The 72,089-nt window shown below is 37.2% G+C and overlaps 3 protein-coding genes across 4 annotated transcripts; all 3 read left to right on the plus strand.

The window, feature by feature from the left end:
• The first annotated feature begins 5,022 nt into the window (after positions 1–5,022).
• On the plus strand, positions 5,023–6,540 carry LOC132270305 (uncharacterized mitochondrial protein AtMg00810-like). The gene is made up of 2 exons (XM_059771489.1): positions 5,023–5,231; positions 5,724–6,540. Exons 1-2 carry the CDS (start codon positions 5,023–5,025, stop codon positions 6,538–6,540), a joined length of 1,026 nt encoding a protein of 341 aa, XP_059627472.1.
• Positions 6,541–19,113: 12,573 nt separating this feature from the next.
• On the plus strand, positions 19,114–22,467 carry LOC132271773 (uncharacterized). Its single transcript, XM_059773246.1, has 3 exons — positions 19,114–19,265; positions 21,185–21,341; positions 22,194–22,467. Exons 1-3 carry the CDS (start codon positions 19,263–19,265, stop codon positions 22,238–22,240), a joined length of 207 nt encoding a protein of 68 aa, XP_059629229.1. The 5' UTR covers positions 19,114–19,262; the 3' UTR covers positions 22,241–22,467.
• Positions 22,468–24,531: 2,064 nt separating this feature from the next.
• LOC132271774 (protein transport protein Sec61 subunit gamma-1-like) lies at positions 24,532–28,912 on the plus strand. 2 transcript variants are annotated; one of them, XM_059773249.1, is made up of 3 exons: positions 24,532–24,729; positions 25,017–25,132; positions 25,233–27,301. In XM_059773249.1, exons 1-2 carry the CDS (start codon positions 24,636–24,638, stop codon positions 25,130–25,132), a joined length of 210 nt encoding a protein of 69 aa, XP_059629232.1. In that variant the 5' UTR covers positions 24,532–24,635; the 3' UTR covers positions 25,233–27,301. The 2 variants fall into 2 exon arrangements, with proteins under 2 accessions (XP_059629232.1, XP_059629231.1); XM_059773248.1 differs by lacking the exon at positions 25,233–27,301 and adding an exon at positions 28,705–28,912 and having other exon boundaries at positions 24,538–24,729.
• The last annotated feature ends 43,177 nt before the right edge of the window (positions 28,913–72,089 follow it).

The following is a 72,089-nucleotide window of genomic DNA, read 5'->3' on the forward strand; positions in this document are numbered from 1 at the left end:
CCTAAGATCCTCTAAGTCCTACTTGCCTGTTTAATGTCAAAACTTCGGTTTTATGAGCTTTAGTGCATATTCTACCTATATTGTGGGTTAACATATATCACTTGGGAAGCATTGACATTTATATTGTAGTGACAGTCTTTTTACATTGGCATGATTTAATTCATCACAGCTGGTACACTTGTTTCAGCCAAATTGAATGGTTTCAGTCAGGATCAGCATATAAGGAACTTGTCATAGGAGCTTTCAGGGGTATTTTTATATTTTCCCTGATGTATTATATAGACACTCGTATGGCTAGATAGCTGCATTGCACTGAACTGTTGTGGTGAGCCTACATTGTGTCTAATACAGCTTCAGCAATAGGATTTTGCTGAATGTAATTTATAGTTGGTATAAGGCTTGTTTGTATAACTTTTCAAATATTTTCAGGAGTGTGACACGTAGCTGTGGTCCAGCTATATAGCGTCCTCCAATGGTGTTGCAGATCTTAGGGGTTAAGCAAAGGCAAATGTCAATGTGTCCTCACTTGTATAGACTATTCTTACTGATACATGAGGTGTCACTATTTAGTGAGATATCAAGGGCAACATTGTCTTTTCATTAAGGGAATGTCAGAATTATTCTTATGTAATCAGTGGTTAAAAGGTGACAGCATTGAATTAAGAGAGGTGTAGTCTAGCATTTTCACTGAAATATATATATGCTGCTATAGGTGTCTTTTAGGGTTAATGGCCTTTTATAAAGATTAAAAGCAAGCTGCAGAATAGACTCTCAAGCTCATTTTCATTGAACAAATTTCTCCTGTGATTTGTGATGATGATTTATGCTAAAAAAAACCCACTGACTCAAGCCTTGTGTGTGATCAATGTGCTGAGATGCTGCTGCTGTTCAAATTGTTGAAGAAAGGGCTGGATTGAGTAGTGAATCTGAGTTCCAAGTTGCTGTGGTCATTTCTGAGGGTTGTCACAGGTATAACTATGCTATTTACACTTGCTCAATAGTTTGCTTTGAACTGAAACATGCTGAAATGAATTTTGAGCTCTTAGATCAGTTGATAAGCTTGTTTTTCTGCATAAATTGTGATTCAAGTGCAAAATGTTTAAGGCTAGCTATTCTATGAACTATCTATGTGCTAGCAAGTCTATTTGGATGAATTAAAGCTATTGAAATTGGCTGTGGGGCAAAACTTTGACAAACTGTGGTTGTAACCTTGCAAAACCTCTAAAACTGAGTTAAGCCGTGCTTATTTCTGAACTGAGATTGAACATTGATATAGACTCATGATGTACTGACTTGCTTAAGGATGTTAACATAAGTATTGCAGTAAATTAAGACTGTGGAAGCTATAGGTGAACTAATCTAGAAAGAAATTCCAATTTTACCCTTCAATCACTTGCTGCAGCAGTTTAGTGATCTTAAGGCAGTAACTTGGTATTTTGTATTGCTTAAACTGTTCCACTTGAAGAAGAATTTTTATTATCTTGTTTATCATTTGTAATTATGTATGTGGTGAGCTATATGAGCTTTGTTGGTCCAAGCAAGGGTGCTTAGGACAGGAGGAGTGTGTGTGTGCACTAAAATCAGCTAGTGTGTGTATTGGTTGTAAAAGCTAGTGTTCATTCTTATGCTTGTGTATGTGCAGAGGGTGAGACAGCTGAGTGTGTAACAAGGTACATACAGCTAGGAGTGATCTTCATTGGCCATAGCCAAAAACCAAGGTTTTCCCTAGTTAAAAGGGTTTCCTTGTAAATCCTGTTTTAAGTACTTATTGCTTGTTTGCTGAATTACTTCATTGGTTTTGTTAAGAAAGAGATTAACTAATTCACCCCCCTTTTGGTCCATCAATTGGTATCAGAACCTAGGTCTACATTGAAAGGTTCTAACAAGCTCGCAGTTGGTCCTAGCTATAGATGAAGGTCAAGTTATCAACAAAGCTCCTAGTTTTGAGGGCTCAAACTATGATTCTTGGAAAACAAGAATGGAAGCCTTTTTGATGTCTCTATCCTATGATGTTTGGCATGCTACCATACATGGTGTTGTGATTCTCAATCCTGAAAATCTATCTGCTGAAGACAAGATTGTTGTAGCTAATGATGGGAAAGCCAAACATGTTCTTTTTTGTGCCTTGAAGCAGCAAGAATTTACCAGAGTGAAGAATTGTAAGACAGCCAAAGAAATGTGGGATTCACTTCAGGCAGCTCATGAGGGAAACAAGGTCATAAAGAAAAACAAAATTCAGCTATTCAAGGTTTAATATGAAGTTTGTAAAATGGAAGAAAGAGAAACTATTGCAGAATACATGTTCAAAATCAATGATCTTGTAAACAATATGAGAGCTCTTGGTGAAGATATTAAAGATTCTGATGTGTGTAAGAAAATTATTAGATCTCTCACTTCCAGATTCAATGCCAAGGTCACTATCCTAGAAGACAAAGATTTGTCCAACATGAAGATTGATGAACTTCAAGCATCTCTCACAACTTATGAGATGAGAGTTGGTCCTCCTACTTTGCATAGAAGAGAAACAACACTCAAAGCCAAAGAGAATGTTGAAGAAGATGAGTCTAAGTCAAAAGATGATCTTAAAGAGGATGAAATGGCTTACCTTGCTAAGAAATTCAGAAAATTCAGGTTTAAAAGGAAATCTCAGTTGCAGAATCTAACATGTTATGGGTGTGGCAAGCCTGGTCATATTGTATCCAAGTGTCCTAACTCTAAAGGGCAAACTCAGAGAAAGTTTGAAGGACTTAACAATAAAGGAAAGTTTAGAAGAAAAGCCTTACTCTTAGACTAGGAAACAGCCATTGAAGAAGAAGAGAAACTTAAAGAAGATAAAGAAGATGAATGTTTATTCATGGCCATTCTAGAACCATCAAAAGAGTCTGTTGAAACTGAAGAAGAAACTGACACAGAGATTGAGGAAATTCTGGAAGAATGTGAAAGACTTACTATGAAGTGCAATCAACAAAAATCTCAGATCAGAAAGCTAAATTCAGAACTATTAAGGTTTAGACAAATTCTCACTAAACACTTAAAACTCAAATTGTCAACTATGTGTTCAATTTCCCTTATTCTCCTAAGCATACTCAAGATTCAAAGTAACTCTCAGTAGTCTACTAAAAGATGCAAGGAACTGAAAATGGTTGAAATTTGGAAACAATCTACTAAGCAAATTGGGAAGACTAGAATTGGATATGTATATGATTCAGCTGCTAAGATTAGTCAGAAACACTCAACATTTGTGAAGGCCACCGCTGGAGAAGTATATGCAAGATATCCCATTGTGAAACCTCTGAGATCAAGGTTTGATATTTTTAATAACATTCAATATCCTTTGAGTTTCAATCAGAGAGACTTTGTTACATCAGCTGCAAGGAACTTCAAGATCACTAAGATGTATATGAAGAAGTCAGACCTAACTCAAGGAGTGAAAGTTAAAGACAAAGGGTCAGTGGTGAAATCTAAGATGATGTGGATCCCCAAGAATTGAACTCTATAAGTCTTCTTGTGTATATAGCTTTTAAAGCCTGTAATACTCAGGATAAATGGTATATTGACAGTGGCTGTTCGAGACACATGACAGGTGATGGTTCAAATTTTAACTCCTTACAGCAGTTTGATGGTGGAAATGTTATATTTGGGGACAATCAAAGAGCTAAGATTATTGGAATTAGCACTGTGAGTAAGTCTAAAGAGTTACCAGAGATTCAAGAAGTTCTATTTGTTGAAGGGCTCAAACATAATCTCCTAAGTATAAGTCAATTGTGTGATAGTGGGAAGGAAGTCTGCTTTAACAAAGAAAGATGCAATGTGATTGATCTGGAATCAAAACAAGTTCTGTTCTCAGCAAGTAGATCCTCAGGAAATGTCTACACAGTCACTGAAGAAAGTCAGGTCACCCAATGCAACTTAATAACCTGTGATGAAGCTAAGTTGTGGCACAAGAAGTTAGGCCATCTTCATTCAAGGAACGTGTCCAAGATATTGAAGCTGAAAGCTGTTAAAGGTCTGCCTGACATTTGTTTTAAGGATGATCATCTTTGTAAAGCATGTCAACAAGGAAAACAAACTAAAGTTTCATTCCATTCCAAGGAAATCAACTCCTCTAAGGCACTTGACCTGATACACATGGATCTTTGTGGACCTACCAGAACCACAAGTATTGGTGGCAGTAAGTATTTTATGCTACTCATTGATGACTTCAGCAGAATGGTGTGGGTTTACTTTCTGAAAGAAAAGTTTGAGGCTATTACACACTTTATTAAGTTTGTCAACCTTGTTGAAAATGAAAGGAGCTGCACTGTAAAGAAACTTAGGTCTGATTTTGATCCTGAGTTCACTATGAAAGAATTTGAGCACTGGTGTGATGGAAAGGGAATCAAAAAGGAATTCTCAGCTATTGCTACACCTCAACAAAATGGAGTTGTGGAGAGAAAGAACAGAAGAGTTCAAGAAATGGGAAGAATAATGTTGCTTGAAAAAGGTTTGGCTAAAGGATTTTGGGCTGAAGCTGTTAGTACTGCTGTGTACATCATCAATAGAGTTCTTCTTAGTCCAAATTCAACCAAGACACCCTTTGAATTATGGTATAGAAGACTTGCAATAGTACACTATTTCAGAATATTTGGCAGCAAGTGTTATATACTTAATCACATTGACAGTTTGGGGAAGTTTGATTCAAAATCTGATGAAGGTATATTTCTGGGGTATTCTACAAAGAACAAGGCTTATAGATGCTACAATCTTAGATCCTCGAAAGTGGTTGAGTCAATCCATGTAAAATTTGATGAAAATCCTCAAATGATTCTGCCTGAAGAAAGCAATAATACAATTGGTTCAAATGAAGTCAGCTCTTCAGTGACTAAACCTGAGAATTCAAAAGAAACTACTTACCCAGTGCTGCAGAAGCAGGTTCAAGCTGAAAACATTATTGGTTCATCTCAAGCTGGAGTTCAAACAAGGAATAGGAAAAAGCTAACTGAGTTGGAAGTTGAAGATAACAAAAAATACAGCTAATTTGCAATGTTGTCATCTATTGAACCTAAATCCTACTATGAGCCTAAGAAGATTGAGGATTGGGTTGTAGCCATACAAGAAGAGCTGAATCAAATTAATAAGAATGATACTTGGACACTGGTACCTAGACCTACAAACAAAAATGTTATTGGCTCTAAATGGATTTACAGAAATAAGATGAATGAAAAAGGAGCTGTGATTAGGAATAAAGCAAGGTTGGTGTGTAAAGGCTATTCATAACAAGCTGGAATTGACTATGATGAAACTTTTGCTCCTGTGGCTAGAATGGAGTCCATAAGAATGCTGATGTCCTTTGCATGTCACAAACTAGTCAAGGTGTACCAAATGGATGTCAAATCTGCTTTTCTAAATGGAGACCTAAGTGAGGAAGTTTATCTAAAGTAGCCTGAAGGTTTTGAAGATTCTGAATATCCCTCTCATGTATTCAAACTAAGCAAAGCCTTGTATGGTCTTAAGCAAGCTCCCAGGGCCTGGTATGAAAACTTACATCAGTTCTTAATTGAACAAGGTTTTCATAGAGTCAAAGTTGACAGCACTTTGTATGTCAAGATTCATCAAGACCAGTTTCTAATTCTTCAAATCTATGTAGATGACATCATGTTTTGTGGTTCCAACACTTCATTAGCATCAGAGTTTGCCAATCTCATGAAAATAAGGTTTGAAATGTCACTCTTGGGCACTCTCAGGTATTTCTTAGGACTTCAAATTGCTCAAACATCCAAAGGAATTTTTATTTCACAACAGAAATATGCCTCAGAATTACTCAAGAAGTTCAACATGAATGATAGCAAGGCTGTTTCAACACCATTGTGTCCAAATACTAAACTGTCACTTGATTGTACCTCAGAAGCAGTTCCATCCACACTTTATAGATTTATCATTGGCAGTCTACTCTATCTTACAGCTTCCAAACCTGATATCATGTACTTTGTAGGATTGGTAGCCAGATTTCAAAGTAATCCTAAAATGTCTCATCTCCAGGCTGCCAAACGCATTCTCAGATATGTTAAGGGCACAATCTTTTATGGTCTACATTACATTTTTTTTTCTCCAACAATGACTATAGCTGCATTTTCAGATGCTGATTGGGGTAGATCATTACCTGACAGAAAAAGTACTTCTGGCTGTTGTTATATTCTTGGCTCTAATGTAGTTTCTTGGCTTAGCAAAAAACAAAACACAGTCTCTCTCTCCACCTCAGAAGCTGAGTATATTGTTGCCTCTCAAGCTGGTTCACAATTACTTTGGATGCAGTCTACTCTGACAGATCTTGGCCTTCACTTCTCCATGCTTCCCAAGCTCTTTTGTGACAATCAAAGTGCTATTGCCATTAGTAAAAATCCTACATTGCATTGGAAAAGCAAGTATATAGATATCAGGTATCATTTTCTCAGAGACAAGGTTCAAAAAGGGCTTCTTGATATTACTTATCTACCAACAGTAGATCAAATTGCAGACATCATGACTAAGCCTCTTCTTCCTCACAGATTTTCAACCCTTTGAGATCTTCTAAGGGTTGTTCCCTCATCTCTTTGACCTTACTATTGTTGGTCCTGCTCCCTTTTGACCTTTAATGTCAAAAAGGGGGAGAAAGGACTGAAATAAGGATAGTATCACATGATATTCTTATCATTTGCTAAGTGTTGGGTTATTCTCCTTCTGTTAGCTGGATCACTATACTTAAGGCCTTATTTCATATCAAAGCTTTTGTCATTAAAGGCAAAAGGGGGAGATTGTTGGTCCTAAGATCCTCTAAGTCCTATTTGCTTGTTTAATGTCAAAACTTTGGTTTTGTGTGCTTTAGTGCATATTCTACCTGTATTGTGGGTTAACATATATCACTTGGGCAGCATTGACATTTACATTGCAGTGACAGTCTTTTTACATTGGCATGATTTAATTCATCACAGCTGGTACACTTGTTTCAGCCAAATTGAATGGTTTTAGTCAGGATCAGTATATAAGGAACTTGTCACAAGAGCTTTTAGGGGTATTTTTGTATTTTCCCTGATGTATTCTATGGATACTTGTATAGCTAGATAGTTGCATTGCACTGAACTACTGTGGTGAGCCTACATTATGTCTAATACAGCTTCAACAACAGGATTTTGCTGAATGTAATTTACAGCATGTATAAGGCTTGTTTGTATAACTTTTCAAGTATTTTCAGGAGTGTGGCACGTGGCTGTGGTCCAGGTATATAGTGTCCTCCAATGGTGTTGCAGATCTTAGTGGCTAAGCAAAGGCAAATGTCAATGTGTCCTCACTTGTATAGACTATTCTCACCGATACATGAGGTGTCACTATTTGGTGAGATATTAAGGGCAACATTGTCTTTTCATTAAGGGAATGTTAGAATTATTCTTATGTAATCATTGGTTGAAAGGTGACAACATTGAATTAAGAGAGGTGTAGTCTAGCATTTTCACTGAAATATATATATATGCTACTATATGTGTCTTTTAGGGTTAATTGCCTTTTATAAAGATTAAAAGCAAGCTGCAGAATAGACTCTCGAGCTCCTTTTCATTGAACAAAGTTCTCCTACGATTTGTGATGATGATTTATGCTAAAAAAAACCCACTGACTCAAGCCTTGTGTGTGATCAATGTGCTGAGATGCTGCTGCTATTCAAATTGCTGAAGAAAGGGCTGGATTGAGTAGTGAATCTGAGTTCCAAGTTGCTATGGTCATTTCTGAGGGTTGTCACAGGTACAACTATGCAATTTACACTTGCTCAATAGTTTACTTTGAACTGAAATATGCTTAAATGAATTTTGAGCTCTTAGATCAGTTGATAAGCCTGTTTTTCTGCATAAATTGTGATTCAAGTGCAAAATGTTTAAGGCTAGCTATTCTATGAACTATCTATGTGCTAGCAAGTATATTTGGATGAATTAAAGCTATTGAAATTGGCTGTGAGGCAAAACTTTGACAAACTGTGGTTGTGACCTTGCAAAACCTCTAAAACTGAGTTAAGCTGTGCTTATTTCTAAAACCCTAGGCAAAACCTTAATACATATATTTATAGGCCTCATTGAAAACCCTAATCCTAATCCCAAGCTAATTAAAAGTTGGCTAAAACCCCCAATGTGATCACTTAAAAGACAAATACAAATCCCTAAATAAAACCTAATTAAATAAATAAAACAATTAAATAGTTAACTCAAACCCAATTAAATAATTAAAATAATTAAACAGTTAAACCAAACCAAAAAAATAATTAAAACAATTAAACAGTTAAATCAAACACATTAAATAATTAAAACAATTAAATAGTTAAATCAAACCAATTAAATAATTAATTAATTAAACAAACACTCAATTAATGACACAGAACAATAATTAAAATGCCGAGACTATCCTTTTAAAATTAGGGGTATTACACTAGTCCCCTCTAGTCTTCACTAACACCACGGTCCTTTGGTAACCCATAGGCGACCGGGTTTTTCATAAAACTTTTCGAAACTTTTCCCAAAAAGCTCCATTTCATTTCATTCAAAACATCATTACCATTTCTTCCCAATGAAATGCATGGATGTTTCATGCCATAATGTATCATTTTACAATTACTTCAACTACATCCTTTAGTAAACTTTACAAGAATTTCTATAAAACACAACATGCCTTCATTTAATAAAAATTTAGCATGGCAAACATAGAAATCATGAATTCTAACCCATATAAGCATGCTTGAATAACAAAACATCAATCCACATCCACATACAATAAAACATCCCATACACTACATTTAAATAATTTTGCAAGAATTTGAACAAATTAGGCATGCTAAACTACAATTTATACAAGGATAATTCACAAAAATCCAAGAGGCTATGAATTAAAAACCCCTACCTCCAAAATGATTAAAACCCCCGATTTGAACCCTAGATTTAAAAAATCCTAGGATGCACCAAAGCTGAATTGCTTATATCAACTTAAAGATCTCGCTGAGCTCTTCGATTTACCGCAAACAACACCCAAAAATTCAAAATGATTGGAGATTAATCAAAGATAGAAGTTTTGATACAAAAAGAAAAGAAAAATGAAGAGAAGAGAAGGAGAGAGAAGTTCAGCCGGGGAGAGAGAAATGGGAGGCCAAATGTGGTCTCTTGGCCACTAATGAATAAGTGAAAAGTGGGTCCCACCACAAAACCCACTTTTGACTTTTCTTTTTCCTTTGAATTTTCTACCACACACACAATTATATACACATACCCACCATAATAAAACCATATGAAACACATTAAAATAAAGAGAATAAAATGTAAATGAACCCCACCAAAACTCCCGTACACGACTATGCTGGTGGCGGGTTCCACACGGGACTTTCCGGCCCAAAAAATGAAAAAATGCTGAAATGACAGCAATTACATTTTCAAGAGTCCTTAACTCAATGGAATGCCCCAACCAACTCTCTGACACACTCGGTACACCCCACGGTGTCCGGTATGCAAAACTTGAAAAGACGAAAACACCCTTGCCAAAAACAGGAAATTCCAGAAATTGAAAAATGATGAAAAATGAAAACATTACAGGGTTGCCATAAAATCTTGCATCAACAATTATATTATGAAGTCAATGATGGAAAATACATAGCATGTTGGAGACAGAATTTGAGTTTGATTAACTGTTGTTTTTATTCTGACATTGGTTTGTTTAATGGATTTTTATACATGACTCTCAAAAAGTTTAGAGCAAAGGGTATTTGTTATTGGGATTGCTTAATATACTGGTTTTGGTATTTTAGTGGTTAGACTGAAAAAAATTCTATAAAGAATCAAGCAAGGTAATATTCCATAGGTAGGTAATCAAGCTGCATGATGATTTGATCAAACATAAGATGTACGTGGCTCGACACTCCTGTCTATGTCCACCCCTCAATATGCCTACTTGAGACTTTTCAAATCCACTATTTGTTCTTGGGATTGTTTGATATGCTGGTTTTGGTATTTCAGTGGGGAGATTTTGAACTTTAACAAATATGGGGAATAAAGCAAGCTAATATTAGTAAACATAATTTCATACAATATAACATGAGCTATGATGATTTGATTAAATTGTAATGTTTCTCATTTTTCTTATTTTTCATTTTTTGGGGAATTTTTTATTTTTCAGGATTATTTTGTTTTTGCCTCGTTTTGCATGTCGGGACACCGTGGGATGTGCCGGGTGAGTTCCAAAGGTTGGTTGGGGCATTTCTTCGAGTTCAGGGATCATAGAAATGCATTGTTATCCATTTCAACATTTTTCAATTTTTCGGGCCGAGAGGTCCCAGGCGGAACTCGCAATCGGATTTGTCATCCACGGGATTATTTTTCGGGGTTGTTACATTTCATTGTATTTGTTTAGTACATATTTGTGTGGCTAAATGTTTAAATTTAATTGTGTGGTGTATATATATAAGTATATAATATGACAAAAGGGATATTTTGGCATATGGGACCCACATAACCATCCATTAACCAAAAAGAGAGGGGAGAGGGGGCAAAGCCTTTACTTCTTCTTCATTCTTGATCACACAAGCACAGCTCTTTCCCTCTCTCTCCTACATTTTTCTTTTCTTTTAAGGTTCAAAATTTCTCCTTCATTTTTCGGCTGATCGGGATGGTTTCCAGGCTCGGTTCCTTGATGGAAAATGTTCCCCTCATCATTATCTACCACATAGTCCAAGGAATTAATTTTTAGAGAAGCAATTAATATTTTACTAATTTTTGAAATTTTAGATATAAGACTTCGAAGGGGGTTTTGAGTCATTTCGAGCCAGATTTTGGAGTTGCGCCTTTGGGACAGTTTGTTCACCTCGTCGTTGGCTACATTGCCACCGAACAGTTTTCCATTCGCCTGGTGTCGAGTAGAGTTGACCGGCGTTGACTTTCCTGCCGGGGATCCCTTTTAGATACATTTTGAGGTAGGGGTGTTTAACGCATTACGTTTTGCCTCTATTTAAGTTTTCCCTACTTGATTTCATCCCGTATTTGTTTTAAATGATGTTGATTAGAAGTTAAAGTGATGTACATGTTCTTGATGAAAATGCTATGTGTTATGCATGTTGAAGGTATATTTGAAATGTTAATATTGTTAAAAACATGATATACATGTGAGATTGCTATTCTGAGATTATTTGCTACAATGTGATGATGTGATTCCATTGATGCAAATCATGCTTATTTGAGTTTAGAAAGTATGAATCATGTTCGGTTATTCTTGAATAATGTACGAATTCACTTCATGGCATAAGCATGGTTTGGCCAAAAACAAGGTTGAAATTATTTTAAGGAATGTGTTTGGAAAGGGTTGTAAGAAAGGGTTATATAAAGGAAACTAGGTTTACAAGCCCAGGGCTAATTCGACCTAGAGGGAGCGCGCACCGGATTTGGATATGAAAAGTTGATTCTAGGCCCCAAATGGTTGTTGGATTTGGAATCAGGGATAGTATCAACCTTGACTCGGTAAAGTCGGTTAGCAGTTTTTGGATTGTGTGTTGTGTTGGGCCGAGACTGTGGTTGGGAAGGCGTTTTATTTCATGGCATATTGGCATTCATGATTATTATTGATGATGTGATGATAATTTTAGAATTGAATATCGTGGATTGTATTTTAATAATTCTCCATGTATGATCCCGACTACTTTTTCAGATTCTTTGGTTATTAGCTTAAGGGAGTCCAAAGCCAGTGTTTTAGGTATTTCCTACTGAGCTGTTGAACTCACACCTCATTTAATATTTTCAAGGAACTGAAGGAGAATGGGCCTATGACTTGTATTCACGGATTTAGATGACGTTAGTAGTCTTCATAGTATTATGACATTATATTCACGGCTAAGGCGACCTTATTTATGTACTTAAATTCTTTAAGATCATGTAAAGTCAATTTGTATAATTTAATTATTAAAGATGTACAAAATGATTATTTAATGGATGTGTGAGTGTATATATATATATATATATATATCATGCATGTTTTCGGGACAGGTTTAGACTATATTTAAGGTCTCAAATGGACTAAAGGAGTGTCAGGACTTCAAACCAGCAAGCATAGGCTAAACAGGCCTTAGTAGGGCAAACCTGTCGACGTCTAGGGATTTCATGTCAAACGGTATTTTCTAGTGAGGTTTTTGTGTGGGAATGCTAAACCAGTCGACGTGTACCTCTTCACGACGACCGGTTTCTGGTCCTCATCTGTTTGGCTTCCTTCTTTTATTGTGACCAATCTCAACTTACTTGATGATGCTATGGGACACTATGATACTTGAAATGATGTACAAATCGTGTTTTGTTACTGAAATGACTGTTTGTCCTTAAACGATTTCAAGTTCGGGTAAGGACCTGGTTAGCAATTTGGACCCCCGGGTTCGAGTCGTTACACAAACAGAAGATGTAACATGGCTCAGACACTTGTGTCTACGTCCATGCCTTAAAATGTCCTCTTTTGAGAATTTTCAAATCCACAATTTGTTCCTCTAATTGTTTGATCAATGGGGACACTTGGAACTTTAGTAAACATGGGAACGAAGCATGCTAATATTTCATGGGGAATCAAGCAAGCTAATATTAGTAAACATGATTCCATAAAAGGAATTATCAGCTTTGGTGATTTAATCAAAAACAATAGGTAACGTGGTTCAATACTCCTTCCTGCGTCCACGCCTCAAGGTGCCCTCTTAAAGATTTTCAAATCCATTATTTATTCATGGGATTGCATAATATATATGCTAGCTTTGGTATTTCAGTAAGGAGACTTTGAACTTTAGTAAACATGGGGAATTAAGCAAGCTAATATTAGTAAACATGATTCCATGAAAGAAAGCATCAACTTTGATGATTTGATTAAACACAATATGTAACATAGTTCGACAGTCCCGCTTCTGTCCGTGCCTTAAGATGATCACTTGAAAGTTTTCAAATTGACTAATTTTCCTTCAATGGTAGAGAGTAAACCTTTTACAAGTGGCTTCACAACCCACTCTTTTCCAAAGTGAAAAACCATTCACTTTACAACCTAAGGTTACACCAACCCTCTTACAACTTAAATGAATGAAGATGATAGTTTAGAGTACAATAATAACTCTATCAGAAGTGACTATGAGTTTTTTTTATTAATATTGTTATTTAGTATTATTCTTATTTTTTTAATTTACAATCAAGATCAAAGCTCAAATCTAAGTCTTCAATGATTGAGCATAATGAATGGTGTTCAAGTCCAAGTTCAATGGTGGTTAATCTCAATAAATGATGTTTAAATATATGCACAATAGTAGTTCATGGAATTAATTCAAAATACTTAATAAAAATAGGACTTAGTTCTCCTAACAAAACTTTATAGGACATATTGGTTATTACTATTAAAAAGTAGGACTAATAGGTAACTTTTCCAAATTCCAATCATTAAATTTCAAATGGAAGTTTGAGAATTAGACTTTTCTTTGATCCAAAGTTTAACTAATCTATGCCGTTGTGCAACAATTTATTTATTTATTTTCCCCTAAAAAATTACTAAATTACTAAGACATTGATAACATTTTTTTTTTCCTAAATGGAGGAAAATTTTCATAAATATGAACAATAATGTACATAAAACTCATAGGGGTATACCCCTATCCGAAACAACCTAAAGCAACAGCAAAACAATTCTGAATTAACTTATACTAGGAAAACATCAAAATTGTATCATGTAAACTTAAGCCTAAAATATCTAAAATCTCCCAAATAATACTTTTAGCAATCTCTCTTACATTGGAAGACTTACCATAATGAAATCTTTCATTCATCTCCTTCCAAATAAAGTAGAGGGAAGATATAAACAACAACTTGTAGAACTTATTCCTGACATTCTTCACACTAAATTTCTGAGTGAAATCTTCAGCCATCCTTTGAATCGTATGGTACTTCTGAAACTGCCCTTGACAGACAGCAACAATCTCCATCCACACCTATAAAGTGAAGTCACAACAGCAAAAAAGATGATCCATATATTCAATATGTTTGTAACACAACTTGCATCTCGAAGCCATGCTAAAACCCATTCTCTGTAAGTAATCACCTGTTATAATACCACTCTGCATAACCAGAACTGCATGAGTTGACCGCCTTGGCCGTCCTCCATTCCAACAAAGGTCAGCCCAAAACACTTCATTTCTTCTAGTTCTACATGCATTCTATGCAGCCTTGAAAGAAAACTCCTTAGCTTGCCACTCAATTCTGTCTGATCCACCCTTAACTTAAAACTGCACCAAAAACTGATACAGCTTATTAGTAATGTTATCAAACTGAGTCGCATCCCAATCACTTGCTGTAAGAAAGTCTCCAATCCAGCTTTCTATTTCTACTAAAATAAGAGAAGATTCTATGGTTAATATCAGCTCTCCATTACACTATGGATCCATAAAAAACTTTGTATTCCTGCCATCCCCAATAATGTATGTCCAATTGCTTTTAATGATATCCCTCACATCCACAATACTCTTCCAAATAGAAGATGAAACAGCCCTAGGCACCACCTGCCAATAAGATGCATCTCTCAAATAAACATTCAAGTACCAAGCAACCCAGATTTTATCCTTGGTCAACAAATCCCAAGCTAATACACATTTTGAAGCTCTGTTCAAGTCACCAACTCTCCTGATACCTATACCACCTTCTTCCTTTGGAGAAGATAACTTAGACTAGTTCAACCTATGCATCTTAATTCTGTTACCAACATGACCCTAAACAAAATTTCTCATCCTTTTCTCAATAATATTGATAACAGCTGCAGGTGAATAATATACTAAGGTCCAGTATTGAATCATAGGAGTAACAACTGCCCTGCACAGCTCCACTCTACCTGCTAAAGAAATGTTCAAGCCATTCTATTTAGTAGTAGAGGCATTAATCTTGTCTAACAATTTGGAGCAATATTTCATTCTCAATAATTTATCAGATATAGGTAGCCCAAGATAAGTAAAAGGAATAGAACTTGATTTATAACCCAGCAATCTAGAAATAGAAATCTTTCTTCTCACAGTTCTGGTCGTGTAAATTTCAGATTTATCTTTATTAATCACAAGTCCAGACAATTTTGAGAATTTCTCCATAATATTCTTGAGAGTAATCACAGTTCCCATGTTGGCTTTAACCACAAATAGCAAATCATCAGCAAAAAATTGGTGAGTAACATCAACACCTGCCTTCCTTGCACTTTCAGACTTCACAATCTTCCCTTCCCTCACACTGGCTTCCACCATACTAGAAAAATAATCAGTGATAAGAGTAAACAGAAGAGGAGACAGTGGGCATCCTTGTTTCAAACCTTTTCCAGACTTGAAATGACCATAAGGACTACCATTAATCAAGATGGAAAACCAAACATAGGTAATACATTCTTTTATCCAAGTAATCCATTTGGCCTCAAAACCATACAACTGTAACAAGTTGAAGATAAAATTCCACTGAACTGAATCATATGCTTTCTGTAAATCCACTTTCCATGCCAAAGTAGGTTTTGTATATTTAGTACAAAACCCTCTCATCAATTCATGAGTTATGATGATATTATCTTGGATCTTTCTTCTTTTCAAGAATGCATTTTGTTCTTTTCCAACAATTTTCCCCAACACTCCAACTAATCTATTTGCAATAATCTTAGTACATTACATAAAGAAATAGGTTTAAAGTCTTTAACCCTTACTGCCTCCTTCTTTTTCTGAATTAAGGTGATGAATGTAATATTCACACCCTTTCCCAATGATGGATTATCAAAGAAAAATAGCACTGCATCAGTAAACTCATTACCTACTACAGACCAATACTGTTGAAAACATCTCACTGTAAATCCATCAGGCCTCGGGGCCTTGTCTGGACTCATAGAGAAAACCGTGTACTTAACCTCTTCTTTAGTGATCAGCCTTTCAAGATCAAAAACATTCTCCTCTGAGATTCGCTTTTTGATGAACTCCATACTTGGTGTTAACTGAACTGGTCTGTCATTGGAAAACCTTCTCTGAAAATGCTGAATAAACTGATCTTGAACAAGGATATGATCATGAATGAAATCTCCTGCAGCATTTTGAATAACTGTGATATTATTTCCCACTCTATGTTCCTTACTTTTTTGATGAAATTTTTTTGAGCTTCTATCCTGATCCTTTAACCATCGGATTCTAGATTTCTGGTGTAAAAGGATAGATTCATTGGTAATAGCAACCTCTAGATTTTGCCTGCAACTCTTCTCTTGATTAATAGACTCTTCATTCATTAGATTATCAGCCAAGTTCATCTAAGTATCCTTCAGTCTCCTTCTACAAGTAATGACCTCCTCATACACGAAACCTAACTGATCTTTATTCCAATGTCTGACTGCCACTTTGACAAGCTTAAGTTTAAACATCATACCCTGAATAGGGTTGCCTCTGATATGAGCCTTCCATGTATCAATAATGATCTTTGTGACAACAGTTTGTTTATTCCATAAATGCAGAAACCTAAAAGGTTTAGGACCATCGGCTAACTGAACTGGAAATTTGACAAACAAACCTCAATGATCTGAGATCATATGAGGTGTAAGGAACACTTGAGAATTAGGAAAAGTATTAGTCCAATCTTCATTGATAAGCCCTCTATCCAACCTTGCATAAATCCTTCTATGCTGAAACCTGTTATTACACCATGTATAAATCCCATTAACTGCAGGCCTATCCACTAATCCAAGCTGATCAATGATATAATTGAAATCATGTAGAACCCTAGGACTTATACATCTTCCTTCTTTCTTCTCTGAATTATACCTGACAACATTCTAGTCCCTAATCAATAACCAAGGACCATTGAATAACTAAGCACATTCCATGAGATCAATCCACAATTATTTTCTTTCATTATTAGTATTCTCTGCATAAACAAAAGTAACAAAAAACTTCATTGTTGTCCCTCTAACTTCAACCTGAAAGAGCATCATTTGATGTCTGGATTCAAGAATATGTACATCCAACCTCAAAGAGTCACAGCCACACCAAATCCTCCCACCATCCACAGCATTATATTTACTTGCCCATGTCCAATTACGTCTAATTCGATTATCAATCATATTAAAATTATGACTACCTGTTCTAGTTTCAACCAAACCACAAAGACTAATAGAGCACTTACTCAACCAGGCCCTAACTTCCATTTGCATACTTGGCCTGTTGAGTCCTCTCACATTCCACATCCCAATCATTAAATAACAGGTGGTGGGATACTCCCACTTGCCACCATACCTCTGGTAACTCTTGTCAAATTAGGATCAACTTCAACTTTTTTCTTCTTTGCTTTTTTCCGCTGCTTCTTGGAGGACCCCATAGGAGAAATATCATTTAAGGAAATGACAGCTGATGATTGAATCATCTCCCCTGTGTCATTGCTCACCTCTTCTGGCACCCTTACAGTATCTTTAACACTGTCTATAATTTCTGTAATTTTCTATTCTAGTTCCCTTGATTCCTTTCTCTCAGGGACTTCTTCAAGCAGTTGGAATGCATTGTTCGACACCACCTGAGTTTGTTCAACCAACACCTCTTTATCTTTAGCCTTTAATCTGGAAGTAGAAGTAACTTGTATAAAACCTTCCTAATCCTTTGAAGAACTTCCTTTCTCTTTATGTGTTGTCACCTCCACCAAATCGTGAACATTTTCTGCCCCCTTGCCATCCCTGTGATCGGCATTCTCTACACCAGTGCTCTTTTTGATCACCCATTGTTCGACCAGCTTCTTCGATTTATTATTCTTTGGGCAATGCTTATCACTGTGAACAATGGTCTTACACATGTTACAGAATAAAGGCTTCCAATCATACTTAACCTAAACCTTGCATTTGTAGTCATGTAATTTAGTGTTTATAACATCTGGAAATCCTTCAGTGACCTCCATCTCTGCCAGCACTCTAACATATAAACCCCTTTCTCGACATTGATATCATTTTTGATTGTTAAAGAAACAAAATTAGCCTTAGGTTGTGTTCGGCTGCATAGAATTGGAGCTTTAGAATTGAATTGGTTGAATTTGAGTAAATTTTGATTCAATTTTCTTATTTATTTTTCTTAAATTCTACCAACTCCAATTCCAAAATTCTAATTTCATGCAACTGAACTTTCCCTTCGAATAAACCCAAGTCTGGAATTCCTATCAATCCTAAAGCATAAAATCATTATTTGGATAGCCATTTTAAACAATCCTCCCACTTTAGACAAGGAAAGCTGTCTCCTACCTCAAATCCCAAACCCTATGCTTATCCTCTTTTGAATCAACCGATCATCTTTTCTTCGAATGCCCTTTTATCTCTGCATCTGTATGCCACATCTAACAACCAATTATAGAAGATCCCATTTGTCACAAAACTCAATCCTCGACAAAATCATCTAAAGTGTTCAAGATAAACTCCTGTCATCTTCTATGGCAAGAAAAGCCAGGCGTTGAGCAGCCATTGAACATTTGTGATGACTGGTTGCAGCAGCAGAGTGCTCACTCTCTTTTCAGTTAAGCGCGGTTCTATTACGGCATTTTGTTCAGAATTGTTGGGCTGGGCTTGCCTTTGCCTTGTAGACAATTACTTTTGTTTGGTCTCTTTGGGTTGGCCCTCTCCTCCCTATTTATTATTAACTTGGGCCTTGTCCCTCCTAACCTTTTCTCTTTTGCACTGTTGTAAATAATTACTTCATATATATATAATTGTTTGATTTTTTTTTTTTTTTTTTTTAAAAAGGTCTATCTCGTTCATATATATGAACTCAATTTGGATTTGTGACAAATATAAAAAGTTAGAGTTTGAGCTGAATTTGAGTTAGTGAAGTCATCAAACATATTGTTGATAATACTGTATGAATCTTGTATTTATGAGTCTCTCTCTCTCTCTCTATATAATCTTAGGAAAAAGAAAAATAATTGTTTAAACTAACAACACATGAGACTTATTGCACCACCAGTCTGATTTGTTTGTGAAATGCATGTTTATCTTTAAAAAGGAAGATTAAAAAATTTTATTTATTGCTTCCTAAACAGAATGGGTAAAAATGTAATTTACAAAGAAAGTCAATGCCACGCGTATCGCGGACAATTTCAGCTCTCCGAACGCGTTTCGTTCTTCTACACCTAATCGATGAAGGAAAAGAAAATAAATAAAAAATAAATCAGAAGCAGTTGAGAGAGCGCCTGAGAAACCCTTCGGAGTCCCAAAATTTCTCTCGGCTTCCGCTGCAGATCTCGTCCAAAACCATGGTAATCTCATCTCTCTGTCTTTACCTTCCTTTGATTACCTTCTCAGAGATCGTCATGATTCGTTTCCTTTTTAAATTAAATCAATTATTATTATTATTATTATTATTATTATTATTACAATTATAAATTTCAACTGTCAACTAGATTATCCTCATTTTAGAATTTGATTGAATTTTACCTAATTTTGTTAATAAAACTGGATCAGATCTGGACCTTGGTTATATATATATGTATATGCTGTACCGGTTTACATTTTACTCTCTCTCGCTTGAATTATTTATAGGTGGTAAAATATTATCGTATATACGTGAATTGATGTAGACTTTCCTCTATCACCTTAGTGCCTTTGATGTGTATCTTTGTTTCGTAGCATGAAATTTGAATTGGAGCGAAATTTTCTAGATTAAAGTATGAAATAGATTTTCTCCAATTGCAATTCCATGCTTCCATTCAATGTGAAAAATGATAACCTAATGAGTATGATATATATACAAAGTTTGTATTTTTGTGGTGAAAGAGGATGTGCAGAATGATCATGGGATTAATATGGGATTTTAGTAATCTTAGGTAGATCCCTTAAAATCCAGTTGAACACCCCCCCCCCCCCCCCCCCCAAAAAAAAAAATTTAATTAAAGTTTCGACAATGCATTTAACTTTTATCCAGAATCAGGATTTTAGTTTTCTAGGCAACATTAGTGAATGAAAAAAAAGGCTATATGTTCAATGTTTGAATTGTTAGATTCAGCTGCACAATTCTTCTTCGTACTGAAAATCAGAAATTTGAAAGCTATATTTCATGGCTTCTTATGGAACTTTTTAATGGTAAATTGAATGTGGTTTCTTATTTTTTATTTTATTTTTGTATCATAGAATGTTATGTAAATCTGTTAGATTTGAAGGGACTGCACCTTAGACCATTTAATATCCTACAGTATTAGATTAACAAGGGCCCAGCAGAGATCGGTATGCTTTCATACAAGACCAGTTACTGTTAAATCATGAGACTTGAATGTTAATCTTGCCATGGCCTCTAGGAGAAGAAGAATTAAACAGTACTCATTTATTCTTTAAAATGCGGTACAAAGTAAATGCATTTTATTGCTAGTTGAACGAATTTTTAATTTAACAGTAATTGAGGATATTACGGTTACTTTTAGTATGATTAGGTTTCCCATTGTGCTAATAGTCATATTTGCTTCTCTTCTTCAATAAGTATCTTGTTAACATATTGTACATGTGGGTTTGGTTTTTTCTTACAATTGAAAATTATTCATAATCAGCTGGCTATTACCATGTATAGTTGTATTATATGTATTGAAGGATTTAAATATTTAAGTTACACCCTCTCTAACATTTTAAGCTTTTAGAGTAGATGGTTGCGTCTTCAAATCTCACCGTCATCCTGATTTAAAATTGAAACACATGTTGGACCAAAAGAAGGTCACACGTGAGGGGGTGTGTTGAAGGATTTAAATACTTAAGTTACCCCCTCTCTAAGAACTTAAGCTTTTAAATTAGATGGTTGTAAACGGTATTCTTGTTTTTATTGAATGGTCATAATATCTTTTCTGAAATTACAAAAATACCTTTCTATGTCTTGATCTTGTTGCACCTTCAATGATGGCACATGGCCGAACCATATCAGCTGAGCATGCTTACGCATTACAAATCATATGGTCTAGAGAATCATCACTATTCACGCGCACACACATGCACATGCACATGCACATGCACATGCAGATGCACAAAGGGATTAAAAGGTGTCACCGACATTGTTGAGTTTAGAGCTGTATATAGAGTTCTTTGGTAAATTATGTTGAGATGCCTTCTGGGTAGTTTAGTAATTTTTATTTAAATTTGCTAGTCCTTTTTCTTCAACAGATAGTATGGAATTTTTTATTTTTTGTTGCATCTACAGACAACCTCAAGGCGTCTTGCAGATCGGAAGGTGGAGAGGTTTGAGAAGAACATCAAGAAGAGGGGTGCAGTGCCTGAGACGACAACAAAGAAAGGAAATTCTTACCCAGTTGGGCCTCTTGTGCTTGGGTTCTTCATGTTTGTTGTCATTGGATCATGTGAGTTCATTTCTTGGGTTAATGGTGCTAATATTATTCAATTGGAACTTTTACGGAGCAAATTGCATTACCTTTATTTTCTTATCATCTGTATTTTGATTTCCTAAAGTTAATAATACACATAAAACAAACTTGTGCTTCTTTAAAGCATAAATGGAGGTACATCTGTTATCTGTTGGATAAGGAGGAAGAGATTATTTTGTGCTGCTTTCCCTCTGACCAAGAATTGGAACACATTCATGCACACAACCATATTCCTCGCTAAGCCGTTGTTTAATTCGATTTCAACAAAAGATCCGTTAATGAATAGCTAGAAGTCTCTCTTTATGCCTTTTTTTCTTTTTTCCACCCCTCCCCCCTGCCCCTTCCCGGTTGGGTTGGGAAGGAGGTTGGATTCTTTGAATTGTTCTTTGATGTGCGAGTAGTTTATGTCAACTTCTAAAGGAGTTATGTTGATTCTTGGCAGATATTTTACATTTGAGTTTGTTCTGCTGATGTAAAATATGATATTATATTAAAAAAAAACGGTGTTCACAGCCCTTGTTCTATTCTCTACCGAGAATGATTAGAATGTTAATCTAGCATTGGATTGGCTGTTTGGTTGGGTAGTTGTAAAAACGGGTGCAAAGGACTACTACATTGACTATAGGACAAAGGGGAGTGTATGGTCCCCTCACATGGGTGCTTTTTAGTAGCCGAAGATGCTCAATGTTTTTGCTAAAATAAAAACCAAAACGAAACCATCTATTTTGTTTGATGTAGTTTTGCTCTTATCTTGTCTATGCCTCTGGCCCTCTGTTGTTGTTTTTTTTTTCCTTCCTGATTTCAATTTCTTCTTTTCTGCTGTGCCAGCTTTGTTTCAGATAATCCGAACTGCCACAAGTGGAGGAATGGCTTAAATTATTATGTGCCCTTCAGTAGTAGTGAGCTTGGGCAGCAGCAGGCTTGCGATGGTCTCCTCTGTTGTATTTGTTATTTTTAATTGTTACTTTTGTGCACTGTTAGTCTGAACTGAAAATCCCCTTGTGTAACAAAGCATTGGACTAGGGTATTTTTTGTGACTAGAAGAGCCTAAATAATTTTAAAGATGAACCGAGTCTTCTCTGCAATTTTGCAGTTCTTATGATTTTTGGCTACATTTACAGCATCCATCCTTTCTTTGCTGAATTCATTGTTGCTCAGTTTCTGCTGTGTAAGTTTGCAATTGCATATGAACGGGTGGTAGGCTACCATTCAGAACGAATAACAGACCATCTTGAAACCCTTGGAAGAGTGGTCGGGGGAGGTCATAAGTGTCTATACCGTAAAATCGATTCCCTTTATTTTGTTATTATTTAGGACGATTCAGTTTGGAACCAAAATTAGACCTGTTTAGTGATTGAGTGGTTTAGTGGATAAAAATGTTATTAAAATTTATTTGTTTTTGGAAATCTAAGTTTTAGAGCTTCTATATATTTTTCGTGTGTGTAATTTTTCACCCCATATACATTAGTTTAGATTTATCGTCTTTTCTACTTGGCCTTTTTTATTATAATATGTTGTATGGGTGACATTCTGTGAGTAAAAGCCCATAGGATAGACCAAGCACTTCCTTCAATGTCATAGCTACGAGTACACAAGAAATAGGTGACCAATACTTCCCCTAGCCCCATAGGATAGCTGTTACAAGAGAGACTTGTCCCACGTTGGATCCGGATAGAAAGTGACATGGGTAAAAATGAGTGGGTATGTAGTATTACCTAACAGTTTGACCTTTTGGGTAAATGGGCAAGCGTCCATCCATTACAGTTGGTATCAGAGTCAGACCCAATCCTTGATTCTGTGGCACACCAAGCGCCTGGCTCGGAAGGCGTCCAGGTGAGCCACCCCTGATAGGCAGGGTGGCTCGACAACAACGAGTGCATTGCGATGCGAGGTCGGGTGGGGGAGAATTTTACAAGGGGAGACTTGTTCCACATCGGATCCGGATGGAAAGTGACATGGGTATAAATGAGTGGGTATGTAGCATTACCCAACAGTTCGAATTTTTGGGTAAATGGACAAACGTCCACCCGTTATAATAGGTCATACTGCCCTGAACTTACCACACCCCTATTTCTGATAGCTAAAATAGAGAGTGTTGGTCATGTAAGGGGGATTTGGGCAAGAATCAAACTAAAGACGTCTGAATTTACAATTCACTCCGGGAGATGTCCAAATTCACTACTAGGTGTAATAGGTTACCTGGAATATTTGCATATTTGATGTAAGTGTGTCCCGTCATTTTTAATAATTTTCTTTCTGTTTGTTTTCTCTCGAATCCAACTAAATGAATAATATTCATCATTTTACTACTTATCAAACAAATATATATATATATATCATCATAAGAGTCACTACTTATCAAACAAATATATATATATATATCATCATAAGAGTCATATACTGTTCTTGCGCTAATTTTGGTCGCATTGTTCATAAATAAAAACTGAAATTGCATCACTATTTCTAACTTGTACCCTAGTTGAAAAAAACTTCGCAGGCATTAAGGCTCCGACGTAAAATATTTTGATCGGACAATATATTCTTTTTTCAGTAAAATATTTTATTTTATTTTTAATTTTCAGTGTTTGGCAAAAGTTTAAATTGAGATTGAAGCTTGACTCTATTGGATGAATTATTTTTTTTTGTTAGGTTTTAATAAATTTTTTTGTTTATAAATATTTTATAACAACCAAGCAAAACACAAAATATTTTTCAAAATACTACGTATATTTTATGCCCATCTCTTTGGTTTTGAAAAATAAACTGAATGAGTTGGCAACGTATTTGTAGAAGTTGGAGGTTGCCGGGAGGCCCTACCTCTATGAATACGGTGGGGCCTAGTTAAAATCACTAGGCCCAAGAAGAATGAAGTGAAATAAAGGCACCTAGCTGAGACCATTAGGGCCCAGAAAAAGTGAAGGGCCAAGTTAAAACCCTGGGCCCACCTAGTTAAAACCACTCGGCCCAAAATTAATTAAGAAGAATAAAGGTACCCTACTTACCCAAATCCATTAATGAAGAAGAGTGAACCCGCTTCCTTCTGAATCAAAACCAACCCAAGGGGGAGTCTCTTCTCTTCATCAAGGGTACTTTTGTCATATGAAAATCCGTCATCCAGTTTTGACTAGTATTTATTTTTTGGTACGGCAATGCTGAATTTTTTACCTCAACGCGTCTTCTCTCTCACATATCGATATTAATATATATATATACACTACGTATATATATCCGTGCATTGTTCGAGTGATATTGTCGCAGCAGAGCAGAGAAATGGATGCCCTAGATTCAGTCGTCGATCCACTGAGGGATTTTGCTAAGAACAGCCAACGACTCGTCAAGAAATGCCACAAGCCTGATCGTAAAGGTAATAGACACATATACACACACCTTTATGTATACATGTCGATTTATATATAAATTGAATCTCCCGAATCGAAGTTTCAAAATTCACCATCAGCTAGTTATTGGATTTGCGGTATATACTCTACAATCCACAAAGAATGGAAGCCCCAAGCGCCTCTAGGGTTTTGCGGATTTGGGGGAAGCCAATCTATGGGTTGAGCTTAGTTGAAAGCCACGAAAAAGAAAAATGAAAAAGGAATATCAAAATTTTAGCTTTGCTAATTTGTGATTTGAATTGATGTGGTGTAGAATTCACGAAGGTTGCGATCCAAACCGCAATAGGTTTTGTGGTGATGGGATTTGTTGGATTTTTCGTGAAGCTGGTTTTCATCCCCATCAACAATATCATCGTTGGTTCTGCTTAGGTACGCTAATTGAATCTGTTCTGTTGTTATTGGGTTTTGAATTTCTTTACTAGTTTTAGTTAAAATGGCATACTTATTGGAACATTTTTTTTGGGATCAGATCTTGTAATTTACTACAGGTGTAATTAAAGGTGTTTGATCTAGTTCATAACAAGCTTAGGGTTATTTTGTATTATCTTCCAATAGATCACCACGGATTTCCTTCGATTTGTAATTGCAATCTTAGAACTAATAGCATCAAAACATAGTCTTTGAATCAAATTTCAAAACCTTTTGGTTTCCCATCCTTCCTAATAATATCTATAATCTAGATATTGCGTGGTTATGTTTGTATGAACAGTTTTCTATTTGATCGCTTTGAATCACCTATCTGTGATGAGGTTGTAATTGTATTTTCAAATGTTAATAGTCATGAAACGCTGAACTTTGTAACTTCTGGTGTCGTTTCTCTTTCTTTTTATAATATTGACTACTTTATAAATCTCTTCTTAGATAAAATAAAATTTCAAATTCTATTAAAATAAGAACTTGAAGGAACACAAATTTAGATACAACAGTTCTGTTTTAGAAGAACACTACATCCTGTTCATATCAGCATTAGATGCTCAGTAGAAAGAAAAGGGAAAAAAAAAAAAGGGCAGGAGTATCAAAGTGGGTTATTTTTTATTATACACATTAGGATTGTCGTTGTTATGATTAATTGTTTTGCTGGTCATATTATATTGATTAGGTTGTGGTACACCCTTATATATAATTAGGAAATAAATCCAATTGTGTGAGCTATAAGAAGATATGTCATTATCTACTATTCATCAATAGTGAAAAGTAGAGACAAGACACTATTCATGAACAGTGAAAGCCGATTCCATCCTATCTGGACACTATTCATGAACAGTACTTTTACTATTCATCAAATAGTAAAAGTGACTTTTATTATTTTTCCTTTTCTATATAAACCGATGCATTGTTTAACATTAGATATCTGAAGTTTCAAAATGTGGAATATGAGTACATAGATTTGGGTTTTTCCCAACTAAATTGCATATACAACTTACAGAAGTCTTTTGTTGTGCCATGAGAAACAGTTAATGGTTCTTAAGACCTTTTGATTCTGCTTAGGTGCATAAAAAACCAAGATTTCCTTTTGAAAGCCTAAACGTCACACAGACTATGGCAAAGAAAGGAAAGTATGGGCTTTAAAATAGGAATCAAACGTATGAGATTTATAACAGTAAACATGCACAATAAGAGATAATGTAATAGAAACTGTAAAATAAATGAAAAACAAACTTACAATAGTAATCCAAGCTCGTAGTCCAAGCTCTGATACGAGTTGAAGCGGAAAATAAACAAATTGAGAATGTTTACAAGAGGGAGAGAAAAACTAAAACTTCAAATATCTGATATTAAATGATGCATCGGTTTATATAGAAAATGGAAAATAATAAAAGTCACTTTTACTATTTGGTGAATAGTAAAAGTACGGTTCATGAATAGTGTCCGGATAGGATGGAATCTGCTTTCACTGTTGATGAATAGTAGATAATAATATTTCTTCTTGTCGTGTGCTGGATTGCTGTGCAGTCGATCGGTAAGAAGTTGATGTTATCCTTCCATTGCATTGATGAGATTATGGAGTTCATACTCATCTAGAGGAGGACTGCTTGTTGGGCTATAGGTGTTTAATGTCCAGTCAAGTTCAAGTTGTTCTGCGCCCATAATAATTTGGGGGGGGGGAGGGGGGGATTCTTAATTTTTGTTAAGAATTCATTGGATTCAAGACGCTGTTCATATGTATAGAGTGGATATTCCATGGACAGCTGTGTGTGACAAAGAGTCTTCTTCCGTCACAAACTTTGAAGAAAGGAAAATCTACTTCTTGAGTTATTTTTCGTGCATTGTCTTTTAGGTGCAAAAGACTTTCGATAGATTTCTTGCAACTTGTAGAATGTAGATTGCTCAACAAATCTATAATATTAAAAAATAAATGTATGAATGCCATTGAAAATACTTAAGAATCCTACACTATAATAAACTATTTCCACAACTAAATCCCAAATATAAGCTTTTTGAGGATAGTAAGTGCTCCTAAGGAGAGGTGAGGGGTTCAAGTCCCATAGTGGGCAAATGTGTGTGTGTTGAGTGTTTACCTAACCAAAAAAATAAAAAGTGCTACTAAACTCTAATAGGAAAAAATTCTAAAATAGGAGGGGAAGGAAATTCTTTTGCATTCATACCTTTTCCTGATTCTGGTTTGCATTTACTTTGTGCCCTTAAAGGAGAGGAGGCGACATTATGTCTCCATCATGTAGAGCAAGAGTTCTTTTGGTTTTTAAGAAAAAGGGATCTCTAAGAGTTTCTCTCTGATGAAGTGGGTCCTTAAAGTCCATTAGATTTATGTGGTAGCACTTGTCAAACAGTGGGATTGCGTGAGATTTTGCACCAAGTGTTAGTCTATGTATCAGTATCAAATGACCAACGCAAAACTTCGGTATACATCTGATAGATGGCAGTAATTTGGAAATTATTAAAAAAAGAAAAGAAAAAAAGAATGGGATTAGAGAATAGAAATATTATTCTATCAGATAGGTCAGGATGGGTTTATAATTGTGTTGAAGCTATCTGCAGATCACCTGCATTTTTTTCTAAACCTTGCTACATGTCACAATTCTTTTGGCAATTTTTTAAATTGAAGGGTACACTTCTTTTTTATCGAGAATATGATCCATTGTCATCAAATCATGTTTATAAATATACATATCTACACATGCGTACATTTTTCTCTATGCGATAAAGATAGATTGTGACTATAAGATTTCTAAATTGCAGAATTCACGTTATTGTTATAGAATATTGGATTCTTAAAAGGAAAACTTTTTGTTTTATATAATATAATGTTTAATGAAAAATTGTTATTGTATGTAATATAATATTCATGTATAAAAATATTGATTTTATTGTCATGTCCTCATGATGAAAATTAAGATTTTCCCTGTTGGCTTGTTTGTGTTATATTGTGTCTCTGTCTATGCTACTACTTGGCACTTTAATAAAAAGCATTAAATTGACGTTAATTAGTAACCGTATGATAATTTTAGACAAATATTACGAGAGATTGCTGGTTTGTTCAATTAGTATATTGTACTGTTAAAAATCAATCAGACATCAACTATAGCTGTGATTGTATTATTTGATTAATTGTGTGGTATAGCTATAATTTTGTCACACATCCAAAAATCAAAATTTTAATATGAGGTTTTAGGATGGTGTAGAAGTTTATTGTTTATTGTATTTAGACTCGTTTTATCATCAAATCATCATAGTGAAGAACACTGGGAATTCATTGAACAAGCCTATTATTGTTAATGGTGCAGCAATTGGCATTTTATTTCAGTAAGCTATAAAATGATGGAGAAGAAAAGACGTTTTTTCTTAATAGGCGTGGAATTCTTCATTGCTGATGTTTATTCGACCATAAATTTACTGGCTTATGTTTTGTGTCAACTGTTTCCACATTTTGGATTAAAAAGTTTAAAACTGTGGCTGAGTTGATCTTCTGTATAAAATTGCAGATTATGTGGAGGGTTAAAGTTTTAACAGGATGGCAAGTCTGCCCAATCGCAATTTTAAAGGAAAGCTTAGTGCTAACATCCTTTAGTGATAAATTTTAATATTTGAAACTAAATTTTGGTGGCTTCTTCAATCTATGTTCCTGTTTCATATTCGCTGATGTAAAATACTCTTAATCATTCTGTTAAATTAGTTGGCCAATTTTTTTAACTGCCTTGAGGTTGATAAGCATCATGTTGCTATTAATTTCTGGTTGGCTCTAAATACTTTGATCTAAAAGTTCCCCTAGGCAACACCCACCATCCCAGGCTTCATGCCCGGAATTCTTGACCAGGGTTTTGCTGTATCCTCTCGAGTTAGGAAGTTGAGTATAGACTTGTCCAAGTTGCAGGAACTTATCACTACTAGATGTTTGATTCTGATTCGCTTGAGTCAAATCTTGAGGTCGATATACTCTTTACAAGAAGCATGTCAAAGAATTAGATTAAGATAATTTGTCTGACTTAGTTTTTATACATAGATGAGTTATTATTATTATTATTATTTTTGATAAGTGACATAGATGAGTTATTTTGACTATCCCTGGTAGTTTAGAAATATTATAGAATGGATATCAGATTAGACTGAACAATGATAATGATGCAACTTGTTGACTTGGATAAACTACTCTTCATTGGAAAGGAAATCTGGCAAATCTCACACAATCTTTGTTTTGTGGAGTGGCTTTTATATGCATAATAACACCAATGGACATTAGTCCAGATGGGGTATCTATACGTTTGTTTGGATTTTTGGAAAACGACAAGCATAGCGTCCCTGTCACTGCCATTACTGGGCAAGTCCCAAGAGGAATGATAACTGTTGTGGGTTACACGGTCCCTCAAGTGACAAATTGCTCAATGGGAGGATCAGTTGTGTTCTAGTTGGGCACACTCATATCAGAGTGACCAAGGAAAAGAGAATAAGATATTGCCAAACATGTTGTGAGATTCCTCCAACCAGTGTGATCAAGAAGGGAGATCTTAGGGCTGCAGTGTAAAACACAATGTTTGAGATTTTTTAAAACTTAGGAGGAGTTTGTGTATTTTTCCCCATATAGAGGGAGAGGTTAATGTAATTATCGCTTGTTAAAGGGTGGGAGAGAGATCTGCGAGGATGATTCATACATTCTATTGATCCTTTATAAATACCCTCGTTCACAGTTTTACCCAAAGCAAACAATATTTGTAAATGGTACAGTGAACCGATTGGGAATGAGTTAGTCGTTAGGTGGCCAGTGGACATAGTCTTTGATAGGAAGTTACATGTAGAGAGAGAGAAAAGAAACAAATAAGAGATGGACAAGAGAGTGAGTTGAGAGAGCTGTCGATCATAGAGGAGAGAGAACAATATGAAGACATATTGGGGGGTAATTCAAAGTTATTTTTTTACATTTTATTTCTGAATAAATTTAGGTGGAGTGCTTGTTTACAATTTTGCAGCGCCAATAGCAACTCCCAATATTAACACAAGATTTTCAAACATTAATTTTATTGTTTATGAATGTTGGTTTTACTTGACTGTTTTCTATAGTTTAGTTTGAATGTTGAGTGACTTCACTGGTTCCTTTATTAGGGGTGAAGGTAACTCAAACATTTTCTTGGTTTCATGATTTTATAAATTAAGTACTCTATTTTTTCTACATGTCAAGTAGTTTCAAATTCTTCTTCTAGTTTTTCTAAAATTTATTCTTCTCTTAAGGTTTTGAAGTTCTATTTCCTTCATATTTCCTATGTCATTTCTTTTGGATACTGATTTTCGACCTTGGTTAAAAGTTTTTATTATTTTTATTGGCTTGATTGTTATAGTGGGAGTTAGGTTTCCTAAAGCTTCCTGTGTTAGCCAATATTCTTTTATTTGTTTTTGTCCTTTTTCCTAGATGGGGTTCCTCGGGAATTCTCTTTTTCTTTTTAAAAAGACTTTACAAATTTTTTATTTTTATTTTTAACTCCTATATATTTTTATTAAGATTGCCCATTTGTTGTTCAATCTTATGTAAGGATTCACTATTTCTATTATTGCTGCTATTAACCAATTATTCTGGTTTATGACTAATTGAGAAATTTCAAGAGTTTTCTCTAATCTCTACAACCTTTCGTAGATTGATTATTCTAAGGTTGTAACCTGTTATCTAATTGTTCTTAGAAATTATTCATAATCTTTTGAATTAATAGTTTAATTTTACTTTGAATGGGAAAAATAGTTTTGGCTAATGAGTTGATTTGGATCAATTTTTAAAGTTTCGACTATATTTTTTTATTTATGTAGTTTTTGTTTTAATTTTACCTGGTCACTTAAATTTTTATCACTATTTTTTAGAGCTTTTACTGTGGCTAATTGAGCTCTGGCTGAATATTTTTCATGATTTTTCAAGATTTGGTGTAGCTTCTTCTCTAGGTTTGTAATTGTAGAGTTATCAAAGTCAATGACTTATGGAATCAAATTTCTTGTTTTGATTTAAGATTTCTCAAATTTGGTTTTTCGTCTAAATTTAACTTGATTAAATACAGCTTTCTTACCCGCACAGGTTGCCTAGTAGATAAGGGTGTACACTCGTGTTTTAATGATACGTGAGCTTTCTAACCCGCACACAGTAGGTTGAATTATTTATTTATTTATTTATTTTTTAATATATATATATATATATATATATATATATATATATTTATTTTAACTTTCTAAATAGTTCTTGAACTTCTATCCCCCCCTTTCATTTTTGACTGAGAAATGTTGGTTTGATTCTAAATTAACCATTTTGTATTATGAAGTTAAGGTAAATTCATGATGGAAAATATGGTTTAAGATAAATTACAAATAATAATTTTGGCTTCTTTACTATTTTTCTCAAGCTAGGTTCTTATTAATATGTTTCTTAGAATTAGAGTTTAATTAAAATTTGTGAAGCTAACGACTCGTACGCTACTTGGAACAATCAAAATTTAAAAGTAAATAAGATTTGATTTTTTAACTTGCTAAAATTATTTTATTACATATCTTTTTCACCTCTCTCACACCCTATAAACCTCTTTTATAGCTCTCATAAAATGTTATAAAATTTATCTTTTTGTCAAACACCTTTTTACAAATTCTAATTTTTCTTTATCTTTTCTTCTTTAAAAAAAAAAAAAAAATTTATTTTTCAATGTTGGCTAAACCTTAAATTGATCTTTCGATTTATTTTTATTTTTATGTTTTTGTTAATGACAAAAAATTCACACTCATCGTTAACACACCTATTTCGTTTTTTGAGAGATTTATATACTTTAAAAAGTTTCGATTTTTGAGAGATTTATATATTTTAAAAAGTATAGGAGATATCACTAAACACGAATAGGGGCGGGCCAAGGGGCCATGGCCCCCCAAAATTTTAAAAATGCCTATTACTATATGGCCCAACAAGACTAATTATGTATAAGTCAATACTTGGTCCCCCAAAATTTAAAAAATGCCTATTACCATATGGCCCAACAAGACTAATTATGTATCAGTCAATACTTGGTACCCCGAATGTATCAGTCAATAGTCCCCCGAATAAAATTTTTTAATGGGCCAGCAACTTTAAACCCAATACTATATATGTAAAATGTTTTCATAGCCAAATCCAATAACAAGATACGGATTTATAATATAATACATCTTACATATATATAGATATTCACATGCCCACTAAATTTCATTTTTATCTTACCGAAAGGTATACAAACTTACAAATCTCCAACTATCTCTCTTTACCTTAATTCGTATCAATATAAAAGAGATTATGTAAGTTTCACTCTTTCTCCTTTTCCCCTCTATGACTCTTTATCTATTATTATTATTATTTTTTAATTAAAAAATTACCATGTTAACATAAGGATTATATATAAATAGTTTATTGTCTATATATATATATATATATAATGTATGTATATCAGTAAATAAGAGTATTAAAAATGGAAAATTAAAAAAAAAAAAATAGGTTTTGGTTTAAAGTATCCTGATTGGTTTGCAATCAATAGTCTCTTTAGTGAAATGGGGTTATTCTAATTTTGTAGCATTAGTCAATTAATATTCGATTGGTCTATTTGATTAATGGATTTGTTGTGATTTCAAATTAAGCCTAATTAATTTGTTTATTTATATATATTTTTAAATTAATGGATTCATTTTAATTGATGAAATCAGATTCATTGAGTTTATTTAATTCATGGTTTATGATATTTTAAGCCATAATTAGTTTAGATTCACATGGTTCTCTAATTTTTTTTTTTTTTTTTTTTTTTTATTGTGTTTTCTTAAAATAAAAAAAAAAAAAATGGTCTTTTTAAAATTATTTTTGTACATATCTATGTGTTAGCCCCTTGACGGTTGTTCAAGAGAAGACATGGGCATTTCAAGGCCATGCCATGTCTTGGGAATACTTTGGCTTTGGTTAGACAACCATAAGGATGCTCAGTGGGTTGTCAGCGTGCACACAGGATGCTTAAAAGGATGCTCGGCGTGCACTGGGGGTGCCCAGTGGCACTTTCGTAAATATGGCGAAAAGTGAAACTTAGAGTTTTGACTCATGATCTTTATGGGAGGTACCTTGAGTCCATAGAAGCTGGTTGGCGCAGACGGCACTCAATTTGGATGTCGGGAAAGGCTTGAAAGGCCATTATGACTCCTTAAGCATGGATGATGTTTACTCCTGTTAGAGTGCTGGATTTCCCTAAGACTATACTAGGGAGGGGTTTGTTGAGCACATCGGTTGAGCTATGGCATGGCTTGCTTAGAGGGTTTAGCCAACGTGCATGGGCACGTGTTGCACCACTCTAAGATGGTTACACAAGTGGGGAGCATCCAAGATATTGAAGGGCAAACAAGTGGGCACCGACACGCGCACTGGTGTGTAGCGGCATGCGTGCAGGCGTGCGGGCGTGCAGGTGGGTGTGCGGGCAGGCGTCCAACCTAGTGTGCGCGAGCGTCTAGCTCGGCGTGTGCACAAGCGTCCAGGCGGGCGTACAGCCACGGGTGCATGAGGGTTCAAACATGGCGCGTGTAGAAGGGCACTAGTGTGTGCGCCGGTGTACACTTTGGCGTGCACCCGAGCATGTGCACGGGCGTGTATGGCTTGGCACGCCGTGCACTCAGAGACATATATATGTGGTGCAGATTGGTGGATTTGGCTTGGGCCAGGTTCACAAGGTTGACTCAGATGTGGCTAGAGTATGGACAACACAAAGTCATGGCTTGCGGTTATAAGAGGTGGTGGCTAAGTGGGTTCGGTCGGTTGGGGGAAGTTACTAGCACTTCCCACTCATCATGGGAAGTGGGGGAGTGTTGAGTAACCTCCCAAGTATGTGGCACAATTCTGAGAGGACCAACACACAGGCGGTTAAGGGTGGTTTCTTCCACTATGCATAATGTAACTTCTTGTAGTTATGTGGCATGAGCAGAACATGCCAACAAGTCTAGCAGTTGGGCTTGTCAACTGCATTATAGTGCTGGCACATATAGAGGGTGCCAACACGACCCTAGGTGGATGTGGGTGTCATCCATCATCTTAGTGGGCAGTTATGGGCAGTTTTGAGAGTGGCCTATATAATGCTAAGATGGGCTTTGTAGAGGGAACAGATAGGAGGGTGTGAGCCTTGGTTCCTTGTACGAACTCATGTTCCTTTATAATATGTTTAATATAAGCAAAGGTTGGGTTTGTCCCTGTAAACTGTGTGTGCCTTCTTTATATTTCTATATTGTGTTGTGTGTTGGCTGAGACTTGGTGGCCCCAAGTGCCATTACAGAGGCAAAAATTCGTAGTGTAATTTAGCCCTGTAACACTATGTCATATTTGACTACATGGGCTAAATTTTTTTTTGGTAAACAAATAGATTTTCACATACATCTAATCAAATATACTTTTGGCTTAAAGTTTAGCCCTCTTCCTTCGGATCCGGCTCTGCCCTGGCCGCAAAGCCTTTCTTCTAATTAGAGATCAACCACCAATAATTCGTAGGGTTATTTTTTATACCTCTTAAAGTGAATGGTGAAGATTTGAATCTTCAAAGGAACAAGGTGGTATGTGAGTGGTGTGTATGATTTTCTTGCTAATAATAATTAAAAAAAAAAATCATTTAAATTGGGAATTAGCTACAAAAAAACTTTAACTTGTAATTCGTAAATCTAAATCTATTATATTAACATCTTTATATAGAAAATATAAAAAAAAAAATTAATAGACTCCCAAGTCCTAAGTAAGAAAAGAATAATTTTAAAAAAAAAAAAACTGACTAATATAAATTTAAAATAATACGGAGCATTAATTTTCTAACATACAAATTATAATTTATTATTTATAACTACCACTTACTTAATAGAGGCATGTGCCCCCGGTGCTATTGACTATCAGAGTGACAAGTAAAAGATCATTACGGTAAATATAATACTACTCGTTTCTTTTGTATTCTCGATCCCAAACATAGCCCAATGTCCAACTTCATCGCCAAAACCCCACATCCTGTGAACCCTCTCTTCTCATCTGAACCAAACCCCCCAAAACCTCCATTTACAGATTCTCCGAACCCACCATCACCGCCACCGACAAAACCTCCATTTACTGATTCTCCAAGACGAACCCAAAATGGGGTTCCAATGTACTGGTCAAAGCCCTTTAAATCTTGACAATGCATTGCTTGATAGTGATCAGCTTTCCAAGAAACGCCAATTTTAGAGGTAACTTATTTTTAGTTTATAAAAGTTTTGTAGTCATTTACCATAACAAAATCTTAAATAAAAACCGGTTGCTAAAATTTCTACATCCCACATTGATTAGATATAATTTGATTCTTTTGTTAATAATATGCAGTATTGCATTCCAATATTGCTGAGCCCAATAACATGGGCTTGTGACCAAGCCGGGCATTAAAGTGATTGAATGTCGAATGGTGCACACTCAACCTACCATGGGTTCGGTAGCAATCAACTCTCACGATTGTTAAAATTTGTCTCAGCAGGAGAAATAGCTCTGGCCAGGGCCTGGCCCCTCAGACAACCACTTTTTGGCTCGTGTCTGGACTCCCTTCTAATTAGTGACGAGGTTGTAATTGTATATTGCAATGTAATCAAATAGTTTTCATGAAACACTTTACTCAAATAAAGTTTGTAACTTTTGTTGCCGTCTCTGTATCTTTTGATTCTATTAATTACGTCATTAAATCTCTTCTTAAATCAAATAAAATTTCAATTTGTATTAAAATAAGAGCTTGAAGGAACACAATTTAGATAAAACAGTTACGTTTTTTAAAATTAGAAGAACACTATATCTTGTTCATCAGTGACGGATCTAGAATTTTATTAAAAAAAAAATCTAATATATCTTTATTAACGAGGCATGTCGTTCAAAAGCCAACTCCATCAGCCCCATAACAACTTGAAACCCATGAGAATTATTAAGGAATCGACTATGAATTGTCTAGTAATTCTAGGAGAAAACAGAATCTGACCTCACACCCAATCACTTTTTGGTGAGGCTGCAATTTAGGCTGGCCCAACCCAGACCAATTCTAACCCAACCTCAACCCAAATCGGGTTAGGTTGGGCCAACCCGAATTGTACTCAACATAAGTTATGGTCATAACCCGAATCAAATATTTTCGGGCGAGTTGGGTCGGGTTGACGAGTTGAGTTTTTTTTTTTTTTTTTTTGTTTTTTGGAAATTTTTATATATTATATATATATATATATAATATTTGATTATATTATTATAAAAAAACAAAATATTTTTAGGGCAAATCATTTCAGCGCCTCCCCTATCGCCTCTATCCCCCCCCCCCCCCCCCCCCCGGGGGCTATCTTTCCAACTGCAAACTACAAAATCTACAAGAATCAAAAGTTCAAAACTCATATATTTCAGTTTTATCTATTTGTCTGCAAGAATCAAAAGTTCAAAACCCATATCGTCATATCATTTCAAATTGTTTAAAAAATCAAAACCCAAATCAGCATATCATTTCAGATTGTTCAAAAAATCAAAACCCAGATCTTTCAGTTTCCATCGCCTGCTGTTCCAATTAGGGTTCGCAAGCTTCAGCCGCTGTCTCTCTCTCTCTCTCTCTTTCCATCACAAGCTTCAGCCGATGTCTCTCTCTCTTTCCATCGCAAGCTTCAGCCGCTGTCTCTCACTCTTTCCATCGCAAGCTTTACATCTCTTTCTTTCCATTGCAAGCTCTCCAAGATTGTTCAAAAAATCAAAACCCAGATCTCTCTCTCTCTCTCTTTCAATCACAAGTGTAACGACCTACTCCACCACATGGTATGATATTATTCGTTTTGGGCCTAAACTCGCACGGTTTTACTCTTGGGCTTCATCCCAAAAGGCTTTATATAGGCAAAGAGAGAGAGAGAAAAAAGAGTGAGAAAGAAGAGAGAGGAGAGAGACAAAAGAGAGAAATTTTTTTTTTTTTTTTTTTTTTTCGGGTTTCGGGTTAGGTTCGGGTTGAGCCCGAGTCCAACCTGAGTATGTCTGGGTTTTGACAAAACCTAACCCCAAACATGTACCCGATTTGTGAATTGTATGTCCAAATTTCAAAAGCTCTAGGTTGGGGTTGGGCTGCGCTGGGTTAGCCAGTCCAAGTTGCAGCCCTACTTTTTGGTTCATGTCGTTGTGGACTTGATGTTGTTTAGATGAATATACGGAGCATCGTGAATGAAATAAGCCTCTGACTACCGGGGTTGCGTTGAATGTCCGAAGCGGTGGCTGCTACAAGAATGGTATATTCCAAAGCATTCACTTCCGAAAGAATTTGAACAACATTTCCATCGCGAAGTAGACCTTCAACGCGCTGAGGAGGCCCAGGACGACATGGGCCGGATCTGACTTGCAAGCACTACATCCGGTCCGTACAGCTGGGTCAGCCCATAAAAAGACACTGCCATATGGGCCGAACGCAAATAAGCCCATCAAAGGCGACCAGGACTTATGGAGGAACAGGCCCAAATCCAACAATCAGTAAATATCTTGTAAATATCTTGTAAATATCTATAAATAAGGGAAGGAATGAAAAGAGGGAGGATCTTTTTGGGGTTGAAGTGTAAGAATTCTAGAGAGAGAAAGAGGGAATGAATTTCTTGCATCTTCAATTGGCGCCGTCTGTGGGAATCGTATGGAGGTTTGGATGATCAATGAGGAATATCGAGTGGATTCAGACCAATTCGGTTGATCGAGACTCGATCTTTGGGATTTGGATCCAGATCTGAGCGATTGTGACCTACTCTGGAGGAATTACAATTCTTGAAGCTTTGGCAGAAGTGGCTTCAGATCTACGCAACAACGAGTTGTTCGATTGTGGCAGGATCTGACGGATTTAGAGTTCAGACAATTCAGATCTCGTAAACAGTAAGCATAATTCGGAGAATTCGAAGCCAGATCTGAAAAATTCCCACTCACGAAGCTCGGATCTACTCGCGAACTTGAGATTAATGCCTTTACTCCGTTCAGGAATAATGATAGGTGAAAGCTCCAATCCGATGGAGGCTGTCCAGCAAACAAAGCTTGAGGAGTTGATGAACTTGATTGAAGCTCTCAAAAAAGAGAATGCAGAATTGAAAGCTGGAATGCAACATCGGCAAATACCTGCGGTTTCGCATCCACTTCCGGTCGGTGAAGGAGGTGTTCAATCTAATATCGCGCGTCAAGGCGAGCACGACGAGAACAATCAGTCAGCTCACCATCCTGATGAAAGGATGATGGACAATTTGCCGCCAAATGTTCGTCGAATTGAGGATCACGAAGGATCGACTCACGTTGATCCGCGACATGAGCAGATTAGACGGAATGAAGCCATAACCTTCGATCCGCATCGGGAAAGGTTCGACCGAGAGGAAGTGATAGAGATTGATCGCCGTCGAGTAGCGTCGCCTTGGCAAAGAGAGGTCATAGAGGAACGGTCGTTCGATCCGTCTTACCGGCCCTCCATGGCTACTATCACTCATCGCGGTTCGGAGGGCAGAACCGTAACTCACAGAGCTACCGCTGGACTCCAGAGAGAGAATGAAGCTCTCCGATCCGCAGCTCGGACGGTTGATTCACCATTCACCGACGAGATCTTGAATGCCCCGCATCCAAGGAAGTTTGCTATGCCAGTCTTTATTCTGTTTGACGGAACAACCTATCCGATCGATCATGTGTACCATATCCAGTTGAAAATGGCCCTGAATACGGAAAACGACTCTTTAATGTGCAAATGTTTCCCTACAAGCCTAGCCGGACCGGCGCTCAGCTGGTTCAAAAACTTGCCTAGGAGCTCCATTGGTAGCTTCAGAAACCTGTGCGATCGGTTCATAAGCCAGTACTATGGGAACAAGCGCCCGCCGAAGGACATCTCGAGCCTATTCACGATGAGGCAGCACAAGGATGAACGTCTCCAGGCTTTTCTTACCAGGTTTAATCTCACTAAGAGTATGGTGATCGAATGCCACCCTTCTACGGCAGTTCAAGCCTTCAAGTTAGCCATGACACGCGGAACTCCGTTTCACACCAGTCTGGTAGTAAACACGCCGACTACTATGGATGAACTCAATGAAAGAGCCGATGGCTTTGTGCGCCTAGAAGAAGAGGAGGCAGCTAATGCTCGGACAACGTCGCTCGTGTCGACCGAGGAAAAGTCCAAGGCAAAGATCAGGCAGAAGCAGGCTCAGCCGCAACGTCAGACCTCTTGGAAGGTAGAAAAAAGGTCCAGGGAGGAAGAGCTGATTACTCCGCTGAAGGTCACTCTGGCGAGGCTGTATCAGGAGAACAAAGATAAGTTTCATCCACCACTGCCAATTAGGCAACCCCTCGAACAAAGGGATCAAACTAAACATTGTGCTTTTCATTCTGATTTCGGTCATCAGACTAACGAATGCAGGAACCTGAGGAGGCAAGTGGAGATGTTGATAGCTAGAGGGGAGTTCGCGAGTTATGTTCAAGGTTCGGTGATAGAGCAGAATCGACCGGTGGAACAAATAAAAAGGAGTCATAAACAAAGCTCCCACAATTCACAACCAGTTCGTATAATCAATGCTATCCATGGTCGACCCGAGCCTAGTGAAGAGTCAGATGAGCTGCTCCGGGCGCGCCTACGGCAGGCGCAGATGAAGAAAAGGGTCGGCAGTGTGAATACTCTACACCAGCAGAGCCCGTCGATGCAGATAAAGTTCGACTGGACAGACCTGCAGCGTGTTCAACTGCCTCATGAAGACCCGTTGGTAGTCAGTTTGACAGTGGCAGACTGCTTGGTGCGCAGAGTTCTGATCGATCCTGGGAGCAGTGCGAATGTCATGCCGAGGGACACATTTGACAGGCTCGAGATTAAACCAGAGAGGCTCAAGCCCACTGGAAATCCCTTGTTAGGGTTCGATGGGAAGAGGGTGGAGCCCGTCGGGATGGTGGAAGTGGAAGTTCAAGCTGCAGAACGAGCTCTTATGGAAACTTTTGTGGTTGTGGAAATTCACCCCTCGTATAATCTCCTGATGGGAAGAGGATGGATTCACAGAGTCCAAGGTGTACCCTCAACTCTGCATCAGGTCATGAGGTGCCTCGGACCCGATGGAGATAAAGTGATAGACATTCGGGGGGATCAGGTTGCAGCCAAAGAGTGTTATTCCGTCACATTAAAGCATGCTGGGAAAGGAAAGGCGCCCGTCCGTTCGGCAAGCCCCAGATAGCAATTACAGGAACCTCCGCCCGAGCAGAACAGGGTGGAGGAGTCAGTCGACTTGACCGAGGAGCCCCTTCTGGATGTGCAGATCGATCAGTCCAGGCCAGAACGAACTACCAGAGTAGGTATAAGACTGACCAGAGAAGAGCAGCAAGAGCTAGTGGATTTCTTGTCCCACAATGCCGACGTATTTGCATGGAGTCACCTAGACATGCTTGGAATTAGTCCCTCCGTATCCTGTCATTCCCTGAATGTCAATCCCAATTTCAAACCAGTGAAACAGAAGCAGCGAAGATTTGCTCCAGAACGTAATCAGATCATAGCGGAAGAAGTCGATAGGCTGCTTGATGCGGGATTTATCAGAGAAGTGCACTACCCTGATTGGTTGTCCAACGTCATTGTTGTGCAGAAGAAGAATGGGAAATGGCGAGTATGCATTGATTTCACCAATTTGAACAAAGCCTGTCCGAAGGACAGCTTCCCGCTGCCTAAGATTGATCAAATGGTGGATGCCACCACCGGGTATGAGCGTTTAACCTTTTTGGACGCTTACTCAGGTTATAATCAGATCCCTATGGACCCCGCAGATGAAGAAAAAACTTCTTTTGTCACCGAGCGAGGAACATACTGCTACAAAGTTATGCCTTTCGGACTAAAGAATGCGGGAGCAACTTATCAAAGACTTGTTAGCAAAATTTTTAAGAATCAAATGGGAAAGATTGTGGAAGCCTGTATTGATGATATGGTGGTAAAGAGTAGGAAGAAGGATGATCATCTGAAGCATCTGCAAAATGTATTTGATGTACTGAAGCGATATGGGATGAGGCTCAATCCAACCAAGTGCTCGTTCGGTGTGAGTTCCGGACAATTTCTGGGACACGTGGTCAACCGCAGAGGCATCGAAGTTAGCCCCGCTCAAGCAGAGGCTTTGATTAAGAATGCCGAGCCCAGTAACGTGGACTTGTGACCAAGTGGGGCACTAAAGTGGTTCGATGCGGTTCTTGTTGTTTAGCCACCGGTGCAAGCAAATGCACCGCTGGTGCAAGCCCTCACAGGACGAATAGCTGCATTAAGTCGATTTATTTCGAAATTGTCAGATCACTGTAAGCCGTTCTTTGACACGATTCGGAGCCATGGAAGGCAGGTCTGGGGGGATGAGCAACGACAAGCATTGACTCATTTGAAGGAATATATGCAGAATCCACCAGTCCTGTCAGCCCCAGATCCGGAAGAAAAGTTATTTCTATATCTTGGAGTATCTGGTGTCGCGACAAGTGCCGTTCTGATTCGTTGCAAGGAGGGGGTGCAATACCCGGTATTTTATGTAAGCAAAACAATGACAGAGGCAGAATAAAGATACTCAAAGGCCGAACGAGTGGTACTTGCACTTGTGAATGCAAAAAGAAAGTTGAGGCATTATTTCGAATCCCACCCCATATCTGTTCTAACAACTTTTCCAATCAGAACGCTTATGCACAAGCCAGAGCTCTCGGGCAGAATGACAAAGTGGGCCATAGAGTTGAGTTCATTTGACATAACGTACGAGCCGAGAACAGCTGTTAAAGGGCAAGCGGTGGCCGATTTCCTGCTAGAATGTGATGCCGAGGATACGGAAGAAGACCTTAGATGCGGCTCTTGGAAACTTTTTGTGGATGGCTCCTCCAACCAGATGGGGGCTGGAATTGGGATCAAACTGCAAACCCCAGAGGGTACTTCCTTGAGTCAAGCACTCAGACTTGAGTTCCGAGCCACCAATAATGAAGCGGAATACGAGGCGTTGCTGAATGGATTAAAGTTGGCCAGAGAGTTGCAGATCAAAAGTTTGACTGTGTATAGTGACTCGCAGTTGATTGTTCGGCAGGTAAATGGTGAGTACGCGACCAAGGATGACACGATAGGGGTATATCGTTCTGCCGTTCTGCATAAAGCCAAGGACTTTGCAAAGATTGAATTCATACAGCTGCTGAGGGAACAGAATGCAGATGCGGACCGGTTAGCATGTAATGCTTCGAGTTGCGGTGAAACATTGGCGAGGGTGATTCCAGTAGGAATACTGACCCAGCCATCTATTTTCGAAGAACCCTCGGACTCTGGCCCTTGGCAAGTCAACGTCATACCGTATGAACTGAGTTGGATTGACCCCATCATCACCTATATTCGAGATGGCGTTTTGCCTATGCAGAAGGATGAAGCTAGGAGACTCAAAAAGAACGCTGCAAAGTACGCCATCGTGCGTAGCCAGCTGTACAGAAGGTCCTACTCTGGCCCATACTTGAAGTGTGTCACCCCCGCGGAGGCGCAGCAGGTATTGCGAGCTATTAATGAGGGTGTGTGTGGCAATCATTCTGGGGGGCGATTGTTAGTGCATAAAGCAATGACACAAGGGTATTTCTGGCCAAACATGTCAAGAGATGCGGAGGAGTTCTCTCGAAGGTGCGATAAATGCCAACGATATGGACCATTGATCCACCAACCAGCTGAGGAATTGCACGTAATGGCCTCGCCATGGCCTTTCGCACAATGGGGGATGGATGTGGTCGGTCCTCTGCCAACTGCAAGAGCTCAGAACAAGTATGTGTTACTGGCCACGGATTACTTCACTAAATGGGTGGAAGCATAACCATATCCTAGCGTGACTCAGACTCATGTAAGACGATTTATTTGGAACAATATTATCTGCCGTTTCGGTGTTCCCAGAGCAATAGTCATGGACAATGGCACAAACCTCGACAGCAAGCAAGTAAGAAAGCTGCTGGAGGAGTATGGAATCAACCAGAAGTTGGCTGCAGTAAGTCATCCTCAGGCCAACGGACAAGCAGAAATCACAAACAGAACCATTTTCGCCTGCATTAAGAAGAAGCTGGAAGATCATAAAGGGAAGTGGTTGGATGAACTCCCGAACGTTCTATGGGCTTACAGAACCACCCCAAGGCGGCCGAATGGGGAGAGCCCGTTTGCAATGGCGTATGGTACCGAGGCAGTTATACCGGTTGAGCATTTGGTCCCCACTATCAGAAGCTTAGCATGGAGTTGAGATCAGAACGACAAGATGTTAAGATTGAACCTCGATATGATAGACGAAAGGAGGGACGCAGCGGCTATAAGGTTAGCATCGTATCAGCAAGTATTGGCGAATAGTCACAACAAAAGAGTAAAACACAGGGATTTTACCCCTGGCGATCTGGTTCTGAAAAGAAAGGTGGGGATGGTCAAAAAAAATGATGCCACCCTGGGAAGGCCCATACAGAATTGCAGAAGTCATAGGCAAGGGGGCATATACGTTGGAAACCATGGCGGGAAGGTTGGTCAGCAAGCCCTGGAACGCCACGTCTCTGAAGAGGTACTACCAATAAAAGCTAAGTTTCGGCTTTAATTGGATGTTGTTTGTTGTCAATCAAATACGTATGAATGAGCAAGTTACTGAAATTTACAAAAAAAAAAATAAATAACTTTCTTTTCCAACGGCTTGCTAAAAATTTAAAGCCAAGTGGCAAGTGGCATTCTAGCCGAGCGCCAGGCACTTAAGCAAGATAAGTGGCAGCTGGCACCATAAGCCGAACGCCAGACACTTGCTAAAAATTTAAAACCAAGTGGCAAGTGGCATTCTAGCCGAGCGCCAGGCACTTAAGCAAGATAAGTGGCAGCTGACACCATAAGCCGAACGCCAGACACTTGCTAAAAATTTAAAGCCAAGTGGCAAGTGGCATTCTAGCCGAGCGCCAGGCACTTAAGCAAGATAAGTGGCAGCTGGCACCATAAGCCGAACGCCAGACACTTGCTAAAAATTTAAAGCCAAGTGGCAAGTGGCATTCTAGCCGAGCGCCAGGCACTTAAGCAAGACAAGTGGCAGCTGGCACCATGAGCCGAACGCCAGACACTTGCTAAAAATTTAAAGCCAAGTGGCAAGTGGCATTCTAGCCGAGCGCCAGGCACTTAAGCAAGACAAGTGGCAGCTGGCACCATGAGCCGAACGCCAGACACTTGCTAAAAATTTAAAGCCAAGTGGCAAGTGGCATTCTAGCCGAGCGCCAGGCACTTGCCATAAACAAACACACGGCAAAGCTAATATAAAAGAAAAAGAGAGAAAAGATATGTATGTATTGAAAATAAGTTGAATAGAGCACAACACATAGGGAAAAAGAGTTCTGTCGTTTCATTGATATTGAGCATTGAGTTTACAAAAGAGAGATGTCCATCATTACAAAAAGATATGGAATGGAAGAGTCCAAAGGAGCCCTAGCTAGACGCCTCAGTACCAACAGCATATTGGTCGTGCCGACTCGCCTCCTCGGCCCCATCAGCCGTCTCACCTTCACGAGGTGGGGAATCAAGATGAATGACTGAATCGTTCGGCTGGGGCTCAGCGTCAGCAGTGGCTATGGAAGGTACCACGGTTGACGATTGAGGAGCGGTCAGAGGCAGAGCGGTAGGCGGAGCTGTGATGATCCTTGAGGAAGCAATGTCCTGGCACTCATCGAATATGCGCTCCGCTTCGGTGGGTTCTGGGTCGACATAGACCCCCAGAGGTTCGATCCCCAGATCCTTGTCGACCTCATCCAGAGTGGAGCTGGTCTGTCCCTCATCCGGAACCCGGTCGGCGAAACCTTCCCGGAATCCTTGAGCATACCTAAGAGCACCGACCCTTGAGAACCGAGCGTGAAGAGCCAGTATCCCACCACTCACTCTGCTGATCGCATCGATCAGAGCGGTACGCTCGTCCAAAGCTCTTTTTTCAAAAGCCATCCGAGCAGACTGTTCATCAGCCAGAAGGCGCTGGAGTTCTGCCTTTTCTTCTCTAATTGAGTCACGCTCAGTCTGCCAGACGCTCTTTTCAAGCTGGAGGGCGTCCTTCTCATCCTGAAGGGAGTCATTCTCCTTCTTTAGGACATCTCTCTCTTGTTCAACTTTGTCAAGCCGAGCCAGTACCTCGGTATTCTTCATGGCGAGGAGGTCGTTTTCTTTATTAGCCACCTCCAGGCTATCAGAAAACTTACGAGCCCTGGCGTTCCCCATCTCCACCTGCTTCTGCATGGCCATCATTCCGAACAATGTCTGCATAGGTGCACATTAAAAACGGTTAAGCCAATAGTCAGGTCAGGCGAAGACAAGACCAAATAATATGAGAGAATTCATGAGTTGGAAAATAAAAGTCACCTCCATAGCAGATTGGGGAAAGCGGCTAAACACATCCTTCTGGGATAAGCCCTTTGCCGCCTCGAGGTCTTTCGGAGTCCACATGCTCCTATAGTATACCATGGCGGTCTGGCCATCCTTCAGCATGGTCTCGTTCGGTTTCACGAACGTCCCATCCGTTCGGGTGTACCGAGGGGCCCATGGCGGTAGGGTGGGGATAGAAGGGGGGCCTGAAGCAGAAGCGGAGCCACCAGCTGCAGTAGGCCCAGAGGGAGCAGGAGCTCTGATCGCACGGTGCAAGAGAGCACCCGGCCCGGAGACCCGGGTCCTTCTTATGAGAGGCTCCTCCTCAGGATCGACTTCACTGTCAGGATGAGGCCTTTTGCCTCGTTCTTTGTCCCGAACGCCCCCCGCAGTAGCAGGAGCTGTGGTAGTCTGGGGAGACGCGCTCTGGTTGGCAGCAGGGGTGCTGACAACAGAGTTAATAGCCACTGTGCTCGGGACAGTGTCAGAGATGGTGGCTGAGGAAGAGGCAGACGCTGGAGAGGAGGTCGCCCCAGCAGCAGGTGTGGCTGGGGGAGTATTTTTCTTCCTGCCAAAAGAAGGAATCTGAAGCCTGCTCATGTTGTAGCCGAGTGATGAGAGCGCTAAGAGGTTGTCTGAAGTGAGGAGGTCTGAGCAGGAAGGAATATCGTTCAGAACGTATTTCTTCAAGTAATTACTCCTATCCCTGCAAACACTGTAGCTCAAGTCATCACAAGGTATTCCTAAGGAACGGCATAAGAAAGTACAAAAATGGGGAACGCATGTTTCGCAGGGGCAATCATGTTTATGGGATTTGAATTTCTTATAGGAGGAGACAGAACAGACACCAAAGGCGCTCGGGATTGGGTAACCCTCTGCAGCCGGCGAAGACCAAGCCCCACTAATGCCCACGATGCTATCCCTCCAACCCTTTTCAGATTTTATTGTGTCCGTACATATGGACATCTTCTCGAACGGGTAGAGGTGGTAGAAGGGCTCGTTAGTACGGATCTTACTGACCTTATAGCACAGAAGAAGGTCTATGAGGTCAAGGTCCAGATTTCTGTCACGCATCAACAGGAGCATAACGGATATGATTCTAAAAAAGTTGGGGTTGACCTGCAGGGGGGATATCCCCAATCTATTGAAGACATAACTAAAGAAAGGGTGCAGATGGAACCTAACAACATTCAATTGAAGGTTCGTGAATAAGACTTCGCCGGGCAGGAGGCCGGCACCGGTCATAATGTTAACGTCCTGGGGGCAAACCCTAACCTCGATGTTGTCAGGAAGTCTAAATCTCATACGAAGAACATCCAGATCTACAACCATGGTGGAAGTGCTTGAAGGATCTAAAAGGGGGTAAATAGAAGCCTGCCGAAAGTAAAAAGGAACAAAACTAACCTCAGAGGACTGCAAGATCGCTGGAAGAATGACTCTTGAAGGATTTCACCAGAAAAAACTTAGCACTGTTCTAGAAAGAGAGAGATTTGACTGATGATGGAGACGGTAAAGGGACGTGAAGTGGTGTTCTAGAGCCTTATAAAGGCGAGGGGGGCCCAAAGGCCGAAGCGTCGGGAATGCGAGAAATCCCTCGAGCCCCGGAACATTGATTCTGGATCTGACCGTCCGTTCCCCCACGTGGTTTTCTCGAGCCGTCAACGTCATGATGAGACGCCATCAATAATTACCCCTTATTAAATAAGGAGCAATTATGGGGGCAGTTGAGGAGGCCCAGGACGACATGGGCCGGATCTGATTTGCAAGCACTACATCCGGTCCGTACAGCTGGGTCAGCCCATAAAAAGACACTGCCATATGGGCCGAACGCAAATAAGCCCATCAAAGGCGACCAGGACTTATGGAGGAACAGGCCCAGATCCAACAATCAGTAAATATCTTGTAAATATCTTGTAAATATCTATAAATAAGGAAAGGAATGAAAAGATGGAGGATCTTTTTGGGGTTGAAGTGTAAGAATTCTAGAGAGAGAAAGAGGGAATGAATTTCTTGCATCTTCACGCGCTTTTCAGCATATTCCGCCTACAGCTACAGTACAAGTCTAAAATTGATTCTCTTCGAATCACTAATGGTTTGAAAAGAAGCTCTTGTGGAGACAAATTTTCTGGCGCTAGTGAGAACTGTGTTATCAGCATGGGATGGGTTAAACTTAATCATTGGCTGGTAGGTAGATTGGAGCTAGTGAGAACAGTGTTACATTCTTTTACATATTATTGGTGTTCTAGTTTCAAGTGTGTTGGAGCAGCTTTCGTCCGGCCTAGAGCTGCTGTCACTTCTTGTCCCGATTCTCCAAGACGAACCCAAAATGGGTTCCTATACGAACGGCAATTTCAGAGGTAATTTATAAAGTATTTAATAAAAATTTAATAGTAGTCGATTGCTCTAGCGAAACCAATAAGAGGAGCTAATCTAAAATAAAAACAATAGATAAAATTTCCAAATCCCACAACGGTTAAATAAAACATGATTTTTTAATTAATAATATACAGTATTGTGTTCAAAGATTGCCGAGCTCAGCAGTGTGGGCTTGTAACTCAGTGAGGCATTAAAATGGTTGGATGTTGAATGGTGCGCACCCAACCCACCATGAGTTAGGTAGCAATCAACTCTCTTGTCAAAATTGTCATTGAGCACCATGCGGAGCAACCATGGTTAGCAAGCAGCAGCAGCACCCAAATGTGACATTCCATGAATTGTGTACACCCGCTGGAGAGCTGAGCTCTATTCTCCAGTTCTCCAAGACGAACCCAAAATCTAAATCCATTCATTTCAAATACATGAATCCAAACGGAGCCTAGTTGATCCTTGAGAACACATAAAAACTCTTGGAATTGTGGACAATAGTAAGGACATTTCATTGTGGCATGATTTTTGGCTTCATGTATTTGAAAAGTGTTAGACCTCTAAATTTCTTTCCTATGCCGGCATACTCCAACTTATTAAGTCCAAAAAATCTTTTAAATTAAGACATTGTTTATGTTTCTATCACCCAAGTATTGACTCGGGGGTGGGTAAATAGAGTCTATGACAAATAGTGGACAATTTTCGATCAACCAAGTAAAAATCTTTGATTGATCCGTTTTAGTGTTTTCTATTTAATTTCGTAACATATTGTTGGCTCATTTCTGGAGATTCCGAGGGATCAAATGCATTGGCTGTGATTTTGAATGATATTTCCTTTCTATTGGACCACCAAGTAGCCCATTTGCTCTAAAAGAGTGTTGAGACATTGAGTGTTACGGAGGTGCCATCTGCGGTCCTTAGTATGGCTGCTGTAGAGTTTTCTGAATTTTCAATTTATAATTATAAAATTTTAATTTATTACAATTTTAATTTTGTCTAAAAAGTTTTTATTTGTTCTTCAAAATCGTCATTTTAGAATATTTAATTAATTTTATTATATTTGTAGAAAATAGGCTAAATTATTTAACAATAAGAATTTATAAATAGACAAAAAAGCTAAAATTACTTAGAAAATGCTAAGACTAATTTGATAAACAGGAAGAAAAAAAAATAGTTTTAGAACAAAAATTATAATTGCAAATTTTTTATTTTAATTTAAAAATATATAAAGGAAAGAGAGATTTAAAACCAATGTTAAAAAATTTTAGAAGAATGATCGTAAAGGACAAAGTGCGACTTCCTTTCATTTTATTGGAATTGGAATGTTTCAACCCTCAATCTTTAATTTTGGAAGATAAAAAAGTGCAATTAGAGTATAATTCTTTGGGAAAATTTTAAATACTTTACTTAATTATGCATATTTTCAAATATGTCAATTTTTTCAAACTATTAAGTTTGACTGCTAATTTTATCAAAGTAATTACAAAAGTATACAAAAATACTATTTAAACTCTTTAATGGTCTAAAATGCCCTTCTCTCTTTCAAAAAAAGTTCAAACTCGTCCAAGTTCCTCAACTTCATTGTTTCCGACCATGAGCTCACAAGGCCTATCTCAAGACTTGTGGTACCAGAAGACATTCTTGTGACTGTGGTCGTGACTTTTCTAGTAACTTTTTTGTTTTTTAACAAAAAAAATTAATTCCCTTTTTCTTATATAATTATTTTCATTAATTTCTCTCTCTATATAGCTAGCTCTCTTGATCTCTTGGCAACCCTGCTGGTGAATTTCATTTTTAATTAATTTATTAATTCTCATGATCTGTTTCTATTTTTTGTTCACTAAAACCCTTGAATTGGAATGTTTCAACCCTCAATCTTTAATTTTGGAAGATAAAAAAGTGCAATTAGATTATAATTCTGTCCTCATATTTCGATATTGAATTTAGACTTTAGGTGGAAAAAAATCAAAATTTTGGAATTGTTCATGTTTATATAGAATTCCCATTTGTGAAACTAAAAAAATTAGTAACCATATGCGACTATAACTTACGAAATATTAAGATTTATTTGTATTATTATAAGTGAGACATGAATTATCTAACATCGTATTTATTTGTATGTCACTCGAGTTCTAAACACTAGATATATAAAGGAAAATCTAAGAAAAATGTAACATCATATTTTATTATCAATAAATTTATATAAGTAGGCCAGAAATAATTTCATTGGATGACCGACCCAATAATGTGATCTACTACTGGCTCGTTGTAACGGGTGGGCGCTTACCCATTTACCCAAAAGCTCGAACTATTGGGTAGTGCTGCATACCCACCCATTTATACCCATGTCACTTCCCATCCGGATCCGATGTGGGACAAGTTTCCCCTTGTAACATTCTCTCCCACCCGAACTCGCAACGCCCTCGTTGCAGTTGGGCCACCCTGCCTACCCGGGGTGGCACACCCGGACGCCTTCCTGGCCGGGCGCTTGGCGTGGCACCGGATCAAGGACTGGGTCTGGCTCTGATACCAACTGTAACGGGTGGGCGCTTACCCATTTACCCAAAAGCTCGAACTGTTGGGTAGTGCTGTATACCCACCTATTTATACCCATGTCACTTCCCATCCGGATCCGATGTGGGACAAGTTTCCCCTTGTAACACTCGTCCAATCTCAACTTGTTCACATTGAATCATGGATCCACCCATTTCAATTATCGTCTCCATATCTTTTTCATATCCTCCTTCCCAAACATAGCCCAATGCTTTTTTCATCACCATTCTAACACCCTCCTCTTGCCCCTCCATTGCCAAAACCCCACTCTCCACCATCCTCTCGACATCTCAAACGTTCTCTGCAACTCCAAATCCACCATCGCCGCCAACATCAAAACCCCCAAAACCTCCATTTCCCGATTCTCCAAGACTAACCCAAAATGGGTTCCTATGTCCGGAGACGAGTGATCAGCAAAGACGGCGCGTTCCAAGAAACACCAATTTTAGAGGTAATTTATAAAGTATTTAATAAAAGTCTAATAGTAGTCGATTGCTCTAATGAAACCAATAAGAGGAACTATAACGAAACCAATAAGAGGAACTAATCTGAAATAAAAACAATTGATAAAATTTCCAAATCCCACATCGTTTAAATATAACATGATTTTTTAATTAATAATATACAGCATTGCATTCAAAGATTGCCGAGCCCAGTAGCGTGGGCTTGTAACTGAGTGGGACATTAAAGTGGTTGGATGTTGAATGGTGCGCACCCAACCCACCATGGGTTCGGTAGCAATCAACACTCTTGTTAAAAATTGTCATTGAGCACCATGCAGAGCAACCATGGTTAGCAAGCAGCAGCAGCACCAGCTCTGGTCAGGAGGCCCTGGCCCCTCACATAACCACTTTTTGGTTTTATTGTGTGTTTAAAATTCAGATCTTCAATAAAAATAATTTTTAAATTTTATTTTTCTTCAATCAAATAATTTTTTAAATTTTATTAAAATAAGAGTTTGAAGGAACACAATTTAGATAAAACAGTTGGTATATTGAATTGTTAAAAATCAGCAAGACATCAACTATAGTCCCTTTTTTATTTTTTGATTAAATGTGGTATAACGGTAATTTTGTAACATACTCAAAAATCAAATATTTTGTATGAGGTTAAGGATGCTGTAGAAGTTTTTTCTTTATTGAATTTAGGTTCCTTTTATTGCCAAATCATCATGGTGAAGAGCTTTGGGAATTCACTGAATAAGCCTACTGCCAACCCTTTTATAGTTGTCCGAAAGTAAGGCATAGGCACGAGAGAGCATGCCCCAAGCCTTACACACAAATGGGCCCTTGGTGGTGGCCAACTTGCCTTAGGACAAGGTCGTGGGCAGATTTCCGTTACCTAAGGTGGGTTATGGTTGATGGTGGCAGCACATGGCCACACAATGCACAAGGACGAATCCATAAAATTTTAATAGGGGCTAATATTAAATAAGGGAGAACTAAGGATCGAAAGATTTTGGATGGGTTAAAATTGGGGGGCTAATACTAGTACAAATTTTTTATTTTTAAAAACATTGTGCTAAATATACCTATACTAAAAAAAAAATATTTTTTTTTAGGGGGAGGGCTCAAGCCCACCCAAGCCCCCCCTTGGATCCGCCACTGACAATGCATGGGGCGTGCTGGGTGCATTGTGGGCATGTTAGTGCTGATGCTTGGCACCTTGTGGCTTCGGTTGGCATACTTTGTGGGCTTGGTTTGGCTTCGTATGTCAACATAATAAGGCATTAGTTGGTGGTGCGTGGCTAAGGTGTGTGACACATTCAGTGGGCAAATCTTGATAGTGTATGGTGTTATGAAATAAGGATCGAATAGGAGAGTTTATGAGAACAAGAGAAAAATAAATGACAAGGAAAAAAAAAATAGTGCACACATAAATGAGACAAGGATTTACGTGGTTCGGCTTTGCCTGCGTTCACAGAAAGAAGACAGATCAATATTTCACTATAAAAATAAAGAGATACAAGACTAAATGACTCACACCCAAAACCCAAATTACACCCAAACTCTCTCGCACCTTTTCTCTACTATATTGAGTAAACACACTTAATTTTGTTTTTGGATGATTTGCTTGAATAAGTTCCTCGGCTATTTATAGCCAAAGATCTACTTGTTGGGCAAGCATATTGAAGATAGTTAACAAGCTTCTTATGTACACCATTGAAAGGCTTCATCAATGCGCACCTTGATTGGCAATTTGCTGATGCAACTACTGACCTTAATTTAAGCCATAAAAGTCAACAAATCTTCACCTTGGCGAAAATTCAAATAAGCCAATGTATCTTTGCAAAACAAACTGTCTTCTCCACTAAGCCCCTAAGGGCAATTTCAACATTTGAGAATACTAACCAAGTCCAAGCAATTCATAAACTTGAGAGCAGGAATGGACTTTGTCATCATATCTGCCGGATTTTCAGCTGTGCCAATTTTCTTCAAAGTAATAATTCTTTCTGATATGACATCCCAAATAAAATGATATCTGACATCAATGTGTTTGGTTCTCTTGTGATACATTTTATTTTTGGTCAAATATATCGCACTCTGATAGTCACAATAAATAATAGTTAAGCTCTGTTGTAAACCCAAATCATTAACCAAATCTCTCAACCAAATGGCTTCCTTCACTGCTTAAGTGGTTGCTATATATTCTGCTTCTGTAGTAGAGAGAGCAACTGTGGATTCTAAAGTTGCTTTCCAACTAACTGCATAACCTAAGAGTGTAAAGATGTATTCTTTCAGAGATCTTCTTCTATCTAAATCACCAACGTAGTCGGAGTCCACAAAACCAACAACACTGTCAAAATCATCACTACTGTAATACCACGATAATTTAAAGGATTTATTAATTGGGATTAATGGATTTTATTTTATTTTTAAATGATTTATTTTATTTAATTGAGTGTTTAGATTAATTGTCTCATTTTAATTAGATTTTATTTTGTGATTATATTTATTGAATTGATATGATGATTTGTGTGCGTGTGTTTGATTATTAATTGAATTGTTGGCATGTTAATTTTATTGGTATGATGTGACTTGGTTGTAATTTATTATTTTGTTTATGTGCTTAGTGTAATTAGTTTTTATTTATTTAATTTAAGTATTTATTTAATTATTTAGTTTATTTAAATTAATTGGATTTGGGCTTAAGAGGAGTGGGACCAATGGATGTGATATTGGGTTTGGATGGAGCCTTATTGGGTTAATTAATAAAGACCCATGGTTAAGTGATTATTTTAATAATTATTTTTGTATAATTATAAATATATATTTAATTATATATTTAATAGGTATTATGGAAGGACATATATATAATATATATATATTTATTGATATATATATAGGTATATATGATTTAATTAACTAATGGATTAATTATGGAAGGTGTGTATATATATATATATATATGTATGTATGTATGTAATATAATATATGTTTATAGATATATATTATTTAAAGGTTATTATTTTAATTCACAGTCCTAGTTGGAATAGGATTTGGAATTTAAGATGTATAAAAATACATAAAGCTTTAGTGTTAAAAGTTTACACGTGAGAAAAAATAAGAGAAGTAGAGAGAAAGAGAAGAAGAGGAGGCCGACAAGGAAGAGACCAAATCTGAGAAAGAGGATGCCAGAATTGGAAGAGACAATCAAGGCTTGAAGCATCGGTTTCGTTTCGAAACCTTCAGGCAAGTTCTTCTCTAATTTTCCTCTTAGAACCCATAAGGATTTCACCTTGAGTATCAAGATTTTAATTAAATTATTAATTTAAATCATGGTTAGAATGGATTAAAAAAAAAAAAAACATTAACTTAAATTTATTTGATTAAATTATGTTTAGATCAGATTATTTAAAAGTATGAATTGTGATTTATTTTTAGTTTTGAATTATTAGATTTTAATTGTACATATAGATGTTGTATATATATATTTTAAAATCAATTTATAGGTTGATCTATGATTCAAGAGGGTAAAGATGGTTTCTGGAATTTTTGGTATTTTTCTGAAATTTTCTGGTATTTTTATATATTTTTCTGGAATTTATTAGATTTCCTTTCCTATTATTTATTTGGAAAATTGTGTATAAATAAATAAATATATATACTGTTTATGTAATCTGGGTTACGGCGCATGAAAGAGGGGGCTGTAATCCAGTGAGGCGCGGCTTATGGTACAAGGGTGAGTGCGCTGATGTAGACCATAGGATTAGTTTAATATAATTGGATTGATTCGATGTGGTGGACGTCCATGGGATTCAATGCACCACTGATCTATGCCCTTGGTGTAGTCTTGTCAACAGAAAAGAGATCTGGTGCATCGCGGCGCATGGAGTTCTGTGCGTCTGCGCTTTGGGACCGTTGACTTGGTCTAGTCAACTGAATTATCATTCGGTGTGGTCGCGCTCACAGTAGCAATTGAGCTCAACGTATTGTGTTGCTTGTTTTGTTACTTGAAATTGAAACGGTCATAATTTAGTCATCTTAAATCCAAATTAGGTCATTCTTGAGCTCAAATTTAACGATTTTTCGTCCTCTTTCCAATGGTACTGATTTCGTTATCGAATTCCCATCATACTAGGAGATATTTATGTTTTAGTGGAACAGTGTCGAAAAATTATTTACCGAGATGGAGTATTTATGGGAAACTATTTCTGACGAGATTTAGTAACATTTAAATTAAGTAAATATAATTAAATTAATATATTGTTATGGAAGGAAGTATATATATATATATAATATTATTTATATATATGTATATATGGTTTAATTGTTTAGGATAAGGATGGATGGATGTGTGTATATATATATATATGATTTAAAGAATCAAATATTATTATGGATGGTATTATACATATTTACATATTATATAATATATGTGTGTGTGTCTATATATATATATATATATATATATATATATATATATCATTTAAGATGATTAATATAAATTATTCTTATTTGGTATATTTGGATAGGCTGGTTATTAAAGTAATGTTATGATTATGAAATGCATGACATTAGTCTATGTGTGATTTAGTTCATCATTAAGTTAAAAGTTGGTACATGGTTGAATTGTAGGCATGGATGAGTTGCCAGAGGCTTAAATATATAGCCTAAATATTTATATGAATAAAACACATACATTGGAAACATGGATGAGTTGTTAATTAAAAGTATAAATATATATACATAAGGAGGCATGGTTTAGTTGCCAATATATAAATAAATATATTTATAATGGCATGGTTGATTTGCCAAAGTGTAATTATATTGTTGTGTGTTAGATGATTAAAATATCATCTATAGTTATTGTCTGTATAGGTTGGATTAGGATTAGATATTCTTAAATTAGAATAATCTAGTACTTACAGGTTAGTGTATTATCTTATGCATATTAATAAAATAATACTGGTGGAGACATGGATGATTTGTCAAAGCTTAGATTTTGCATATGTGATTTAAATAATTAAAATCATTATCGGATTTTGGGATTAAATATAATATTCTTTTTATTATAATTTATTGTTTAAATGATTAAACAATTGACTAGGATGGAGTTAAGCTTCAAGGAGTTTTCTTTTTAAAATAAATGGTAGATTGGTTTAGGAATGATTATTATTCTAATAATTATTTAATAGGTATGAAAATTTAATAAACCTATTAATGGATGTGATTAGTATAGTATATATAATTATATATAGCTATGTATATCGTGCTTTATTAAAGTTAAAACTTTATTAGGTTTGGTTTTGATCAGAGATGATCTGCTTATTGGTTTTCAGAGGCCTGGTAGAGTGAACTTGCTCGTAGGGTTTAACCCACGATTTATTTTTCAGGTTATTAGAAGTTCCAAGTCTCAAGGTTGAGGATCCGCAACTAGAGGACTTAGCCATTCTTTCTATTTTATTTCAAAGTAGGATATTATTACTTCAGTATGTATTGATGAATTTCTGGATAGTGGATTTTGGTTAAGGGGTCCTTGAATTATAGGATTCCCGAGCTGTAACCATTGGAGAATTATTAATGGATTTATTATTTAATAGATTTTCCTTCAGCGAGTTATTTATTCTTTTTATTTTCTTTTTGTACTCTGTGCTTGTTTGAAATACTTTAATTGTTTTGATATCCCCTGGTTTTGTGCGCGGACTTGATCAACCCGTGTTCTAAAATTAGGGGTATCACAACTACTCTTCTGATATACTAAACCAATATCTGTAGTACCTTTCAAATATCGAAGAATATACTTTACAACTAACCAATGCTCTTTTCCTGGACTATCCATATATCTGCTAACTACACTGACTGCATGTGAGATGTCTGGGCGAGTGCAAAACATTGCATACATCAAGTTACCAACTGCGCTAGCATAAGGAACACGTGACATGTGCTCCTTCTCCTCTTTGGACTGCGGTGATACAGCTGTAGAAAGACAAAATGAGCAGTAAGTGGTGTGCTCACAGGCTTCGAACTCTGCATGTTGAACCGCTCAAGCACTTTGTCAATATAACTCTTCTATGACAAACTTAATCTGTCAGCTTAGCAATCCCTTTGAATTTCCATGCCTAGAATCTTTTTCATTGCGCTAAGATCTTTCATCTCAAATTCAGTATTCAACTGAGATTTTAACTTGTTGATTTCTGACGTGTCTTTTGCATCAATAAGCATATCGTCAACATAAAACAACAAGTATACAAAAAAACTATCTAAGAGCTTCCGATAATAGACACAACTTTCACAGCTACTTCTCAAATAGCCATGTCCAACCATAAAAGTATTGAACTTCTTGTACCACTGCCTTGGAGATTACTTCAATCCATACAAGGATTTCTTCAGCAAACAAATGTGGTCTTCCTTTTCCTTAACAATGAACCCCTCTGGCTAATGCATATAAATTTTTTCTTTAAGCTCACCATATAGAAAAAGATGTTTTGACATCAAGTTGCTCAAGCTCTAAGTTAAATAGAGCAACCATGGCAAGCAACTGTCGGATAGAGGTGTGTTTTACAACTGGTGAGAATACTTCATTGAAGTCCACACCTTCTCTCTGACTATAGCCCTTTGCCACCAAACGTGCTTTGTACCTTGCATCTTCAACACTTGGAGTTCTTTCTTTTTTCTTGAAGATCCATTTACAACCAACAGTATTCTGGCCTCTAGGAGGTTTCACCAGCTCCCATGTCTGATTCTTGTGAAGAGATTCAATCTCCTCAGTCATAGCAACAATCCACTTGACAGATTCATTTCCTGTGATAGCTTCTTGGTAGGTGGAAGGCTCTTTATCTTCAATATTTTCTACCAAAGACAAAGCATAAGCAACTAAATCTACATAAGCATACCTCTGAGGAGGTTTAATCTGCCTTTGCTATCTCTCTGTAGTAATACTGCACTGTTGCTCATCTTGTACCTTTTTAAAATTAGGCTAAACTGGAGTGCTAAATTGTTTCTCTGGAGCTTCAAAGTCATGTTCCACCTGCTGCTTAACACCCTAAGATTCACCTGTAACAAAAGACTCCTTTCTCGGGTAAAGTAAAACAAACTCATTAAAACTAACATCTCTGTTGGTACTAAACTTAGATAACTTAGGATCAGGACATCACAACCTGTATCCCTTCAGCCTGAGTGCATAGCCAATAAAAATACATTTCTTGGCTCTAGGCTCAAGTTTTCCTTCATTAATATAAGCATAAGCAAGACATCAAAAAACTCTTGAATTAGAATAATCAGCAGGAGTACCAGACTATACCTCTTCAGACGTTTTACACTCAATAGCAGATGATGGTGACCTGTTCACCAAATAGCAAGTTATGTTGACTGCTTCTGCCCAAAATCCCTTAGACAACCCAGCATTGAAAAACATTCAACGAGCTCTTTCCAAGAAAGTTCTATTCATGCGTTCTGCTACACCATTCTGTTGTGGAGTCTTTCAAACTATATGGTGTCTGATAATGCCTTCATTTCTGTAGAAATCGTCAAACTCTTCTGAGCAAAATTCTAAACCGTTATCTGTTTTAAGACGCTTGATCTTCTTTCTGATTTACTTTTCAATCATGGCCTTACACTACTTAAGCTTAAGGAACACTTCATGCTTTTGCTTCAAGATATAGATCCAAACTTTCCTAGAGAAGTCATCAATGAAAGTCAAGATATATCGAGAACCACCAAAAGAAGGAACTCTAGAAGGACCCTAAAGATCTGAAAGAATGTAATCAACAGTGCCTTTGGTCATGTGAACAGCTGATTGAACTTGAGTCTTTTCATTTGCCAAAGACACAATGGTTACAAAAGTCTAGCTATCTCGTGTTTTTTTTATCTAGGAAACCTCGTTTGTTCAATTCTGTCAAACCCCTCTCACTCATATGCCCTAAACGCATATGCCATAAGTGCGTAGTTTCTGAATTTTGATTAATTGAAGAAGATACTGAAGTTGCACCTGTGTGGTACCCCCGGATTTCAGGATGCGGGTTGGCCAGGCCCACGCCCGATTACCAGAGGATATCAAACCAATTAGCAATAATCGAACACAGAATACAAATAAGAAAACAGGAATAAATAAAGTGCTGAAAAGAAACTAGAATAATAATCCAAAAACCTCAGAATAAAATTTTATTAACAAAGAATAATTATGATACATCCTACTTCTCCATTTCTATTACAACTCGGGAATCCATCTAGTGGACCCCTAAAATATCTCACTGAACTCAAAAGATTGGAAATGAAAAGTCTAAAATATGAAATAAAATCTTGGTCATCGGTGGAGTGAAGACTGTGTCTGCTCAGCACGATCCAGCTCTAAGTCTGGAACTAACGAACACCTGTAAAAATAAGAGTGGGTCAGGCCCACATGCAAATTCTTCTCTAACTACAATCCAAACAGTGACTCGATACGCAGATACACCCTAAATATCTCAACAATAGCTATCTAGTCCATACATATAGATATATCCACACTAAGCGACATTCACTGGACTACAGTAGGGGTCTCAACCTGAATAGAAGGCAACATGCGAAAACGCACCCAAAGGTGGGCAAGAGTACCTAGACCTAACAGGGTACACCTCAACCTACTATAGCCAGCTACGCATCCACTGCATATACGCACCCTAACCAACGAGTCTGAGACTCAAGCTCATCTCGTGGTACCATAAACATATATTTAATATCCATTCATATCCATCCATAGGAAATCCAACAAGTCGTTTAGCTTATTCAGCTCACAGACTTAAATATAAGGAGAATTATGTTTTTATAATTTGAACCCTTAACCAAAATAAGTAGAGGTGAGTTATTTTGAATCAGTCTGTCCCTAATATGCCACCGTCCCATACCGGTGCATATAATCCACAAAATCCATATAATTGATTGAACAGGTAAAACTGTTCACCAATTAAAATCCATAAGGTAAGAATAAACGTTTTGAGCTAAACCATACCTAGTATGTCACCGTCCCATACCGGTACATACAATCCTCCATATCCATGTAAATTACAACATATAAATAATAAGCAAGTAATTTATAGTCCAAAACCAATTATCCATATCATTGCAGAATAGTTTATACAATGCCACAACAATTATAGTTCAAAACCATAATCCAATTAACTGTAGAATAATATATAAGATTCCACAATTAACATCCAACCCATGTAAATTACAATACATAATTAATAGTTTAGCAATTTACAATCCAGAACCATCCCAAATACTTGCAGGAGACTATTTATAGATTGAGCAAGAGTTAAACCATGTATTTGCAGGAAACGGTTTAAAGGTTCAACAACTAGCATCCAAAGCATGCATAGATCACATCTAATATATCAATGACTCTATCATGCATTACAAATAAGTTTTATAATCATATTATAGTCCAATCAATTCCTAAACTAATCTAGGCAATCTAGTTCCTTTCGTTTGATAACAGCGTACTAAGTTGTATACTCGTATTCTGTTTCATCTTTTAGCACAGAGCCATACACTATGCCACAAGTCCAATTGGTTAATTAAAATACTTCACCGTGCATATAAAATAAGTTTTAATAACTTACTAAATCCCATAACAGTTGCTGAAATTTAATTAAGCAATTTATTTCTCTTCCATCCGTTAACAGCGTAGAAAATTCCTTAATTTTATACTGTTTGTCCCATTGACTTAGAGGTCAACATTAATCAACTTAAGGTCTTAATTACACCTAAAATAAATTTCTTAATACTTCTGTGTAGATCCAGACCCAGCCAAATAGTTCCCATGCTCCAACAGTTGCAAACAGATCATAAAAAAAAAAAAAAAAAAAAAAAAAAAAAAAAAAAAAAAAAAATTCAGAAAACCACTATTTGAAAGAGCCTGCTCTAAATTCCAAGAGTAGGCTCTTTTTGAGCCTGGAGCCGGCTCTATAGAATTTAGAGCCGGCTTAATGAGTATGGGAGCCGGAAACCACATCCATGGAGCCGGCTCTCACCTCCTTTGAGAGCTTCTGTCCCCGTTTTGCTCCGTTCTGACTTTCTGCTTCTTCTCTGGCATGTTTCTGCCCTTCAGTTGGTTTCAAAAACTGATCTTAAGGGTCTTATTAATATCCACTAGCATCCCAAAGGTTTGATTTTAACCATTTAAATCAATTACATAGATCAAATTTGCTACCGAACTAGACATGTTTTAGGGACAACACTGAAACTATTTTGCAACCACAGCTCCATTCCAACCCCTCTGGTCCTCAATAATATTGAACTTTAGGTCTTCAATCACCCCATTAACATATCCATGGTTCATTTATAGAAGATGGAAGCAAGTACAGTAACAAACATTACAACAGAATTTAATATGCTTTTAAGAACAAAACTGGAAGCAACCATACATGAACTGTAAACAGATTTGAATTTACAGCAAACAGATCATTCATATAACATATATTAAACATATAACTTCTAGTTATTGATTGATTAAACCCTAAAGATCATCTAGGTGCACAGAACACGAGCCAAAGAGAAGGAGAAAGAGAAGAACTTGCCTGTGATTTCAGTTATGAAATTCCGGCGTCATCTCTAAGTTTCCGGCAACTACTAACTTCCTTCAAGCCTTCTATGGGTGTGATCTAATCCACCACAACCCTCCTTTGACCCTCTCTGTTCTTGTCCTTGGTAGCTCTTACAATTGTCTCTGTTCTCTCAACTCTTTCTCTGTTACGTTCTATTTTTACTGTGCCGTGAATAGGGTTCTTCCAAAACCCTTAGTGAAACTCATACACGTTATATATAGGCGTTTAGAAAACCCTAATTAAACTATATATATAGGCCTTTAGAAAACCCTAATTAAACTAGAGCTAAGGCAGAACCCTAATTAAACTAGAGTTGGCCCATAAACTTAAGTCACATACACGTTAAATACTTGTATGACGGCTCCAAGAAACCCTAACTAAAAACTCTAATTCAACCTCTACTTAAGCACTTATTAAAGACAATTAAATAATTAACCAAATAAGGCATTTAAAATACAATTTAAAATAAAACAAACAATACAATAACTCAGATAACTAAACAAACCATAATTCAAATAAAGAAAATAATTAACCAAATAAGGAAATACAAATACGCAAGTAATAATTTACAATTAATTAAATAAAACAAACAAAATACAACAATTACAAAATCAATAGACAAAAATGCACATAGAATGAAATTTAAACCCCAATTTTATCCTTTTTAATTTTAGGGGTATTACATTCTTCCCCCCTAACAAACGGAATTCCGTCCTTAGAATTCACGAAACCCTGAATTATTCTCATTAACATTCATTATCGTTCCATTGTGGACGCTGCTGTTGCATAGGAGCTCCACTGAATTTCAAAACTTCCCAGAACCATCTACGGGTCCGATATAAAGGAAACACAAAAATTATTCAATATATAAGTTGGATTTAGCAACTACTCATTCGTACCTACATTTGTTTATACAGGATAAAGATCCACATTCCTCCAAATTCCATAGCATAGATTGGCAAAACGTCTATGCATCCATCCTAGCGTTTTAGTAACACCATTTATGAAAAAGAAATTTAATACCTAACAATTGACCTTCCCGACAACACACCTTGCTTCCCCCGCAAACCTCCTGGTGCCATCAAGATGAGAAATGAAGTAAACACTTCCAACTTCCCATAAAAACCTAGGATATCTATCCCAAGTATCTCCACCATTATCAAATATACATTCTCGATCCAATCCCCCGTTGAGAGATATGAAGCACAGCTATACCTCTATTATCAGTACAATGTAGAACTAATACGAAATCCAAAAGTGAACATTATGAGAATTAGTCTTACTCCCATTGTAATTTAGGTAGTGCCAAAAATCGCCAATGATCTCCGGTTATCTTTCTAACTGCGGAGACTCACTTAGATAGTTATATACATGTCTCTTTCTAAACCTAGTCACTAGAACGGACATTTGATGTCCTGATGTTCCGTATAACCGTCCGAGTGTACCAAGAAAAATTTTTACAAATTTTATATCTCAGTCACTCCGACAGTATTCACAGATGCGACAAATCCTCCTCTAGTACCTTATACTCTGTCTGAGTAAGGTAACACTGCCTCCAGGGTCAGCTCCGATATTTGAATTTGACCCCCTTAATTACCTTGGTAAAAGCAAGTGTCATTGGTGTATAAACTAAGACCCCAACTTCGAATGTAACAACTAACTGAAAACTCCTATCAGTTGTTTTGAGCGTCCTCATCCATGTTCCCTTCCACCAACCAGAACGTAACGCAAAGTGCAAATCACCACTTTGATGCATCTAAGTCATCTTGTAATCCCCTCTATTTATATGAACTGATATTTCACTAGTTCGAAAGAAACAAGATCTGAGCTGATTTAATTTAGAAATCATATTATTCGCCAGAATGAAGAAAGAACTAAGTGTTGTGAATCTCAGTCCTGTCATCCTCCTCCCAATCTGTCTACCAAAAGTACCATTAGTCTGGTACCACCAAATTCCATCTGCACCCAGTACTTAATTCGGAGCATCGTCAAAAGCTAACCATGCAGTATAACTTTTTCACGCACACCGTGCACCGCTTCCTTATGATAGCTAACCGGTCTCACCATCCTATCTTTAACACACCCTACCTTTATAATATAAATAGTGTTAATTTGACTCATTGTCCTGTTTCAAAAGCTTATGAAACTTTTCCCATCCTCCATATAGTCATCAATGTCAAAGCAACAACTAATTGTTGCAAATTAGGACATTAAAACAATTTCCACATTTTATATAGTGTAGAAACTTTGGTTCCTCCTCCAAATACATAACAGCAACTACTCCAAATGACACCCCCAAAAAATTATGTCTAGATTTTGAATAGACTGATAAAACTTTAATCATTCCATTATCCTTTCTCGGCGTCATTCTAACAAATACCTACCAGGCCGAAATCCTCCGTCCGAACCATAGTGGCTTTACAGTGATCTTTACTTACCATAACCCCACGAATCCCCGAAACATTCACAACCACCATTCTTATGGCGTTGTAAAAAAACAAATCCCTACCTAGAATAGAGCATATCCAACTACTCATTGTGGATTATTTGACTCTTATTGGTAGTTAAACTATCCCATCCCAAGTAACGTACCCTATTGATGTACATCTAAGTCCAATAGATTGGCTAGGAGTTTGTGTTTCTACCCAATCATATGACCATTTATTTACAAATCCTAGCGTACATAGCGTTATTATCCACGTCATCAAAATAATAATTGGTTGATCACATACTTGTGTCCCCAGCCAATCCATACTCCCAATCCAGATTAATTGACAAATATGAAACACGTAATAACAAAACCGAAACATATAACAATCAAAGATGCAACACAGAATAACAAAATCAAATACATAGATACACACAATGCAACAAAACAACTAAAATATAATTCCTAATTAAAACATCCTCCATTCTAGAGAAGAAAACCTCCTTTGAACTCAAGTTCACAAATTATGTCACAAAAGTTCATTTCGTAGTTTCGTTGGTAATCATCCAACCTTGAAGCTTGTCTGTAACCATAGCTTAGAAGTAACATTCTTTTGCCTAAGCAAATACCAAAGGCTTACCCTTTATCCTCCTTATACGCGGAATGTAAACCGTCTATCATGGTTTTACAACGTACCATAGAACGTCACAACCTAATCTCCATTCGCTCCAAAATGTGATATAAAATCATGTCTTCGTTCCAATGAGAACTCTATCCGATTCTCAACCGCCTAAAGAGTACTGTTTCAATTGACTCTCTGAGAGACGACAAAAATTTATCCACATGTAGATTGATTTACACCAATTCTACTAGTATCATTCACCATACTGCTGATGAATGAGATCACCTCCGTGCGATCCTTCATCTTCAAGCTTTAATATCCCCTTTCTTGGAGACACTGAAATTTCCTCCCGTAGGACTCTTTTCAGAATCCTACTCTTCGTCTATCTCATTTTTGAGAATATCTAAAATTTGTGTTGGCCCCGATATACAGACCTAACACTGACATCTTAATCCAGACTTGGCGTATACTGTCTAAGTAATGCCAACCTTAGGACTAAATCTTTGATCCCCAAGTTCTGTTTCTGACAAAGAACTTGACAACATCCTCCTTTACTCCGTTGGGTCCATATCGCTTTCGCCCTGAACCAGATCCTCCTCCTAATGTCAACTATTCCATAACTATGGAATATAATTGACATCAGCTCCTCCCATCGAACCGTAACAAGAGTACAACGAATCCTAATATGGCTCTAAGTTTTTAAGAGACGCAATGCGGAAGTCTTATAACAAAAGCACTCCTAAGGATACTAGAACCTGGAGTGCTCTGATACCAACTATGATACCCCCGGATTTTCGGATGCGGGTTGGCTAGGCCCACGCCCGATTACCCGAGGATATCAAACCAATTAGCAATAATCGAATACAGAATACAAATAAGAATACAGGAATAAATAAATTGCTGAAAAGAAACTAGAATAATAATCCAAAAACCTCAGAATAAAATTTTATTAACAAAGAATAATTCTGATACATCCTACTTCTCCATTTCTATTACAACTCGGGAATCCATCTAGTGGACCCCTAAAATATCTCACTGAACTCAAAAGATTGGAAATGAAAAGTCTAAAATATGCAATAAAATCTTGGTCATCGGTGGAGTGAAGACTGTGTCTGCTCAGCACGATCCAGCTCTAAGTCTGGAACTAACGAACACCTGTAAAAATAAGAGTGGGTCAGGCCCACATGCAAATTCTTCTCTAACTACAATCCAAACAGTGACTCGATACGCAGATACACCCTAGATATCTCAACAATAGCTATCTAGTCCATACATATAGATATATCTACACTAAGGGACATTCACTGGACTACAGTAGGGGTCTCAACCTGAATAGATGGCAAAATGCGAAAACGCACCCAAAGGTGGGCATGAGTACCTAGACCTAACAGGGTACACCTTAACCTACTATAGCCAGCTACGCATCCACTGCATATACGCACCCTAACTAACGAGTCTGAGACTCAGGCTCATCTCGTGGTACCATAAACATATATTTAAAATCCATTCATATCCATCCATAGGAAATCCAATAAGTCGTTCAGCTTATTCAGCTACACAGACTTAAATATAAGGAGAATTATGTTTTTATAATTCGAACCCTTAATCCAAAATAAGTAGGACTGAGTTATTTTGAATCAGTCTGTCCCTAGTATGCCACCGTCCCATACCGGTGCATACAATCCACAAAATCCATATAATTGATTGAACAGGTAAAACTGTTCACCAATTAAAATCCATAAGGTAGGAATGAGCGTTTTGAGCTAAACCATACCTAGTATGTCACCGTCCCATATCGGTGCATACAATCCTCCATATCCATGTAAATTACAACATATAAATAATAAGCAAGTAATTTACAGTCCAAAACCAATTATCCATATCATTGCAGAATAGTTTATACAATGCCACAACAATTATAGTTTAAAACCATAATCCAATTAACTGTAGAATAATATATAAGATTCCACAATTAACATCCAACCCATGTAATTTACAATCCAGAACCATCCCAAATACTTACAGGAGACTATTTATAGTTTTAGAAATTTAAATCCAAGAGTTAAACCATGTATTTGCAGGAAACGGTTTAAAGGTTCAACAACTAGCATCCAAAACATGCGTAGATCACATCTAATATATCAATGACTCCATCATGCATTACAAATAAGTTTTATAATCATATTATAGTCCAATCAATTCGTAAACTAATCTAGGCAATCTAGTTCCTTTCGTCCGATAACAGCGTACTAAGTTGTATACTCGTATTTTGTTTCATCTTTTAGCACAGAGCCATACACTATGCCACAAGTCCAATTGGTTAATTAAAATACTTCACCGTGCATATAAAATAAGTTTTACTAACTTACTAAATCCCATAACATTTGCTGAAATTTAATTAAGCAATTTATTTCTCTTCCATCCGTTACAGCGTAGAAAATTCCTTAATTTTATACTGTTTATCCCATTGACTTAGAGGTCAACATTAATCAACTTAAGGTCTTAATTACACCCAAAATAAATTTCTTAATACCTCTATGTAGACCCAGACCCAGCCAAATAGTTCCCATGCTCCAACAGTTGCAAACAGATCGTAAAAAAAAAAAAAATTCAGAAAACCACTATTTGAAAGAGCCTGCTCTAAATTGCAAGAGCAGGCTCTTTTTGAGCCTGGAGCCGGCTCTATAGAATTTAGAGCCGGCTCAATGAGTATGGGAGCCGGCTCCCATATCCATGGAGCCGGCTCTCACCTTCTTTGAGAGCCTCTGTCCCCGTTCTGCTCCGTTCTGACTTTCTGCTTCTTCTCCGGCATGTTTCTGCCCTTCAGTTGGTTTCAAAAACTGATCCTAAGGGTCTTATTAATATCCACTAGCATCCCAAAGGTTTGATTTTATCCATTTTAATCAATTACATAGATCAAATTTGCTACCGAACTAGACATGCTTTAGGGACAACACTGAAACTATTTTGCAACCACAGCTCCATTCCAACCCCTCTGGTCCTCAATAATACTGAACCTAAGGTCTTCTATCACCCCATTAACATCCCCATGGTTCATTTATAGAAGATGGAAGCAAGTACAGTAACAAACATTACAACAGAACTTAATATGCTTTTAAGAACAAAACTGGAAGCAACCGTACATGAATTGTAAATAGATTTGAATTTACGGCAAACAGATCATTCATATAACATATATTAAACATATAACTTTTAGTTATTGATTGATTAAACCCTAGAGATCATCTAGGTGCACAGAACACGAGCCAAAGAGAAAGAGAAAGAGAAGAACTTGCCTGTGATTTCAGTTATGAAATTCCGGCGTCGTCTCTAAGTTTCCGGCAACTACTAACTTCTTTCAAGCCTCCTATGGGTGTGATCTAATCCACCACAACCCTCCTTTGACCCTCTCTGTTCTTGTCCTTGGTAGCTCTTACAATTGTCTCTGTTCACTCAACTCTCTCTTTGTTACGTTCTATTTTTACTGTGCCATGAATAGGGTTCTTCCAAAACCCTTAGTGAAACTCATACACGTATATATATAGGCCTTTAGAAAACCCTAATTAAACTATATATATAGGCCTTTAGAAAACCCTAATTAAACTAGAGCTAAGGCAGAACCCTAATTAAACTAGAGTCGGCCCATAAACTTAAGTCACATACACGTTAAATACTTGTATGACGGCTCCAAGAAACCCTAACTGAAAACTCTAATTCAACCTCTACTTAAGCACTTATTAAAGATAATTAAATAATTAACCAAATAAGGCATTTAAAATACATTTTAAAATAAAACAAATATTACAATAACTCAGATAACTAAACAAACCATAATTCAAATAAAGAAAATAATTAACCAAATAAGGAAATACAAATATAGAAGTAACAATTTACAAATAATTAAATAAAACAAACAAAATACTACAATTACAAAATTAATAGACAAAATTGCACATAGAATGAAATTTAAATCCCAATTTTATCCTTTTTAATTTTAGGGGTATTACAACCTGTCACAGTACTACCCTACAAAAAGTAGAGGCATTTTTCTCTGTTTTCCATTAAGCATAATAAGAGCACCTTTAGAAACTCTCAAACTCCACCTTCAGCTAAAAACTTGCAACCATTAGAGTCAAGCATACCAAGAGAAATCAAATTCTTTTTCAAATCTAGAACATGCTGAACATCAGTTAAAGTTTAACAATACCATCATGCATCTTAATTTGGATTGTGCCTATGCCAATAGTCTTACAGGGAATGTCGTTCCCTATTAAGACAGTATCATCATCAATAGAACGGTAAGTAGAAAACCAGCCCCTATTGTGACACATATGATAGGAACAACCAGAATCAAGAACCCATTTATTATTAGAGTGATAAACACTGACAGAAACTGAAAGAACATTTTCGACATCCGAGGAACTTTCTTTAGTAACCCAACAACATCAGAAGAATTACTAGTGGATTTATCTTTAGACTCATTTTTATCCCTTTTATCTTTCTTCTTATTTTTCAATTTTAGACAATTCCATTTAATGTGCCTTTTTTGGTGACAATAATAACATTTATGAAACCTGGATTTAGATCTCGATTTGCCCCTATTACTAGAACCCTTTTTCTCGCTTCTTCCGCTCACAACCAGACCATCGGCCTGTTCATCTCCATTATTCCCAGACACCTTTTTTCTTAACTCTTGAGAGTTCAATGAGGATTTAACATCCTCATTGAACCTCCAAAAAAGCCTTTGTTCATCTACATTGCTTTAACCCTTTATATATTAGCCGGCTTGCAAAAAAACCTCCAATGTGCAGTTATATTATTACCAAATCACTGTCTTTTGCAGGACCTTTGTTCGAAGAGGATTTTTGGTAGGGGTTATAAGTGTGATGGGCTTTATTACTTTGGGGAATTACGAGGAAAGGGTCTTCAATCTTCTGTCCTACCTGCTTCTAGTGCTTATGATGTTTCTTTTTGCACTTTTAGTCTGTGGTATGCACATTTGGGGCATGTAAACTTCTAGTATATATATTTATTGCTTCCTTTGTTAAATAAAGCATGTATAGACCATAAGTTTCAATGTGAAGTTTGTGAGCTTTCTAAGCATACTAGAACTAGTTAAATTTCTCATATGAGTTATGCTCTTAGTATGTTTGATGTTATTTATTCTGATGTTTGGGGCCCTTTCCCAGTTACTGCTTTCTCTGGGCATCGATATTATGTGACATTTATTGATAATTATTTTCATTGTACTTGGTTTTATTTATTGAAAAAGAAATCTGATGTGCTTCTTTTATTTACCCAATTTCTTCAAATGATCAAACCCAGTATAACATTGTTGTCCATAATATTCATTCTAATAATGGACTTGAATATGTTTACTAAACTTAATAAAAAGGGTATTTTACATCAACTCACTTGCCCCTACACTCCTGAGCAAAATGGCATGGCTGAACGCAAAAACCGTCATCTTATGTCTATAGTCCGATGTCTTTTAAGTGGTAAGCATGTGCCTAAATTCTTGATTAATTGCACTCCCAGTCTAGTTTTGGGTGGTAAGGCCCCATTTCAGATTCTCCAGCATGATTATACATTGTTTCACCTTCTGCCTCATGTTTTCAGCTGCACTTGTTTTGTTCATAACCGTAGTCTTTCTTGTCATAAACTTAATGATTAGGTGTATTTTCTTGGGGTATTCTGCTATGCCAAAGGGCTATCGTTGTTATGATCCTGTACCCAAACATATGTATCATTCTCTTGATGTGACATTTCATGAAACTATTTCTTTTTATAGTACTAATTTTGTGATACAAGATTCTCTTTCTTATGGTCTGGAGAAGGAGATCTCTCCTATTGTCCATCTTGTTCCTCTCTTTAAAAAATCATACTGTCCTAAAATCTCATTCTCCATCCATACAGGGTTCCCCTCCACCTTTAGAGGTCTACTCTTGTCGCCATCACACTCAACTTCCCCTGCCAAAATCATCTTTAAAATCAGGTCCAAGTAAGTCTCCTTCTTCTATGGCTCCTACCATTCCTGAGCATACATCCCGTTATCTTACCTATAATCGTCACCCTTCTAATTGGTATAGTTTCTCTAGTAGCACTAACCACCCTATTTCCCAGTATGTCTCCTATAATGGTCTTTTAGGTGCATATAAATCATTCCTGGGGACGATTGAGACCGTTTCTATTCCTTAATCAATGTGAGAGGCCCTTCAGGATTTGAATTGGGTGTCTGCCATGACAATAGAAATGGATGCTGTACAACATAATATTACATGGGAACTTATTGCTTTAATGGGGAGAAAACAGTTGGCTGCAAATGGGTATTTATTATGAAGTACTTAGCCGATGGTTCTATTGATCGGTATAAGGCTCGGTTGGTGGCAAAAGGCTTTACCCAGATTTCGGGCAAAAACTTTGGTGTTACTTTTCTGTTGCAGCAAAGTTGACGTCTGTGCGGTTGTTTATCTCCTTGTCTGCTGCCTATTATTGACCTCTGCATCAGTTAGATGTCAAGAATACATTTTTAAATGGAGACTTACTTGAGACTATATATATGGACCTCTACATCAGTTAGATGTTAAGATTGCATTTTTCAATGGAGACTTACTTGAGACTATATATATGGATCCACCCCCATGGATTTCGGGCTGAGGGGGAGTATGCTGGAAAAGTCTGTCGGCTGCGGAAGTCTCTTTATGGTCTGAAGCAATCTCCTAAAGCAAGGTTTAGTCATTTTAGCGATATTATTATATCCATGGGCTTTGTGCGCTGCCACTCAGACCATACTTGTGTTATTCGACGTTGTTATGATGGTCACTGCATTATGTTATTAGTATATGTGGATGATATCATTATCACAGGTGATGATGTTTTTGGAATTGCTCAAGCGAAACTTCATCTTCAAAAGTCCTTTGATGTGAAGGACTTAGGTCTTACTTGATATTTTCTTGGAATTGAGGTTGCTAGATCCCGTCATGGAATTTCCTTATCTTAAAGAAAATATGTTTTGGATCTTCTTCAAGATACTGGCGTGCTTGGGTGTCGATCTGCTTCCACTCCTATGGACCCCAATCTTAAACTCTCTGTTGAGTCAGGAGAATTACTTCTAGATCCTTCCGTGTATAAACGTTTAGTAGGTCATCTTATCTATTTGACTAACAAGATGCCCGATTTGACATTTGTTGTTAGTATGGTAAGTTAATTCATGCATGCCCCTCGCTCAGCTCATATAGATACAGTCTACCATATTTTGAGGTATCTTAAGTTGTGCCCTGGCCTTGGTCTGTTCTATGCCTCAAGAAATTAGTTTGGACTCTTATGCTTTACTGATGCATAAGACAGATAAACGTTCTACCTCTAGCTTCTGTGCTTTTTATGGTAATCATTTCATATCATGGAAGAATAAGAAGCAAGCTGTTGTCTCCAAATCCTATGCTAAAGCTGAATACCGAGCTATAGCTCAAGATACTTATGAGCTTCTTTCGCTTCAATTAATTTTAGGAGAGTTGGGTCTTGTAAAGAAAGGTTCTTCAAGGTTG

Source organism: Cornus florida, unplaced genomic scaffold (genome assembly GCF_030987335.1).
Source record: "Cornus florida cultivar Cherokee Brave unplaced genomic scaffold, ASM3098733v1 CherokeeBrave_3.0.0_Hap2_Chr08, whole genome shotgun sequence".
Taxonomy (NCBI): domain Eukaryota; kingdom Viridiplantae; phylum Streptophyta; class Magnoliopsida; order Cornales; family Cornaceae; genus Cornus; species Cornus florida.

Coding starts and splice junctions, on each gene's coding strand:
- LOC132270305 (XM_059771489.1), top strand. CDS start 5,023: ATGTTGTCATCTATTGAACCTAAATCCTACTATGAGCCTAAGAAGATT. Junction 5,232..5,723: donor GTGATTAGGAATAAAGCAAG/GTTGGTGTGTAA, acceptor GGGCACTCTCAG/GTATTTCTTAGGACTTCAAA.
- LOC132271773 (XM_059773246.1), top strand. Junction 21,342..22,193: donor GTTTGTTGTCATTGGATCAT/GTGAGTTCATTT, acceptor CTGCTGTGCCAG/CTTTGTTTCAGATAATCCGA.
- LOC132271774 (XM_059773249.1), top strand. CDS start 24,636: ATGGATGCCCTAGATTCAGTCGTCGATCCACTGAGGGATTTTGCTAAG. Junction 24,730..25,016: donor CCACAAGCCTGATCGTAAAG/GTAATAGACACA, acceptor GATGTGGTGTAG/AATTCACGAAGGTTGCGATC.